General features: G+C 53.9%; 3 protein-coding genes across 9 annotated transcripts; all 3 read right to left on the minus strand.

Annotated features, from left to right (window-relative positions):
• Nucleotides 1-947: 947 nt before the first annotated feature.
• PROZ (protein Z, vitamin K dependent plasma glycoprotein) lies at nucleotides 948-21,333 on the minus strand. Of its 7 annotated transcripts, none has more exons than XM_073212315.1 (10): nucleotides 18,926-21,333; nucleotides 15,250-15,284; nucleotides 13,936-13,960; nucleotides 13,475-13,588; nucleotides 12,581-12,712; nucleotides 12,305-12,390; nucleotides 11,386-11,467; nucleotides 8,674-8,791; nucleotides 2,147-2,265; nucleotides 948-1,712 (listed from the first exon to the last, which is right to left on the minus strand). In XM_073212315.1, exons 1-10 carry the CDS (start codon nucleotides 18,993-18,995, stop codon nucleotides 1,177-1,179), a joined length of 1,317 nt encoding a protein of 438 aa, XP_073068416.1. In that variant the 5' UTR covers nucleotides 18,996-21,333; the 3' UTR covers nucleotides 948-1,176. The 7 variants fall into 7 exon arrangements, with proteins under 7 accessions (XP_073068416.1, XP_073068415.1, XP_073068420.1 ...); XM_073212314.1 differs by having other exon boundaries at nucleotides 15,121-15,284; XM_073212319.1 differs by lacking the exon at nucleotides 2,147-2,265 and having other exon boundaries at nucleotides 18,926-20,792.
• Nucleotides 21,334-21,476: 143 nt separating this feature from the next.
• F10 (coagulation factor X) lies at nucleotides 21,477-39,035 on the minus strand. Its single transcript, XM_017662874.3, has 9 exons — nucleotides 38,976-39,035; nucleotides 37,838-38,150; nucleotides 35,709-35,869; nucleotides 28,945-28,969; nucleotides 27,929-28,042; nucleotides 26,251-26,382; nucleotides 25,026-25,276; nucleotides 22,602-22,719; nucleotides 21,477-22,219 (listed from the first exon to the last, which is right to left on the minus strand). Exons 1-9 carry the CDS (start codon nucleotides 39,018-39,020, stop codon nucleotides 21,660-21,662), a joined length of 1,719 nt encoding a protein of 572 aa, XP_017518363.3. The 5' UTR covers nucleotides 39,021-39,035; the 3' UTR covers nucleotides 21,477-21,659.
• Nucleotides 39,036-40,632: 1,597 nt separating this feature from the next.
• On the minus strand, nucleotides 40,633-49,752 carry F7 (coagulation factor VII). The gene is made up of 9 exons (XM_017662875.3): nucleotides 49,630-49,752; nucleotides 49,443-49,550; nucleotides 47,417-47,577; nucleotides 46,342-46,366; nucleotides 46,154-46,267; nucleotides 44,593-44,733; nucleotides 43,654-43,763; nucleotides 41,745-41,868; nucleotides 40,633-41,264 (listed from the first exon to the last, which is right to left on the minus strand). Exons 2-9 carry the CDS (start codon nucleotides 49,510-49,512, stop codon nucleotides 40,651-40,653), a joined length of 1,359 nt encoding a protein of 452 aa, XP_017518364.2. The 5' UTR covers nucleotides 49,513-49,550; nucleotides 49,630-49,752; the 3' UTR covers nucleotides 40,633-40,650.
• Between the last annotated feature and the right edge of the window lie 5,118 nt (nucleotides 49,753-54,870).

Here is a 54,870-nt window from a genome sequence, read left to right on the forward strand (position 1 = left end):
TGTTGAAGAATTGTAAGACTTAAAAATCTGAATTGTTTAAACTCCGTTTTTCATTAAGAAGAAGATTAAAGTCCACTTATTTTTAATCCCTTAAAAAAGATCCTCTCTTCTCATCCACGTCGTGTGTAGCAAGGCTCCGCAGGCCAGCCAGGCCACGTGGGTACAGCCTGAGAATGTGACCTCATAGTCAAAATTAGAACTGCCCTCCCCCGTGTCCGCTGGGCCAAGGTGGCCCCTGCGAAGCGTTCCTTCTACTCAGAGCCCTGGGCGGGGCCCTCCTTGCACTTAGTCGAGGAGCAGGTGTACTTCCCCAACTTCAGCAAGACTTAGAGGAGACGAACAGAAATGCCTCTGGCCACTGGCTCTCACATTCCATTCCGGCACAGGTGCAGACCTCACATGGAATTCTGGCCCAGGGACGCCGTGCAGGTGTCCAGCTGCAGAGCCCTCAGGGTGCAGCATGCTCGCCCCGGGCTTCAGCCCCGCTCTGGCTGCCTAGTGGGCTCTTGGGTAGGTGCTGCTATTAGCCTGCCATGCCTGCCTGGCCCTGTGAGACTGAGAGACTCAGCACGCCAACCCAGGGCTCCCTGCAACCTGCCCAGAGGCTTCCCACGTTGGAAGTGCATCCCTGGCGCACAGCCCCGCATAACGCCCACGTTTCCTGTCTTCTCCCAACCTCCTGAGCTTCCCAGCCCTTTCCCTCAAGCTCTCTGTAGGGCACTGGCCGGCCCTGTTCTGGATGTGTCCTGCAACCCGAGCAGCTCTTTCCCTCATCCTGGGGTCGACCAGTGTGACTGACGTCACGCTGTCTGTCACTGGCAATTCTCAGGGGTTCCCGTCCCAGAGACACTTGGTTCCTTGTGTTTGATGTCAGCCACGGTCATTGACAGATTAGTAACAGAAAGTGTTAGGCTAGAAAAGGGGGCAGTTTTAGGAATGGGGCTGTCTTGTGACAACAATGCATGTTTATTACTGACTGTCTCTCCCTTCTCTTGAGGCATCAGCTCAGGTAAGAGATCCCAAGGAGAGCCGCGCGGGCACTGCGGGGGTGCCGCGGTGGTCCCTGGCAGCATGGTGTTGCCAGGGCCCGTGCGGTGCTCTGACGCTGTCCCGTGTTGGCTGTGAAATCTCAGTTCCTGCCTGTGGTGGCAGCTAACTTGGAATTCCTCCATGTGTTTATTCTGCCGGCTGGGCTCGATTACTCATGACTTGTCTAAACCAGAGGGAGTATCTTGCAACCTTGGTGAGAAGGAAGGCCCCTGCGTGCTCCTCCCTGGGCACCGCGCCCAGGATGCCTGTCAGGAACCAGGTGCCCGCGTGCTCTCTGGCGACTGTGCTGCCCCCTGCCCACTGCAGGCTGCCCCCTGCCACACCCCTGTCGCAGTACATCCTTGTTGTGACCGTCGCATTGAGGGCTCGGCCACACTCCTCGCTGTCCATGAGTGTTACCAGCAGCTGCGTGGTCACGTCGCCCAGCTCGGGGCCGTGGAGTGTCCAGCCGCTGAGGAGGCCGCCTGTCCCTGGGATGAGCACGTGCTCTGCAAAGTCCTTCTCAGGCACACAGATGGGGAGCCCGGCGTCTGGGCACTGGATGGGCCGCCCCAGCTCCAGCAGCGAGATGTCATTGTCGCCCGTCTCCTCTTCGTACCTCATGTGCACGTGGACACCCTTCACCCCGATGGCCAGGGGGTCCGCGCTTGCTCTGCGGGAGCCTGAAATGATGAGCAGCCATAGTTCCGGGGGTGCTTTGCAGCTGCAGCCACACGGGTCCCAGCTCCCCAGGGACCCGGCTCCTCGTACCAGCAGCACTGGTCCCCTGCCCCTGCCTCTGAAGGACATCGGGCGGTGAGCCTCCATTCCATCCCAGGGCCTTGCCTCACGCTTTAAAAAAATCAGAATGAGCTAACTTTCTGGGGGAGAGTATGATGAGGTTTGGCGAAATGGTCAAAAAAGCAGGAAGAAATTAGAAGCGACTCCTCCAAGCTAATCAGATGTGGCTCTGCAGGAGTTTTCCAGGCCAACCTTTTGTTGACTGAGAATTACTAAGGAGGAGAAGTAACGTGTGTTCGGGGTTCTCGGAATCCTTACAGGGAACTCCATGGGCACTTGAACCTTTGGGGCCTCCCTGTGTGACAGAAATGCCCACCTGGCGTGCAGACGAGGAACGGGGCACAGGCGGCGGGTGTCAGGCTGGGGCCCAGCAGTAACTGAACCCGGGGCCTCTGACTTTCAGGACTGTTGTCTCCTCGCCACAGCTGCTCTCTTCTGTGTCAGATTAGGTCACATTTTTACCGGCTGTGATTCCCTTTAGACCAAATCCTAGCATTTGCCTGCTGGCTGCACCCAGACGTTCTGTGGTAGCTCGCATGTGCTCTCTGACTTTATAAAATCTCAGTAGGAGGGAAGCTAAATTCAATTCTCTGTTGTGTTAGAAACAAAAATTATAGTTCTAAATTTTCATTTCATTTCTATATAAGATAGTTTTTATTTCTATTGTGACCTATAAAAATGATCAGATAGGAATATGAAACAGGCGTGAGAGGTGAGATGGAGAACTCCTCCCCAAACCACAAGTACTATGAAAATGTAGTTAATTAATACAACTAACCCTAAAACAGCAACAGGAAAGAAGGCTGCACCAGCCTGTACAGACCTCAGGAACAGGGCCGACCTCATGGAACAGGGTGACGCACCAAAGCCTCGATCTGGCGGGACCCAGGCCCCTCCCCCACCCCAGCTGACTGGTGGGAGGAAGAGAAACGGGGCGGGGAGGGGTGGGGGCCCCCGGACTGCTGAACACCCGGCCCTGGGGCTCTGCTTTGGGAGCAGAAACCTACACTGTGTGGTTCTCTGGACATTGGGGAACTGGGACAGGCGGGGTGCTTGAGAGACAGATTCTGGCCGTTTGTGGAGGACGGGATCCCCACCTGGCTGCTCTGGGACAAGGGAGGGGTGGGCGGTCCGAGAGGCTCCCCAGCAGCCAGGGAAGAGCTGAAGGGGCGGGGTTTGCACAGAGCTTGCTGCAGGGGGGGGGGGGGCTGGATGAGGTTGTCCGGGGCGCGCTGCCCAGCAGGTTGGGAACTTGGGGGAGCTTCAGGCGCTCCATCTCAGCTCCGAGGCCCTCACTGTGACATGCAGCCTGCCAGCACTGGTTCACAAACCTGCAGTCACTGTGCTGATGTCAGGCCAGCAGGAGGGAGGCCCCGCCCACAACAGTTAGCGACACAAAGCACAGAGGCTCACACCTGGGTGCTCAGCCCATGGGCTCTGACACCGGACACAGGCAGTGTAGCCGGGAACCAGGAAACAGATCTCTCCTCCCCCCAGGCACCAGCTCTGCTCCCCAACCCTCAACCTCACTCTAGGGGCTGAGCAGCTCCAGAGACTGGAGCTTCTGGGCACTAGTAGGCACCTCACAGAAATATGAAATGTCAAAAGAACATGGTTCACACAAAAATCTCACAAACCCCAGAAACAGGGCCAAATGAAACTGAACTCGCAATCTTCCTTAAAGAGAGTTCAAAATAAAAATTATAAACATGCTTATGGAGGTACAGAAAAATATTCAAGAACTCAGGAACGAATTTAAGTCAGAGATTCAATCATTAAGAAATTCCATACCCGAAATGAAACATACAATGGAGGGATTTAAAGGCAGATTAGATGTAGTAGAAGAGACGGTAAATGGAATAGAAACTAGAGAAGAGAAGTACAAGGAAGCTGAGGCACAGAGAGAAAAAAGGATCTCTAGGAATGAAAGAATATTGAGAGGACTATGTGACCAATCCAAAAGGAACAATATTTGCATTATACGGGTACCAGAAGAAGAAGAGAGAGAAAAAGGGATAGAAAGTGTCTTTGAAGAGGTAATTGCTGAAAACTTTCCCAATCTAGGGAAGGAGATAGTCTCTCAGGCCATGGAGGTGCACAGATCTCCCAACACAAGGGACCCAAGGAAGACAACACGAAAACATATAGTAATTAAAATGTCAAAGATCAAGGATAAAGACAGACTTTTAAAAGCAGCTAGAGAGAGAGAGAAAAAGATCACCTACAAAGGAAAACCCATCAGGCTATCATCAGACTTCTCAACAGAAACCTTACAGGCCAGAAGAGAATGGCATGATATATTTAATGCAATGAAACAGAAGGGCCTTGAACCAAGGATACTGTATCCAGCGCGACTATCATTTAAATATGAAGGAGGGATTAAACAATTCCCAGACAATGAAAGTTGAGAGAATTTACCTCCCACAAACCACCTCTATAGTACATTTTGGAGGGACTCCTATAAACAGAAGTATTCCTAAGGCTAAATAGATGTCACCCAAGGGATAGACAAAGAGCACAGAATATGATTCATAACATACAAAGAATGGAAGAGGAAGAAAAAGGAAGGGGAAAAAAAGAACCTTTAGGTTGTGTTTGTAATAGCACACAAAGTGAGTTAAATTAGACTGACAGTAAGGGAATTACCCTTGAACCTTTGGTAACCACGAATCTAAAGCCTGCAATGGCAATAAGTACACACCTGTCGATAACCACCCTAAATGTAAATGGTCTGAATGTACCAATCAAAAGACATAGAGTCACTGAATGGATTAAAAATCAAGACCCGTCTATATGCTGCCTACAAGAGACTCACTTCAAACCCAAAGACATACACAGACTGAAAGTGAAGGGATGGAAAAAGATATTTCATGCAACTAACAGGGAGAAAAAAGCAGGAGTTGCAGTACTTGTATCAGACAAAATAGACTTCAAAACAAAGAAAGTCACAAGAGACAAAGAAGGACATTACATAATGATAAAGGGCTCAGTCCAACAAGAGGATATAACCATTAAATATCTATGCGCCCAATACAGGTGCAGCTACATATATGTAAAACAAATACTAACAGAATTAAAGGGGGAAATAGAATGCAATGCATTCATTTTAGGAGACTTCAACACACCACTCACTCCAAAGGACAGATCAACCAGACAGAAAATAAGTAAAAAGACAACAAGCACTGAACAACGTATTAGAACAGATGGACCTAATAGACATCTACAGAACACTCTATCCAAAAGCAACAGGATACACATTCTTCTCACGTGCACATGGAACATTTTCAAGAATAGATCATATACTAGACCACAAAAAGAGCCTCAGTAAATTCAAAAAGATTGAAATTGTACCAACCGGCTTCTCAGATCACAAAGGTATGAAACTAGAAATAAATTACACAAAGTAAACAAAAAAGCCCATGAACACATGGAGGCTTAATAACATGCTCCTAAATAACCAATGGATCAATGACCAAATAAAAACAGACATCAAGCAATACATGGAGACAAATGACAACAATAATTCAACACTGCAAAATCTGTGGGACGCAGCCAAGGCTGTGCTAAGAGGGAAATACATTGCAATACAGGCCTACCTCAGAAAGGAGGAACAATCCCATATGAATAGTCTAAACTCACAATTAATGAAACTAGAAAAGGAAGAACAAATGAGGCCCAAAGTCAGTAGAAGGAGGGACATAATAAAGATTAAAGCATAAATAAATAAAATTGAAAAGAATAAAACAATAGAATAGATGAAAGCAGGAGCTGGTTCTTCAAGAAAATAAACAAAATAGATCAACCCCTAGCCAGACTTATCAAGAAAAAAAGAGTCTACACACATAAACAGAATCAGAAATGAGAAACAAAAAATCACTATGGACAACACAGAAATACAAAGAATTATGAGAGAATACTATGAAAAATTATATTGGTAACAAACTGTATAACCTAGAAGAAATGGACAACTTTCTAGAAAAATACAACCTTCCGAGGCTGACCCAGGTAAAACAGAAAATCTGAACAGACCAACTGACAGCAAAGAAATTGAATTGGTAATAAAAAAAACTACCTAAGAACAAAACCCCTGGACCAGATGGTTTCACTGCTGAATTTTATCAAACATTTACTGAAGACCTAAAACCCATCCTCCTGAAAGTTTTCCAAAAAGTAGAAGAGGAGGGAATACTTCCAAACTCATTCTATGAGGCCGGCATCACTCTAATACCAAAACCAGGCAAAGACACCACAAAAAAAGAAAATTACAGACCAATATCCCTGATGAACATAGATGCAAAAATACTCAACAAAATATTAGCAAACTGAATTCAAAAATACATCAAAAAGATCATCCATCATGATCAAGTGGGATTCAGCCCACAGATGCAAAGACAGTACAACATCCAAAAATCCTTCAACATCATCCACCACATCAACAAAAAGGACAGAAACCACATGATCATCTCCATAGATGCTGAAAAAGCATTCAACAAAATTCAACACCCATTCATGATGAAAACTCAACAAAATGGGTATAGACAGCAAGTACCTCAACATAATAAAGGCCATATATGACAAACCCACAGCCACATTATACTTAACAGCGAGAAGCTGAAAGCTTTTCCTTTAAGATCAGGAACAAGACAGGGATGCCCACTCTCCCCACTTTTATTCAACATAGTTCTGGAGGTCCTAGCCATGGCAATCAGACAACACAAAAAAATAAAAGGCATCCAGATTGGCAGGAAGAAGTCAAACTGTCCCTGTTTGCAGATGACATGATACTGTACATAAAAAACCCTAAAGAATCCACTCCAAAACTACTAGATCTAATATCTGAATTCAGCAAAGTTGCACGATACAAAATTAATACACAGAAATCTGTAGCTTTCCTATACAATAACAATGAATGAGCAGAAAGATAAATCAGGAAAACAATTCCCTTCACAATTGCATCAAAAAGAATGAACTACCTAGGAATAAACCTAACCAAGGAAACGAAAGACCTATACCTTGAAAACTACAAGACACTCTTAAGAGAAATTAAAGAGGACACTAATAAATGGAAATTCATCCCATGCTCTTGGCTAGGAAAAATTAATATTGTCAAAATGGCCATCCTGCCTAAAGCAATCTACAGATTCAATGCAATCCCTATCAAAATGCTGACAGCATTCTTCAATGAACTAGAGCAAACAGTTCTAAAATTCATACGGAATGACAAAAGACCCCAAATAGCCAAAGCAATCCTGAGAAGGAAGAATAAAGCAGGGGAATTACACTCCCTGACTTCAAGCTCTACTACAAAGCCACAGTAATTAAGACAATTTGGTTCTGGAACAAGAACAGACCCATAGACCAATGGGACAGACTGGAGAGCCCTGATATAAACCCAAGCATATATGGTCAATTAATATATGATATAGGAGCCATGGATATACAATGGGGAAATGACAGCCTCCTCAGCAACTGGTGTTGGCAAAACTGCACAGCTACATGTAAGAGAATGAAACTGGATTATTGTCTAACCCCATACACAAAAGTAAACTCAAAATGGATCAAAGACCTCAATGTAAGGCATGAAACCATAAAACTCTTAGAAAAAAATATAGGCAAAAATCTCTTGGACATAAACATGAGCAACTTCTTCATGAACATATCTCCCCGGGCAAGGGAAACAAAAGCAAAAATGAACAACTGGGACTATATCAAACTAAAACGCTTCTGTACAGCAAAGGACACCATCAGTAGAACAAAAAGACATCCTACAGTATGGGAGAATATATTCATAAATGACAGATCCAATAAGGGGTTGACATCCAAATTATATAAAGAGCTCATGCACCTCAACAAACAAAAAGCATATAAGCCAATTAAAAAATGGGCAAAGGAGCTGAACACTTTTCCAAAGAAGAAATTCAGATAGTCAACAGGCACATGAAAAGATGCTCCACATCGCTAATCATCAGAGGAATGCAAATTAAAACCACAATGAGATACCACCTCACACCAGTTAGGGTGGCCAACATCCAAAAGACAAAGGCGAGGATGCAGAAAAAGGGGAACCCTCCTACACTGTTGGTGGGAATGTAAACTAGTTCAGCCATTGTGGAAAGCAATATGAAGGTTCCTCAAAAAACTCAAAATAGAAATACCATTTGACCCAGGAATTCCACTCCTAGGAATTTACCCTAAGAATGCAGCAGCCCAGTTTGAAAAATACTTTGCACCTCTATGTTTATCGCAGCACTATTTACAATAGCCATGAAATGGAAGCAACCTAAGTGTCCATCAGTAGATGAATGGATAAAGAAGATGTGGTACTTATACACAATGGAATATTATTCACCCAAAAGAAGAAAACAAATCCTACCATTTGCAACAACATGGATGGAGCTGGAGGGTATTATGCTCAGTGAAATAAGCCAGGTGGAGAAAGACAAGTACCAAATGACTTCACTCATCTGTGGAGTATAAGAACAAAGAAAAAACTGAAGGAACAAAACAGCAGCAGAACCACAGAACCCAAGAATGGACTAACAGTTACCAAAGGGAAAGGGACTGGGGAGGATGGGTGGGAAGGGAGGGATAAGGGGAATAAGGGGCATTACGATTCACACACATAATGTAGGGAGGGACATGGAAAAGGCAGTACATAAAGAGAAGACAAGTAATGATTCTACAGCATCTTACTACGCTGATGGACAGTGACTGTAATGGGGTTTGTGGGGGCGACTTGATAATAGGGGGAGTCTACTAACCATAATGTTGTTCAAGTAATTGTACATTAACGATTATCAAAATTAAAAATTAAAAAAAATTTTTTAATGATCAAATACTTACTTGTTTTCACACTGATATTTCTGTGTAATAGTGAACATTTTGCTGTTGTCAGTACAAAATTTTTCTGTATTATAACACCACCGCAGAAGTCTTTTCCTTCGGAATTTGTTAGTTTCACCTTTAAGAAATAAAACAGACAGTGAGTGCTGGTGGCAGTCTGCAGGGTGAGGATGAGTGTAGCCAATGCCAAAGAACATGGGCTGCACCACCAGCCAGCAAGGCCGTGTGGTGTCAGCCGCAGAGCAGGAGGCAATCAGCCAGTCATGTGCCCTGTACTCCAAAACAGTTACAGCTAAGAAGCCAACAAAGAGGCCAAATGAAATCATAAAAAATACATAATCCAAAGAAGGCAGAAAAAGAAGTGGAAAAGAACAGATGAGAAAAATAGAAAGGAGATAGCTAAGTTATACAGGAAGAAACTTAATAAATGTAAACGGTTTAATACCCCAGTTAAAAGATAGGGATTTTTCATCTTGGATAAAACAGAAAGCTAATATGCTGCCCATAAAATACATAATTTAAACATCCCATGCTCATGGATAGGAAGAATTAATATTGTCAAAATGGCCATCCTGCCTAAAGCAATCTACAGATTCAATGCAATCCCTATCAAAATACCAACAGCATTCTTCAATGAACTAGAGCAAATAGTTCTAAAATTCATATGGAACCACCAAAGACCCCGAATAGCCAAAGCAATCCTGAGAAGGAAGAATAAGGCAAGGGGGATTACGCTCCCCGACTTCAAGCTCTACTACAAAGCCACAGTAATCAAGGCAATTTGGTACTGGCACAAGAACAGACCCACAGACCAATGGAACAGACTAGAGAGCCCAGATATAAACCCAAGCATATATGGTCAATTCATATATGATAAAGAAGCCATGGACATACAATGGGGAAATGACAGCCTCTTCAGCAACTGGTGTTGGCAAAACTGGACAGCTACATGCAAGAGAATGAAACTGGATTATTGTTTAAACCCATACACAAAAGTAAACTGAAAATGGATCAAAGACCTGAATTTAAGTCATGAAACCATAAAACTCAAAGAAGAAAACATAGGCAAAAATCTCTTGAATATAAACATGAGCAACTTTTTCCTGAATGCATCTCCTTGGGCAGGGGAAACAAAATAAAAAATGAACAAATGGGACTACATCATGCTAAAAAGCTCTGTACAGCAAAGGACACCATCAGCAGAACAAAAAAGCATCCTACAGTATGGGAGTATATATTTGTAAATGACATATCCAACAAGGGGTTAACATCCAAAATACATACATTCACACACCTCAACACCCAAAAAGCAAATAAGCTTATTAAAAAATGGGCAGTGGATATGAACAGACACTTCTCCAAAGAAGAAATTGAGATGGCCTACAGGCACATGAAAAGATGCTCCACATATTCCTAATTATCAGGGAAATGCAAATTAAAACCACAATGAGGTATCACCTCACACCAGTCAGGATGGCCAACATAGAAAAAACTAAGAACAACAAATGCTGGTGAGGATGCAGAGAAAGGGGAACCCTCCTACACTGCTGGTGGCAATGTAAGCTAGTTCAATCATGTGGAAAGCAATATGGAGGTTCCTCAAAAAACCTCTGTACAGAAATACCATTTGACCTGGGAACTCCACTCCTAGGAATTTACCCAAAGAAAACAACTTCTCAGATTCAAAAAGACGGATGCACCCCTATGTTTATCGCAGCACTATTTACAAAAGCCAAGATATGGAAGCAACCTAAGTGTCCATCGGTAGATGAATGGATAAAGAAGAGGTGGTACATATACACAATGGAATACTATTCAGCCATAAGAAACAAATCTACCGTTTGCAACAACATGTATGGAGCTAGAGGGTATTATGCTCAGTGAAATAAGGCAGAGAAAGACAAATACCAAATGATTTCCCTCATTTGTTGAGTATAACAACGAAGCAAGACTGAAGGAACAAAACAGCAGCAGAATCACAGAACCCAAGAAGGGACTAGTGGTTACCAAAGGGGAGGGGTGGGTGAAGGCGGGTGGGGAGGGAGGGAGAAGGGGATTGTAGGGTATCGTGATTGGTGCACATGGTGTGTGTGGGGTCACGGGGAAGACAGTGTAGTTCAGAGAAGAGGGACTCTGCAGCATCTCACTACACTGATGGACAGTGCCTGCAATGGGGTATGGGGGGGGACTCGATAATATGGGTGAATGTAATAACATTGTTTTTCTTGTGAAAGCTTCATAAAAGTGTATATCAATGATACGTTAATAAAAAATACACACTTTAAATATAAAAATACAAATAGTTTAAAGGTAGAAGATTGGAAAAAATATACTATGCTAACACTAATCAGTGGGACACTGAAGTGTTTATTTTAATACCAGACAAGGGAGATTTCAGAGTAAAGAGTATTACGAGGGATATAAAACAAATAAGATATGAAGTTATTTGACGATTAAATGAAATAAAGTACGCATCCTCATAGCACAGGTGCTGGCTCAGAAAATATCAGTTACTACCATTTTCAGTAGCCTAATAAAAGGGATGACATTGAGCAAAGTATGACTTTGTCAAATCTGATGTAGCCTCATTTCTGGAAATCTTAAGTGTTTATTAATAATTAGCCATTTATTAACAAGCCATTTATCAACTACCTACACAAGTTGGGTGCATTATCTCTGATACTCAGTACAACTATTAGGTCACTATTTCACCTTTGAGGGCAGATGGCATTTCAGCACAGATCTGCTGGACTTGTGGAGTAAAATGTGGTGGAACTTGGTGCCAACTCCTCGTCTAGAATGTTAAGAAACAAGTCCTGAAGATAATCGTGGGCTCTGTATCCCACCAGGCCAGGTAATCACTCTCTCTTCAGGTGTTCTAAGGGCCACACAGTAATTCAGTTAGGTACCTTCGTCACCGGGTCTAGTGCAGAGTGTAAACACACCGTGCCTCGGCACGTGCGCCTGCTGTAGCGAGTCCTCTCCTCCCAGGCGGGCGCGGCAGCCCGCCGCTCGCCCCCTCTGCAGGCTAACACGCCAGCCGCCCCCCTGGATCCTCGAGTGGGCGGCTCACACACGGCGGGCCATACACGTTCTGACGAGTGATGCTAGGAACGGCTTGGGGGCTCTTCAAGGAAGGCCCTGAGAAGCCGTAAATAAACCCGCTGCAGGCTCGCTCTGCGCACACGCCCGCGTGCCTGCCCTCTGCCTCCTCCCGGGGCAGGGCGGCTGCAGCTGAGTCGGGCTGGGAGAGGGGCGCCCACACCCGTGTGACTTCCATCACGGCCACTGTCAGGGCTTCCTGTCGTTGTTGATCTCAGCCTGTGCCTGGTTCATGGCACCTCATCCTGGGTGTGTACGGGCAGGAGAAACAACAGCCTCGGGGGGCGAGGGGGTCGCTACCCACAGGGTCAGGCCCCGCCAGGGCCTTGGGGTGCATGCCCTGCGGACAGGAGGCCTGCTGTGCGCATTTGCAGCTGATGCAGAAGTAAACGCCAGAGTGGCCGGCGTTAGGAAGCGCTGGGAGGTTAGCCCAGATCACCAGCCATTACGTGTCTATGCGGCGAAGATGGGCATGACAGACAAGGTGGAAACTGTGACGCAAAATGAAACGTATACAGCTGTCCGTTACCTGCCACGGGAACGCCTGAAGAGGCCGCCGGCCCCCCAGCGGGGCGGTGATGCCCTCGGGGCTGGGCGCTCCACACGCGCACCTCTCTTCGCGGGAGGCGCAGGGGAAGGAGAGTCAGCACCCTCGCTGCCTGGCGCAGGCTCCCCGAAGGCGCGCGGAGAGGCCGGGCAGAGCGAACCCGGCTGCCCGCTCGCGGTCCAGCCCCGCCGCCCGGGCCACCCGGCGAGCTGGGGTGGAGGCCCGCCCGCCGCCTGCTTCCCGAGCCTCCGAGCTCACCGTGGGGGACGCAGGCCTTGCGGTCGGGGCCCAGCCTGTAGCCCTGCGCACAGCTGCACGCGTAGGACTCCTTCCCCGGGCGGCAGAAATGCTGACACCCGTCCGTCCTGGACGCGTGGCACTCGTTCTTAGCTGCAAAGGGAAGAGGCAACGCCAGGAACGCTGACCCGGGAAGAGTCCTCGGCAGTCCCGCGATCTCCCCGCCCCAGGCCTCCCCCGTTGCGCTCTTCCCGCCAGGAGGCCGTTCTCCGCGAGTGCGTCCGGCGGCCCTGCGCGGCTGGCGAGCCCGCGGGCGGCGGGCGGCGGCTCAGAACCTCGCCCGGGCTCGAGTTAAATTGGGACTGCCTGCGGGATGCCGCGTGCGCCGCTCGAGGCGGCCGCTGGAGGGGTGGGAACGCATTCTTCCCCGGGGAACTGCCTCTGCGCGGCCAGAGGCGTCGAGAGGATTGCGTGCGCTTCTGCCTGGTAACTGCTGACAGGAAACCGTTTCTTCCCGCGCCCACGGACACCGCCCCAGCCTCGGACGGGTGTCGGCGCGGAGAGCGGCCGGGGACGCGCAGAAGCGCCTCGTGCGCGTTTGCGCCCAAGCCCGAGGCGCCGCAGCAGTCCGGCCCCCTCGGGGGCGGGGCTGGTCGGGCTGGGCGCGGAGCATGGGCGGGTGGGGGGCGGAGCCTTGGGGTTGGTGTGGAGGCCGCGGTGGGGGCGGGGCCGTAGTGGGGCGGAGCCGGGGTGGGGCGGAGCCGGGGGCGGTGGAGCTCCGAGTCGGGGACTGGTGGGGAGGCCAGGGTGAGGCGGGGCCCGGGCGGGGGCGGAGCCAGGGCAGGGCCGCGGGGGCGGGGCCAGGGGCCGAGTGGGGCGGGGAGGCTGGGGTGGACGCCCCCGCCGCGGGCTCACCCAGCGCGCAGTCCCGGCCCTCGTAGCCCGAGGGGCAGCTGCAGGTGTAGCTGCGGACGCTGTCCTGGCAGGACCCGTTGTTGAGGCAGGGCCGGGAGGCGCACGGGGAGCCGCCTGCGGGAGGGCAGAGCCTGTCGTAGGCACTGCGGCCGCCCGAGTGGCCCTGCCCCGCCCCGCCCCGAGCTGCCGTCCCGGTCGCGGTGGTCGGGGCGCCCCTCCGGCAGGACACCGGCCTCCCCAAGCCTCGGAAGGGGCCGCGCAGGCCGGGGCCCTCTGTGCTGAGCAGGGCCCCGCAGGGGCGTCGCCCTGACCCTGCCGGACCGCGGGCCCCCACGCTCGTTCGCCCTCCTCGGGGCCCGCCAGGCGCTGCCTCGGGTGGGGGCTGCGGGGTGGAACCTGGAACTCACTGGTCTCAGGCAGGAGAGGAACTGATCCTCGCGGGGATGCGGGAAACCACTTACCCATATACCTTTCCCAAAATCCATCCTGTAAAATTAGAACATAAAAGCATTACAAACGGGACATTTTCCTGTTCTGTGCTGTAGATGGCTGAAGAAAATAAAATGTTGATTTTATCCACTTAATGGGAAAATGCTGTTTGAACCAAAGAATCTGAAATTCTTTACATGTAATCCGTCTCATATTTAGTAAATACGCAACACGCCCCCTCGGCGGGTTCACCGCCGGCCCTTCTCGGGAGGGACGCAGCCGGGCGCCTCGCCCCTCGCCCTGCGGAGCGCCCGGCACAGCTGAAAGCTCACAGTTAAACAGTGACTGAAGGATAACAGGTGTGGGGCTGTTGTTTGTGGGGGTTGGGGGGGCATCTAAAATTAGGACAAGTACTCAGATCTAAAGCCTGGAAGTTAACATTACAAGTTATCTCCCCAAATCATACTAGGGCCATAACAACTTGTTGTGTCACAAGCTCTAGATTTCAGAACTCAAATTTCTCTTTACCAGGAAGTTCACATTTCTCCTAGCTTTTTAAAAGATGGTCTATTTCAGAGTTTTCTTACAGATAGGCATTTAAGAAGCTATGATTTTAAGATATTTAGGTTGACATTTTGCTAAGAATCAACTTTAAATACTACTTTCATACATAAAACTGGGAAATCTTCACTTGATCTTTTACTGTTCTGACATATTTACACACAGATATTCAGTTTCAGGTTTGACTCACTGTCTTCTAATAATGATGTGTAATTAGGAGTGGCAAGATCTTATCTGTATTAAGAGTACATGTTTTAACCCAAATTATAGATTGCTGCTTAATTCAAATTATAGATTATGAGAGATTTTCTTAGCATGTAGGCATCTGAGGGAGGATTTCTGTGTTTTGAAATGTGCTTATATATTGAATAATTAAGTATCTATTAAAAATACTAAATTCTGTCAGTCATGACAAGCTTCAGTGAGCAAATCAAGTCTGCAGTGCGCTCATCCAACCTGCAGAGTCAGCGCCCTGGTCCCCCATTCCCTGTGGGCAAAGCTGTGTCACGTCTCTGCCTGTCTGTAAAATCGGGATAAGTGAACCCCACGGGGAAGTGAACAGGTTAGTTAATTTAGCTAAGTCTCTGAGAAATTCTGCCCTCTGCACCTGGGAATTCAGGTAATTGGCACTGAGTTCACGGTGGGTACATACGTACAGTGTCTGCGTCATTTTCAAACACTTCCCTTGCTTCTTCATAGACACAGATTTCTTCATAACATTCTTTTTCCAAATTTCCCTCAAAGAGCTCTTCCAAAAGATAGGAACCCGCACGCTTCCATCTTACCAGGACTTCATTTGCATCTGAGGCCGGAACAAATACTGCAGAACAAGACAACACTGGATGTGGGGCCGCCCACCTGGGGCTCCCCAGACGCACCTTCTGGAGCTCAGGGCGTGTGCTGCGGTTCCTACCCAGCATCTGCCTCTGGCCTGACCACCCCCTGTCCCTTCCCTGTGGATCAGGCACCTGAGACAGGGTCGTGGCCCGTCTGCAGGGCCCACTCTCCTCTGCATGTTGTGGGCACACTTCACTTCTGCTCACCCTGGTGAATCGGGCAGAGACTAATATTGCATAGAGAGGACCGGGACACAGCGACACTGGGCCTGAAAGTACCCATGGCTGGGCTGGGGTCAGCATTCACTTGACACGCCATTTGCCTCCTCTCCCACTTAGACCATGTTTCTCAGTGCTGCAGAAACCAAGTCCGATCCATGGTCTCGTCCTGGACAGACACAGACACTCTGGCTGCACCACAGGTTAAAAGCTTCAGTAGAATTAGAGCAAAGGGGTAAAATCTGTGCAGAGCCTTTGGCATTGCAAAGTATGGCGAGGGAGCAACATGTGATGGGGCGGGAAGGGTGTGAGCGAGGGCAGCCTGCACTGTAGCAAGTGACCTACGTAAACCATGCGCACGGAACCTGTGGCTCCCGAAGGCACTGTGAGCCCTGTTCATGTCACACGAAGCCCAGGCTCCTCACCTATGGTGGCCCACACCCCTCCCTGGCACTGCACACAGCCAGACCGCAGGGGCGGAAACCCAAGGGGCTGTGCAGAGAGCTGTCCATGGGACACCATTTGTGCTCTGGGGGAGGTGGTGCCATGGCCACGGGTGTCTTGGAGATGACGCCCCCCAAAGCAGGTGCTTCCGGGCCATGTGCGCCACGTGGCTGAGGGTGGACTTGCAAGGGTAGCTTTGGTGCCCAGCACAGAGTCATGTGAGGAAGCGTCAGGAGCTGATTTGGCTAAAACTTGAGTGTGTGGGAAGGAACAGGGACTTGGGTGGGACACAAAGCTGGAAAGGCAGGTGGAGCGAGCCTTCTACATGTCAGGGGCCAGGGATTCAGCAGAAAACCAGACAGCACACAGGCCAGTCCCAGCCGTTGGGGTTGGGACCACACAGGGACCGGCTGGACAAATGACCATATGAGCAAAGAGCAAGATGACCGGCTGAGTGGGCATGGACATGTGAAAAGTCAGGGGCCTGCAGAGACTCCATCAGACACCTGGGAACGTCACGGGCACATCACGGGCTGCAGGTCAGCAAGGCATCCCCAGAGAGGCAGCTTTTGCACAGAGCAGTGAAGGGCGAGTAGGAGCTGGCTTAGGAAGGGGAGCATTTCAGACTGAGGCAAGGGTGGCTCTGTGCTGAGAGGTGAGAGCAGCCCCGAGTTCACGGACCTGAACTAGAGGTGTGACGTGGGCGGGTGGGCAGCAGGCTCCAGAGGGCTGTCCCCAGTGGTGATCCTCTGCCGTGGGATGAGAGCCCTGGTTTCTAGCTGGGCATGTGGTTTCCCAGAATAAAGACTGTCCTGGTGCTTGGGGGGCATGTGGCTCTGTGCTGGCTAAAAAGATGCAAACAGAAGGGGCAGCCCCCAGCCCCTGGGAAACTCCCTGAAAGACAGCTGGTGTGGCCCTGGGCTGTTTCTTTGTCCCTCCCTCTATCCTGCTGCCTGGGACACAGGTGTGATGGCTGGGGCTGTAAGCACCGCTCTGGAACATAAGTATGCAGCCACATTGGGAGGACCGAGGGGTGAGCGCCTCATAGGTCCAGGGCCTGCCCTAACCACGATGACCTCTTCTTGACTAACTCCATCTGCAACTATCTATCTCCAAGTAAGGTCACATTCTGGGGTTCAGGGTGAACATGAAATTTGGGGAACCCTGCAGAAGTAGTGTCCTCAGATTCCTGCCCATGAGGAAGGTGCTGGGGACTGAGACTTCCTGTCCTGGGCAGCCTTTCACAGGGCGGGCCGGCATCCTTAGATTTCCTCAGTTACTACCACTGCGATCGCAGGAGAGCCGTCCCTCCAGGCTCACTGATCTGTTTCTGTGGTAAAGGAGAGCTTTCTTGTCTCCTTTTTGTTGATTTAATGGGTCCAAGATCTGAGCTCATGGATTTCCCATTTCCGAGGCTGCGTCTGGTTCTTTCCGCATGTGTGTGAGCATTTTGATGCGGCTCATTTCCTTGCACATCTCGGCTCCTGCCTCCTGAATGCCGGCCCTCAAGCCGTGTCCTTGCCCTGCATGTGGGGGCTGCCGGGAGCCGGGGCTGCTTTTCCTGCAGGCTCTCATTGTCTCATCTCCTTGTGTGTCTGGGGATGTTTCTCTTGGACTCGTGGGGGCCCGCTGTCTTTGGAGTGGTAGGGTTGGCATTCCGAGGCCAGGATGGAGGCGGCCTTTGCCGGCGAGGGGCATGTCCATCCAGGGAACGGGGCCCGGATCACCCAGGCCTCCAGAGCAGCGGCCGACTCTGGGCAATGGCTTTCTTCCTGGATCCAGTGCCAACATGCAGGGGACTTGTGCCTTGTTCCTGTGCCTGCTGGGGGTGGACAGGGGTCCGGAGGGGTCCCGCAGGCTGACTCAGGTTTACTCCTGGAAGGACAGGGCCCCCAGCCGGCAGGGACCTCGGGCGTGGCCAGGGTGAGCTCGCCTTTCGTTTCAGGCTTCTGGTTGTGTGGTCTCCCACTTTGCGCCAGCCCAGAGGGCCGTGTTTGTTACAAAGGGCAGAGCATTTCAGTATGTAATCTGCTTTCCACTTCTACTGAGAGGGTTTTCCTGGGAGTCTGATACACAGCATGTGGTCAGATACCCATGCTGGTGGAGCTGCCAGGACGGTTTCCTGCCAGGTAAGGCCATGCACACGTAAATGGTGTAATGCCACCCGTGGGTCCCTTACAGACAAACCAAACTCTAACCAGCTCTACTCGTTAAGGATTCAAACTTTGTCCTAAAGGTATTAACCGGCGGGGAGATGGCAGCCTCGAGTTCCCAAATCACCCATTTGCCATGTGCAGGGCCGCCGGCTGGAGGCTCGGCTGTGGGCAGCACTGGCCAGGAGTGTAAGCATCTTAGAGTCCCAGCTCCAGATTTAAACATCAAACCAGTGAGGTTAACTTTAATAATATGCTACCTTAACCCAGTAGATCCAAAATGTTATCATTTCAGCATGCAATCAATTGAAATCAGTTGACCTTCTGGAAGCTGCTATTTCTGTGTGTTTTGGGCCCACTGCTGTTGAGTGGCGGGGCGGATGGGTGGGTGGGGGCTGCTGTTGACAGAGCTGGGGGAGCACTGGGCCAGCCCCATCTGGGCAGCACACAGAGGAGCTAGGACGAGGTGGCAGACGGGCCACAGTCCAAGGCCTGGGACTCAGCATGTCCCAACAGCCGGATAGGACTTGTGGGTCCCCCAGAGGACAAAGCCAAGCTGCTTGCTGCCCACCCCTGGGGCCCACAGCCAGGGACCCGTCCACAGAGAGCCTGTCCCTGCACCTTGAGCCACGCTGCCAGCTACCAGCCTAATCCCATGTGGGCATCGCCCTGGAAGGAGCCCAGGGGACACCATCATGCCCTGCCAGCCACTGGGAGGGGTAAAGGGATCGGGAGCTCTGTCCCAGGCCAGCTGCGCAGGGCCCTTGTGGGAGCCTGCACCCGCTGGGGCCGTCAGCAGGGCTGCCTACCTGAGGACGCTGCCCTGTGGGGCTCAAGGAAGAGGAGAAGGATGAAGAGCAGCCGGACACAGGGCGCCATGCTGGCCACTCTGACCGCCGCTGGCGGATGAAGTCTGAAAACAGGGCAAAGTCCGCCTGGCGCTGGCCGGTCCGGCCGCTTAAACGAGCCCCAGCCTCAGCTGCGGGTCAGGTGGCCGTTCCTTGGGTAAATCCTGCTTTCTGCATGCATGCTTCAGCTCTGCGTTCTGCTGTTTAAGCCAAAGACAGGGAAGAAAGGCAGAGAAATGAGAGCCAGGGCAAAGGGCATTGGCGGGGACTTGAGGGACACAGAGTGGGGTGACTTCCTGGGAGTGAAGTCAGCAGACCCTGTTCTGTGCACACAGCCCCTGGGACAGCTCAGGGGCCGCGGCCACGGCCCGGTGACACAGCAGGGAGAAGACAGAGGCCTGGGGCTGACATGCCGGGTGGCGGGGGGCCCCGGGAGGGGTGGTGGAGGAGTAAGCCACGTTTCAGTGTGGAGAAAAGGACAGCAGACGAGGTACGGAGTGCGGCCTGCCTCAGACAAGCCAGCCCCGGGGGCGCCCTTCGGGAGAGGGGCTGGAGCCCAAGAGCAGCCCCTGGACTGGGGAGGACTGCAGGCCCCCTGGAGGCCAGGCTCCCAAGCACGGCAAGAAGGTCAGCGTGGCAGGGGGTCCAAGGGCCCGAGGGCAGAGGGACACAGCCAGTGGGGGGCCGGGGAAGAGAGCTTCTGCAAAGGGCAGCAGGGACCAGCAGAGCCCGGCCACCCCTCACTCAGAACGGCTTGCTGGTTTCCTGGGTGCTGAGCGCCTCGTGGAGGAGCTGACCCGGGGCGTCCTGGGAGAGCCAGCGTGCCTTTGGACCTGGAATCACGCTCAGCACCGTGGGGTGGCAAAGACGGCAACACCCCCCTCCCCAGGCCTGACCTCACACCCAGCGGCCGCTGCCAGGGATGCAGGAGCCGCGCCTACCCCATCTCTGTCTTCCTCTCTCTCTCTTTCTGTGTATCTGTCTCTGAGTCTGTCTCTGTCTTTGTCTCTCTGTCCTTCCGTTTCTATCTCTGTCTCTGTCTGTCTCCCAGTCTCTCTCTGTCGATCTCTCTGTCTGTGTCTGTCTGTATCTCTGTTTATATACATCTCTCTCTGTCTCTGTCTCTCTCCTGCTTGCCGCCGGCCCCTCTGCCCTGGGGGCTGCCGCTTAGATGGTGTGCCCCGCAGTGTAAGCTTAGCCCGAGTCACCGTGTAGACAGGAGGTTTCATCGGCCTGGTTTCCCCGTGGAGTTGGGGCTACCAGGGGTGGGGTCCCTCGGGATGCATAGTCCCAGGGGGATCCCTCCACGAGACCCGGCCACCGGCCGCCGCACGGAGCCAGTCAGGCCGCATTCTCTCCTGCCCCACAGTCTTGCTGCCCTGGACGGGGGCCGTTGCCTCAGTCTCCCTCCCGCTCTGGCTCCGATGGCGGTGGCCAACAGTGAGGGACGCCAGTCCTGACAGTGAGGGTGGGCTGGTGACTTCCCCCAGAGCTCAGTGGACCCCAAATGACTTTTGATCTCAGAACCGAAGACCTGAGTTTACCCCTGGACAGAGACCACCCAGCTCTGCGGGGAGCCCCGCCCCAGCCGCCCCTGTGATGAGGTCTCCTGCCAGGGAGGAGGGACCTCGGGGCCACCAGGGGCCACTCAGACTCGTGACCTCGCCTCCACTCCCTTCACACTGTTTCTGGGAAGCTTCCCCCGAGCTGGCATTGATTTTCTAACCTCACACGGTCTCTTGTTTGCGAAATACTCTGTCCCACTAGTGGTGTTTTGGGGAGTTTCACACTGGAACTTTGAAACTTTGCCTAGGGAAGTTACACAAAACGTAAGCTGGGTGGGACACTGGGGCACACTGGTAGGTCTGGTCTGGCATGACTGTTTTCCAAAAGCACGTTTCCATGACCACTTAGAGGGCTGAAGGTGCCGGGGACTGTGGTGGGGAAGGGCGATGCTCAGCCCACGGTCAGCAGGGACCCTCCTCCAGCCCCTGCCGCCTGAGGAGCTGCAGAAACGCCCTGGGCCCGCACCCACCCAGAGACCCTGGCTCAAGCGCTCTGGGCTGTGGCCTGGATGCAGGACGGCAGAGCCGTGTCAGGGTGGCTGGACGTGGCACATGTTAGCAGTGCCCAGGTGATTCTGGCGTGAAGCCAGAGGAAGAACTGGTCCTTAGGTCCACTTCAACATCCCCTGCCAAGGAGAGACCCCTCCAACGGATCCTGCCTCTCCCGGGACACTGGGGGAATGTTTCCGCCTCGTCCCAGACATGGGAGGTGAAGGAGGGCCTCAGTGATCCTGGCATGCGTGGGGGCCCCCGCCCCGAGCCCAGGGAGAGATTGCCCCGGGGGGCTGGCCCTGACCCTGCCTTGCCTCCTCTCTATGCCCCACGACAGCATTTGGGGCAAGGAAGAACACACAAGGAACAGAAGTGGCCCCCCTACCACAGGGAGACCAGGCGCCCATCCCGTAAGGCGTAGCATTTCCTGAAGCAATCTCCCAGCCCCAAGAGGCTTCCAAATGAAGATTAATTTCAATAGAACAAGAAAAAAATCAGGGTGAGGGATCAACATGGATTTAACCACAGCAGATAGGAAACTTTTTCCAGAGCTCAGCCTGCAGACAGGCCGGCGTGAAGATGACACAAGACCCCAGCGCAGCCCATGGGTCTCTGGTGGATGACCCCAGGGTCCCTGCTCAGACCTGTGCCCCAGCCCTGGCCTTCAGGGATCGGTCAATCCACTTGAGGAAGTTGGTGACCTTGGTGTAAACCCCGTACTTCCCCTTCTTTGCACAGCCTTCGCCCCAGCTGACAATGCCCGTGATGAAGTAGGTGTCCTTGAACCGGGTGACATGGGGGCCCCCACTGTCCCCCTGGCAGGCATCCTCGGGCTTGGAGTCATAGCCGGCGCAGAACATGTTCTGGGTGATGGAGAAGCTGCTGGACAGCTTGCACGTGTTCCGGTCCACGTAGGGCACCTCCAGCATCTTGAGGGTGCTGGACGGGCGGCCCTTCTCGTGGGTCTTCCCAAAGCCGCTCACGATGCCCGTCTTCTGAGTCATGAGCATGGACTCGGCCCAGTCCTTCTTGGGCAGGCAGGCCGGGGCCACATTCATGCGGAACACGATGGGCGTCTTCAGCCTGACGACGGCGATGTCGAAGTCGTAGGTCTCCCGGACGAACCTGTTGTGCTTCACGATCATCTCCACCTCGTGGGCCGCCTCGTTGCCCTCCTCCGTCTCCGTGTTCCGGTCGCCTGGAACAGAGGTCACACGGTGGTGTCGGCTCGGTGTGGGCCACGCCTTTACACAGCAGCCTTCACAGGGCAGCAAGTTACTTTTTAAAGTAGTATTTTCCAATTAAATAATGGTATACAGTCACTAGGAAATTTGAAAAATTCTGGAAGAGTGTAATGAGGCAAATAAAAATGACCTTGACCTCCACGACCCAGGGGAAGCCTTCAGTCATGTTTTTGTATATACGCTCAGCACTTCACAGGCTTTCAGCTAATTCCCTCAATGGGATTCCAGAATTCTATCTAGCATCTCCAATAAATGTGATCCATTGTAGGGGTCTCTGAAAATAAGGAAGTGACAGTGGGCCCTGAAGGGCAGCTGAGGAGTGAGGGTGCCACTTACCTACCCTCACCTTGAATCTCTTGGCTTGGTAGAGGCAGTGGGCTGCGGTGAGCACGTAGTACTCATTCAGGATGGTGCCTCCGCAGAACCCCTCGTTTTCCTCATTGACGAGCAGAGCCTGCAATGAGAGCACCGGGCAGGCCAGCCTGGGTCTGTCTCTGAGAAGAGGGATTCAAGATCCTTTTATTGAAAGGATCTTCTCCACCCCTGCCTGGTTTTGGGCCCCCAAGTCCCCTGGATCAGGGCCCCCCTGACCTCGATCAGGCCCCCCTTCCAGGTCAGGGTGCCCCACCTGAATCAGGGCCCCACCCATCACCTGGATGGGGGCCTCCCTGGCCTGCACGGTCCCTGCCCATCCTGCTGTGGGTCTCCCGATTGGAACAAGGCCCACACCAGTTCCCACCAGGCCACACAGGCTGCTGCCCAGCCTAGCTGACTGTGCACCACCCTGACTGCGTATCCTGTGCCTCTTCCTGACTGTCCCATGCCGGCACCTTGGCGTGTTCCCCAAGAACTAGCTCATGGTTGACCCCTGGCACCCCCAGGTCCTTCTGCACCCACCGCCCTGGTTCCAGGATCTGGGTTTGGCAGCATTTTTATGTCATTCAGTCTTTGCTTTTTGGCTGGCCTGCTGGTGGGCTCATTCATTCACTCAACAGACCTCTGCGGGCCTGCTAAGCGCCACACCGCAGCTCCTTGGGGCAGCTCTGCCACTCTGTACATCCTCCTCCCCGGGACGCTGATGCACTTCTACAGGGCTCAGCCTCGTATTTCTTCCTAGGCTGTCACACACTCTCTGAAGTGTCACACAGAGAAGAACACCTCCCACTGTGGCAAAACCCTTTGTTGTCCATGTGGCTCTGAATTATACCCCCGACCAAGCAGGTGCCGGTCTTTGGAGAAAACTCTTGCCTAAACTGGTGTGACTTCTGGTCTCTAGAATAGTTCGACTATTCAAACCCATCTCCCATGGCCCATGGCAGGCCACCATTCAAGGTCGATTTCCCTGGAATCCATGTGGGGACTCCTGTGATTCTCTCCTGGCACATTTAGGAGTGAGGATAGTCCACCTGGGAATGAGACCGATGGGCAGGTGAGAGGCGCCACAGACAATGCTCTTGTTTTCTTTTAAGAACTGGGCTTGCAGATCTGGAGACAGAGCATCTCTGGTTTTCCTTTCTCTAGGGAACTCCACGTCCCTGAAGCAGCAGTGCTGGCTGGGGCTGTGTGTCGGTCAACGAAACAATCACCAACATCAGGTTCTAAGAGAATTCTTGGAGGCCCTCCTGATGGCGCCAAGTGGTGATCCTTTCACCTTTTCTTGCACAGCCTAAGAACTGACGATTCCTGGGTGCTGCGTGAGGGAGAGCCGTCTTTCCAGGACTCAAGACAGCAGCTGTCCTTCTTAAAGACGGAGACCAAGCAGCCGGGAGAGCCAGGACTCCGGGTCTCAGCAGCCGCGACCTGGGCCCCTGCCTGTGGCCCCACCAGAGCCCTCTGGGGCTCCACACTGCCACCTCTGCTGATCCCAGGGGCCTGCGCGGGGCTCCTGGGGCACCACTGTCCTGGCCAGCCTGAGTGGCAGTGACGTGGGCGGGCTTACCTCCACCCCATCATTCATGGGCCATACGTCAGGGCAGCAGTGGGCACATCTATGTCGCCCACACAACACCCCCTTCAGTGCCTGGCATGCGGTACGTTCTCCATGGCCAGGGACCCACGAGTGATGGCTGCATGCTGAAGCCTTCCCTTGGGTGCTTGGGAATTTAGGCCAACGCGCACCTGTTGTGCAGCCGGGAGGTGAGGGCAAGCTGAGGGAATGCCTAAAGGTCATCAGTGGCTCTTGGATTTTCTGCTTGTAGGAGAAGCTGTTTTGGCTTTGGACACTAAGAACTTCAAGCCCAAGTTAGGGCTGCCAGATAAAACAGAGGACCCCAGTTACACTCGAATGAAGTAAATAGCAAACGACTTTTAGTATAAGTATGTCCCAGGCAATATTTGGACATACTTACATTAAAAATTCTTCATAGTTTAATTGTTTTACTGAAATCCAAATTAAAGTGGAAGTCCTGTGATTTTATTTGCTCAATCTGGCAACCTTACTGACAACTAGCGATTTCTCAGCTCTGACAACAAATGGATGTACTTTTCTCTAGGTAGCTCCTCCTCACTGGCATTTCCAGATTAGAGACAGAGGGTGAGTGAATCTTCCTGCCCCGTGAAGGAGGTGCACGGAGGCTCCTGTCCCCAGGGCAGCAGCCCCTGCCCGCGGCGCCCAACAAACGGCTCTGCTTCCGAATGGCTCCGGACACCCATTATTTGAAGGGCTCAGCCTCCCTCTGTCATTGCCAGGCGGGGACTCCTGGACACGCAGGGCAGGGCGGGCAGGGCCCCTGCAGCAGGCACAGGCCAGCTCAGCCTTACCTGCCAGGGACACTCGCCGTCCTTGCAGTCCCGCCCACCCACGATGCGGACCAGGCTGCTCCCGTCATCCTCAGGGCTTTCCCCCGCTGTCCTGTTGGGGTCCAGCAGATGGAGGGCGCTCTCCGTGGGAGCCAGGTCTCCGGGGTCGTACTGCTCCAGAAGGCCAGCTCCAGAGGGCTCCTCGAGGCCAGAGGCGGCCCGGGCCCATCTCCTCCTGCGCCCCACAGTGAGTTTCCCACAGGGGAAGGGCTCTGAAGGGAACAAGGAGCTCCTCAGCAAAGCCCAGCAGAGGCCCGGTGATGGGGCAGGGAAGGGGGAGGAACTCTGGTGGAGGGGAGCTCTGTGACTTCATCGGCGCTGGGTAACAGTGGGGGTGCCAAGGCCACAGAACAGCGATGTGCGCTGCACCACGGTGCACCCCTCGGTCATTTACCCAAAGGGCAGCACTGTGGATGCCGCCCTCTGGCTGGCCTGTGTGCTGAAGCAACCTATGGAGAGATGCACCCTAAAACTGGGGCGGCTTGTGGCTGGACGAGGGCAGCTGGGCGGCAGACAGCAAGATGCCAACTGGAGCCATGAGGTGTGTTGCTCATGGTAACACTGAGCACGGTTTGTACCACCTCCTAATGAAGAGCCGAAAAAGGAAAGGGCTTCGAGGCAGAGGGCGCAAACGTGCAGGTCAGACTGCGTGAGGAGGGCTAAAAACGAGAGCTGCCCAAGGAGTGCCAGCCCCGGGGGGGCGGTCCACACCGGGAAGCTCCCCTCCACAGTCACCAGCTGGGGCACCACAGCCGAGAGGGGTGAAGCAGGGCAGAGAAGGGGCGCGGAGGCCAGAGATGAGAGGGGGGAGCACAGCCCATCGGAAAGGGGGTCTCAGTGCTTCTCTCGGCTGCCTTGTGTAAGATCGGGGGAAGGCGCAGCTCTTGGAGAGTGGGGGACCCAGAGCTCTTTGCCCTGCAGTGCTACTCTGTTAATATCTGTAACCCCTGAAATTCTGAACTAGCGCTTCCATGATGCACAATGGGACTTTTTGCACTAGGAAGTAGTTTACCCCACAGTCATGGTCCCCAAGGGCTCAGGCACCACCATTGGCCCCATTTTCCAATGGCTCATGGAAGCAGTGGCTCTGCTTCCAAACCTCGCTGCCACAGGGTGCTCCCAGCCTGCTAGTGGGCACATGTGCCGTGGCTCAGGGAGCCCTGTGAGTGGTCCACACTCCTCCTACCTGTGGACACGCAGGACTTGCCATTGTCACCCAGGATGTAGCCGCTGGCACAGGAACACACCACAGAGTTCTGCTCCTCGCTGCAGAACTGGTCACAGTCCCCATTGTCCAGGCTGCAGAGTTTCTGAGTGGCTGTAGGAGAGGCATGTTGGCCCTCAGAACAGGCTGGGGAAACTGAGGCTGCAGTGGTGGGGAGGCGGGGTGACCACCTGGCTAGTGCAACAGGCTGAGCAAGGTGCCAACACACATCAGCTGGTCCCACACAGAGAGGCCGGGCAGCCGAGAGCAGGCTGGGCTGACGAGGGTACTGTGCCTCTGTGTGTGGGGTCACCAGGTGTCGAGCAGGGGTGGTATGTGACTGCAGAGCCTGGGTGCAGACTCCCAGAGGGCCCTTAAGGAGGGCGCTGGAGCCTGGGTTCAAGTTCAGCCCAGGAAGGTGCACTGCTCTCCGCATGGAGGCACAGACAGTGCAGATGAGCTGTGGGCCGGCCGGCAGGCTCAGGGGCCAGGGCCTGGCAGAGCTGGGCCTGGCACTTGGTGCCCACGGAGGTGGGAGGACTCCCATGAGAGCAATGGGCCTGGGCTGGCAGGAGACTGGGGTCAGGGCTCCAGCGTGGCAGGATGGACGGGTGGGCAGCACACATCCTGGGCTCCGGCTGACCCATGCTCCAGGCTGGCCCTTCCATCATGTTATTTCAGCCCCAGAGGCTCCAGTTTCCCATCTTGTGAAGTGGTGGAGGTTGCGCCCCACCCCCAGGATAGCTAGAGCCAGAGCCCTTCGGCCAGTGCCAGGTTCCGGGACCTCACTGCGGCTGAGCGACCCTCCAGTCAGCAGCCCTCCCCAAGCCAGGACTGCCCCATGCTTCCAGGACGTGCAGAATGTCAAACTCTTAACTCTCATCAGTAATGCCAACTTGCATTCTGCCATTTGGGTTTTGATGAAACAGTAATTAGAGAGCAAAGATCAGCATTGACGGAACTTTGGAAAACATTCCCCAAGGCCCTGGGGTCAGCCAAACAGTGTGTAGGAGAAGCAGCTCTGGACTGTGGGGGGAATGAGGCACAGTTTTCCAGCTGGGGAGAATTCCCAAGTAATCCAGTCTAAAAGCATGTTCTAAAGATTACAAATTAAGCAATTTAAAAGAAATGGTAATCTTTCTCCTTAGGGAAAACTGGTCTAATACTAACCTAATTTTTATTAAAAATTAATCACCATATTAGGAAGACTCTTAATGACTTTGGTAGAATTCATTAAGTATCTCAAATGTTAATAACTGGCCATCTGAACATTCATAATTGATGTTTTCAGTAGCAAACAAAGTGAAGGTGGGGACTTAGACCCACTGCCCAGGGCCGCAAGGAACGTGAGTCAAGGAGGAGTCAGGCCTCACTTTGTGCTAAGGGGGCACCTGCTCCATGAACGTTCCACGCGCCTCTCTCAGAGGAGCAGAGACGTGGCTGTGTGTCTGTCCTTGACTCGCAAGCCCAGCGGATTGCAGGACACACCTGGGGCTCTTCCTTCTCACCTACTGCTCCCGTGTAGCCGCGTAACGCGGCCCAGACTCGCCACCAGGGGCGCCCAGGACCGTCTCATTACGTGTCTGGCTTCTTCCCTCTGGCCCACCTTTCCTCTTCAGGCCCACTCTGACCTGCAGGTGCACCAACAGGAGGCACTCACGTATTTCACAGTTTTTGCCCTCAAACCCTTCCAGGCAGGAGCACGTGTACTCCCCAAGGCCGTCTTTACATCCGCCCAGATTCTGGCAAGGATTGCTTTCACACTGGTCACCATCTGCAAAGAAAGGGTTTGGAAACTGAGGCTGGCGGGCAGTTCCCATCGTCAGGGAAATGACTGTGCTGCGTTGGTACTGGCACTTGCCAGGAAACGTGAATGAACCTGGAATTCCTCCTGTTTGCCTGTAAACAACTTCCTATCTGGACTTCATTTTCTCCCCACTTCATGCGGCTGTGTACGTGACACCCTTATCTAACTGGATCGCTGATGAGCTTTCCGATGTTTGTCAGTGTTTTTACATCAGGGTGAGGAGCTCTGGGCTGGTGGCCATGTGGGACCAGCGGAAGGACAGGCCCTGGGTGTAGCCTGGTCCTTGTTTCTGGCCTGGGTACTGACAGGAGGGGTGCGAGGGTTCCTCTCTCTTCATGGCCTGGGGGTAAAATGAGAAGCAAAGACTATTACCCAGCGCTAACACGGGACTTAGCATTTCTTGGTGCCTTTGTGCAGAGATAGGTCCCCTTGTCATTCTGAGAAATTTGAACACGGTTACCAGGATCAAAAGCATTCATCATGGTTAAACCATTTCAGATGCTCTAAACATTAAATCAGGGTAGCTACCTTACTAGAGGACCTAATCTTTCAGACTCTATTTTTTTGTTTCTACCTAATATACATGGATTTAAAAAATGATCATGGAATTTGGTATCCTTGAATGAGAATGAACTGATTTAAATCTATGTTTAAGTAAGTAACAGAGTACAATTAATATAAAGTTACTATGAATAAGAATTTAAAAATAACTGTTATGGAAACAGGGGAAAAGTCTTCAAGAAGTCATATTTAAACAGGAAATTTAGGAAGAAATTCAGAAAGTATTTCAAAATTCAAGTACAAACTCTCCCAATATAAATATTCTAATGAACCCCTCTCACTTAAGATTTAAATAGAAAACATCTCACCTTTGTATTTATTCCAGAATTCATTCTAAAAGGAAAAAAAAGATTTTAAAATACTTTAGGGGAAACACAGACATTTTACACTGAAAACCTGAAGATGATATTTTCCCAAACAGAAGTCATTTTCTGATGCAAATTGCTCTGGAGCTACTCAGTCTAAAGTTCTTCAGGTCTCCTGCCCCTGTAGAGATGAGGCCTTGTCATCGTAAATGCACTATCTGTGTTGAAAATGGAAAGTTGGTTTTCAAGCTAATCACCAAGAAATGGACTGTACCAAAAATAGCGTGCTCTGCTGGCCACCCCCAAGCTGATCAGTGAATGGTTTTTAGTTAAGATACTCAAGTCAAACATTCAGTGAAGGATCAGTTACTTTGTGAGTAATCATTATGTTGATTATAAAAATGATAACTGGCAATTAGCTTAAAATAGGGCATCAAGAGCCTGTATTACACTAAACAATGTTCATAGTCTTAAAAAATTGTTTTTCACTCTCCGTGGTAGGTTGAATAGTGTCCCGTCAACCTCCAAAGTCAGATGCAACGTCAGAAAGTGACGTTCACTGGAAATTGGGTCTTTGTAGATGTAATTAAGGTATGGATCCAGAGGAGAGCAGATTGGATTAGGGTGGACCCTAAATTCAATAGTAGTGTCCTTATAAAAAACAGGAAAGGACGCGCAGAGCCACACAGAGGGGACCAGGTGAAGACAGAGGCTGGGGTGATGCTTCTACAGGCCTAGGAATGCCAAGGACTGCCGGCGCCCCCAGAAGCTGGCAGAGAGGCCTGGAACACGTTCGCCCTCAGAGCTTCTGGAACGAACGCACCTTGGTGACACCTTGATTTTGGACTTGTGGTCTCCACAACTGTGAGGGAATATATTCTGTTGTTATAAGGCACCCAGTTGCGGCACTTTGTTATAGGAACCCTAAGAAAAGAATATACTGTCTCTTTAAAATTTTATTTAAAAAATTCCCACACAGTAAAGTGGACTCAATTTTGGTGAAACCTAAAAATCTATGAAATCCAACGCATGTATGGAATTGTTTAACCACCACCACAATCAAGACACACAACACTGCCACACACACCTCCAAACCAAACTCTCCATGTTACGCTCCCCAGCTTGCCAGCCCCTGGCACCCCACCCTTGGTGTCTAGCACCACCAATCTACTCTTCATCCCTGTAGAAGGACTTCTTGAGAAGCCATATAAAGGGAATCACACACTATATAATCCTGTGAAATTAGCTTCTTTCATTCAGCACAATGCCTTAGAAATTCGTTCACATTATTGTGTATTATCAATAGTTTGTTTTTATTGCTGGTAGAACTCCGCTCCGTGGCTGTACAACAGTTTATTTATCCATCCACCCAAGAACATTTGTATTATTTTGCTTTTGGCAATTACAAGTAGCGTTGCTATGACGATTTATGCACAGGTTTGTGTATGAACAAGGTCTCATTTCTCTAAGGTGAATGGGCCTGCCGAGTCACATGGCAACTTCCTGTAACCTTCTGGGAAGCTGTTGCCCTGACGCTCAGATCTGCTTTCGCACAGGCAGCGGGGGGCGGGCGGGGCAGGCCCACCCACTCTACATCTTCACCAGCACTTGTTTTTTGCCGGTGTTTTTAGTTCTGTGGGTCTGAGGTGGCATCTCATTGTGGTTTTAATTTGCATTTCTCTCTATTGTGGCTAATACTGTTGAATAGCTTCTCATGTGCTACCCATGTATTGTCTTTGGTGAAGTATCTGTTCGATTCATTGTTCATTATGTTTAATTGAGTTATTTTCTTCTGCTGGTTGTAGGAGTTATTTATATATTCTGAATACAAATCCTTTGTCAGATATGTGATTTACAAATATTTTGTCGACAGCTTGTACTTTTATTCTCTTAATATTTTGCAAAGAAAAGTTTTAAATTTTGAATAAACCAAATTTATCCTTTCTTTAAAATGAATTGTGCTTTTGGTGTCATGTCTAAAAATTTTTTCCTAACTCCATGTCATGAAAATTTTTTCTTGTAAGATTTATGCTTTACCTTTAGATCTCTATGATCCACTTGAGTAAACTTTTGTGTATTTGTGAGATTTAGGTCAAACTTGACCTATTTTGCATATAGTTATATAATGTTCCAATTTGTTGAAAAAGATAATCCTTTCTCCATTAAATTGTTTAAGTACATGTGTCAAAAATCAACTGGCCATAATTCAGTGAGTCTATTGATGGACTTTCTATTCTGTTCCATTGATCTATGTGTCTGTTTATCAGCACCAGATATTAATACCTATATGATTGATGTAGCTTTATAGTAAGTCTTTAAGTCAGGTAGTGTGATGCCTCCAGTGTTCTCAAAATTGTTTTAACTATTTTAATTCTTTTGTTTTTCCATATTTCCAGTGTTGGAATTACAACCTGTCTCTCTCTGATGGAATTTTTACTGGCGTTGCATTAAATCTATAGATAGAATTGGAGAGAATCAACATTTTAACATGTTAAGTCTTCCAATTCATGAATACTGAATGTCTATTTATTTAGGTCTTCTTTAATTTCTTTCATTAGCATTTTTTAGATTTCAGCATACCGATCCTATGCATGTTTTATCAGATTTACAGAAAAATATTTAATTTTCTTTGGAGCAACAGTAAATGGTATTTAAAATATTTTTGGTTTCTAACTGTACATCGTTACTACACTGAAGTATACTTGTGTGCTGACCTTGCATTCTGTGGCCTTGATAGACTCTTTTAAGTTTTTAGGAGTGTTTTTTCAGATTCTATGGAATTTTCTATGTAGATGACTGTGCCATCTGCAAATAGGGACAATTTTATTCATTTTTCTTGACTTACTGTTAGGCCTTCCTTATGGCCAGGACTTTGAGTACAGTACTGAATTTGGAGCATTGGGAATGGACACCCTGCCTTGTTCCCAGTCCTGGGGAAACACTGCATTCCCACCATTAAGCATGATGCCAATTGTGCGCTCCTTGTATGCTCTTTACCGGGTAAAAGTTCCCTTTTATTCCTGGTGTGCTGACAGGTACCTTATCATGGGTGGGTATTGCTTTTTCTGCATCAGCTGATAAGATTATGTGGATTCTCCTCTTCAACTGTTAATATGGTAGATTACATCACTGATTTTCAAATACAGAGCCAGCCTTGTGGGCCCTAGATAAATCCCTTGGTCACTGTGTATTTTGTTTTTTATATTTGTGTTAAGTTTGCAAACATTTTGTTGCGGATTTGAGTGAGAGGTTCCAGAGAGATGTTATAATGTAGTTTCCTCCCTCCCTTTTTAACTGTCTTTAATGGTTTTGGCATCTGGGTGATGCCGGCCTAGGAACAATTGGGAAGTGGTTCCTCTTCTTTTCTAGAAATTATCTAGAATGGGTATGATTTCTTCCTTTAATGTTTGGTGAAATTGACCAGTGAAACCCTCTGGACCTGGACAGTTCTTTTTCAGGTTTTCTGAGACAAAGTAACTGAATCTGAAGATTTCTTTCATATTGTATGTATTTTGGTAGTTTGTAGTTTTGAATAATTGTTCCATTTGATCCAAATCATCCAGATTTCATCCAAATATGTGTGTAGAGTTGTTCCTAGTGTTCTTTTAATGCCTGCAGGGTCTGTGGTGACGTCTCTCCTTTCATGTCTGATACAGGTAATTTGTTTCGTTTTGCTTTTTTTTGCCAGTGTTGCCGTAAGTTTATTGGGTTTTATTGATTTTCTCTATTATTTTTCTGCCTTTAATTTCATTGATTTCAGTTTTTTTTTTGAGTGTCTTGAGATGGAAGCTTATTGATTTGAGACTTTTCTTTTCCAGTACAAACATTTAATGCTATAAATGTCCCTCAAGCACTACTTTGGCTGCATCCCGCAGATTTCATGTTATATATTCATTTTTACTGAGTTGAAAATATTTTCTAATTTCTCTTAAGATGTCCTCTTTGCCCCATGGATTATTTAGAAGTGTGCTGTTCAATTTCCACATACTTGGAAACTTTCCATTTATTTTTGATAAATTCCATTATGGTTAGATAACATATTTTACATGATGTCAATCTTTTTGATTTGTTGGTGTATTAATGACACAGGATATGGTCTATCTTGCACAATGTTCCATGAGTGCTTAGAAAGAAAGTTTATTCTGCTGTTGTTGAGAATCCTATACATATTAATTAGATTCAGGACAAGTAGTGTCTGAACTGGAGGGAAAAAATGTTGTAAACTCATAGCCAGTTCTATGCATTTCCAATTCTAGTCTACTTCAATATTACTATTTAGTTTTTTCAGGAACCTCAAATAGCTGCTCCCTGCATTTTAATCTGGTTTTGTAGCTGCATTCAGTGGGACAGGATGGAGTGTGCTTTCTCCATGTTACGTGGAGCCAGACTTTGCTGGTGACTTTTGATCCAGTGATCCTTCTCTGGAACTAGTCTTAGAAGACAACCCAGAAGAAATATACTTATGTGTATTCTCAAAATAGTAATATTAAAAATCACTTAGATGACCCAAACATGAGAAAGGTAAACGATCCCCATGATAAAATACATTTTAGCTCTTTAAAATTATAAGTGAGTAGCTATTATAGGTCAGGAACAGTGTTTGGGGAATGATGCTGAGGAAAAAGGTACTATGTGAGCTTGGACTGGCATTACAATTACTTTTATTATTTAAAGCAACTACACATGTGTATGCAAATTAAAGAAACATTTAAAAATGAAAATAGTTCTTAAAACTGTGAATGACTTTTTAGAGACAAATTATTTGGTATAAGAAGTAAAAATGAACTCTTAAGTGCGGCTCTCTGTTCCGGTGGCTGAAGCGAACAGTGGCCATCAAACAGCAGCATACAAGAACCCCTTGCAGACCTTCACCTTTCTCAGAAATGCAAAGATGTCTGAACCACACGATTTAGTTATTTTCTAGACTGAAGCGCCAATTGTGGTGTTTCCCAGTGTATTAGTGGTTCCTACATTCTCCTTATCTTCAGGTTTCTAGGCAAGAAACAGAAATAGTTCCTTGATGTTAATGGAGTCTGAGAAATGCCCATGGCCAGCTGCGGGGGGCAGCCTGTATTCCACGGCATCATCATCAGCTTTGGCCTACTCCTTAAAAGCTGCTTGCTGCCATGTGGGACTATTCAACTCAGTGTAGGCACTGCACACTCCCTTCTTCATGACAAACAGTGACACCCAGGGTGGCCTATTTGGCTAAAAGGCTCATCCCTGGTGATGAATGTGGGACTGCGGCAAGTCACTTGCAGGAACCCCCTGCCAGCTTATCACGGAGTCTGGCTCTTGTCTCAGGTGGAAGACATTCAACAGCTTTTGCTGCATCGATATTACCAGGAATTTTTTTAGTTTCTTCAGTTCTGAGAAGGTTCCTTGCAGGCAGCTTCACTCCCACGACTTTCTGAAGCTCTTCTACCATGCTGACTCGCTGGGAGGGCGGGGGAGGTCAGCCTCAGGGGCTTGGCCTTTGGGCCCTCTGGATGGCCGTGTGCTCCGGTGACGGCCTGTAAGTTGGCTCCCCAAGTTGTCTGCACAGGCCGTGTAGAACCCACAAGTGGTGACATCCACTCACGTCATCTGGAACTGGCCCCCAGTTTCACAAACCTAGTCAGCGCCACAAATTACCAGCATCTTAGGGACCAGTTCTAGGGCAGTTCTTATGTAAACTCACATCCAGCTTGTGGTAGGTGACAAAAAGCTTGGCCACAGCTCCCCTCAGGGAGATACCCATCAGAATTTAAACTCAAATTAAAATGAGTTAAATCCCAACTCATTCGAGAAACTTCCTTTGCATGCGGTGATCTTAGTGTGGATAAATACGTGCTTCCAAAGGCCCTCCAACATCTCCAACGGTGCCACGTTTCCCTGTCTTTGAGGCCAAAGTGAGAATGCAGTGACACACGCAGGCAAGGCGCCAGTCTGATTTCGCGTGTCTTTCTTCCAGGATTCTCCGGGGCTTCCATGACGTCCCTGAGGCAGTCTGCTAGGATATGGGTAAGTTTTCTGATTCAGAGCTCCTGTCGTAGAAGGGCCCAGAGCAGGGGCTCCTGCAGCAGCTCTCTGGCGGGGCTGCCCCTGCCGCCCAAGGCCGCTCGGTCAGATGGTGTCCGGGCTGCCCAGCGAGGACTGTCCACGGGGTGCTGGAGGGCTCGGTGTTGGCGGGCTGGGGCGGCCACAGCGTGGCCACACTCCCGCCGGGCCGCTCGGCTCTCGGGCTCCTCTGCCCGTCTTCCCTGGCTCTGGCTCGCGCCATCTACACCCACCTTGCTAGCACTGCGCGGCCTTCCCCAGCGGCCTGACCCAAGTGGGTGCCGCTGACGGCGACTTCCAGGGCAGAGCCCGAGACCCCGCCTCTTCCGGGGCAAAGGGCGTGCAAATCCTGCGGGAGGCCGCCGGTGTTGCGGTGACTGCGCAGGCGCGGTGCTGAGTTTAGCGGGCGTCTCCTCACGTGATGGACGGCGGATACGGTGGCAGCCGTGGATTTGAGTGCAGATCCCGGGGGTTCGGGTCTCTGTGCGCGGCCAACCAGGGCGGCGCTGGCCAAGGCCGCGAGTAATTTTTTTGAGTAAACATCTTATGCTCTAGAACCGATTTAACAGCCCTCCGGAAGTTCTCGCAGCCCTCCTGACTTCCGGCCACTCACTCCCTGTTTTCCGCCCCGCGAACAGGTAGCAGCGACCCCGGGCCTGCGCCCCGCGCCCCGTCCTGCCCAAGGGCGCGCCGCCTGCCGCCCGTCCCCCGCCTCCCCGGGACCTTACCGTCCTGGCCACGTCCTCGAAGACTTCTCGGGCCTCCTCGAAGGAGCAGGTCTCCTCCATGCACTCCCGTTCGAGGTTCCCTTTCTTCATCTCCTCTAGGAACGAGTTCGCCCTCCGGACCCTCTCCAGGAGCGCGTGGGCACGTGCGCGGTCAGTGAACACTGGGGACAGAGAGGACACCGAGCTGGAAGACCCCGCGGCGTGGCACCGCGAGGGGCTGGGCTCTGCCCGCGCAGCAGGACCGCCCGAAGGCAGTGCCGCGTCCCTCCCGACCCCTCCCGTTAGCGGGAGTCGCCTGCTCCGCACCCCGACGCCCCTCCCGCCAACGCGCCAGCCTGCCCGCACAACCCCGCGGCCGCCCAGCCCTCTTCCCTGCGCGCCCCCTTCTCAGCGCCCCCGGCCACTGCCACCTGCTCCACTCTGCGCTTTGGCGGCACCCCAGCCCCACCCTGAACTGAGTGGAGTGGGGAGTTGTGATACTGTTTGGATCGTGATCTACAGTGGAAAGTACGATTCCTCTCTTGTCCCGGGACACAAATACACACGAAACCAAAGTTCCAAGAAATAGGACTTACTACTCTTTCCTACAAAATAGTACATATCAAAAAGTTTTCTACTTGATTTTGCTCTATTTCATTTTTTAAAAACCCACTGCGTTGATTTTATGACTCACAAAGATCCAGGACCTGCCAATTAAAATGTCTCGGAGCAGAGACTGGGTCCCCTGCAGTGTGTGTACTGCAGTGTCCCCTGCAGTCCCAGCCCTCTGCGGCTTCTCTCACTCACCCACGTCTTCTCTGCACTAGGATGGGGAGGCCCTCAGAATCTTTTCCCGGCCTTTGCATGCGTCTGCCTTTCTTCCACTGAAGAACTTAGTCTCTTCATAATAAAAAGACTCTCCAGGTCGGTATTTCTAGCCCCAGCCTTCAGCCTGAGCTCTGTGGCTGCAGCTCTCGCACCGTGATAGATGCGTGAGCGTACCTGGGAACCCCCAAACAGGACTACAGAATCAAGCAGTCTTGACTCTTAAATACATCTTGGTCACCTCCTGCTTAATGTTGGCGAGTGGAAATTACAATGCCCACTTCTTAAGAGCTGTTTTACAGACTGTATCCAAGTCCTGGTGCTCAGTGGGGTACACCGTAGGTCAGCTTCATTCCTACCTTGAATTACTTTTCCTTTCCAATCCCCCATTTCTCTTAGTGACATCAATATCCCAGCAATGCCAGACTCAGACATATTTGTGTCCCTCTGCATTTCTCTGTCTGCTCCACTGCCAAGCCCTTGGCTTTGAAATGACAACCTGTGCACAGGTTTCCCCTCCATCCTTCTTCCCCCACACGGGTCTCTCCTTGTTCTGTGTTCCTCTTGCTCTTTTTCACTTTCTACCACCTACTCGCCTCCCACACGCCCGGGTCCCCTCTGCCCGCTCTTCAGTGTGCCCGTCCTTCCCTGATCTAAGACACATGCAGTCAGCTCCAGGCCCCCACCCCAGGCCCCCTAGACACCCCCCACCTGGGCCACCACCACCACCTCTACTTCCCCCTCTGCCCTTGCTCAGCCTCTCCCCTTTCTAGGCTGTTCTCTTTGGACAGGCCTGGGGGTCCTGGAAGGCCCAGAGCGCCTCCCTCATCCAGCCTCAAACTGGGCAGCCCCTTCCCCTGGCTTAGCCAGCCCAAGACTGGTGGTACTGGCTTCTCTTCACCCTCCCCCCACGTGGAAGCTCCTTTCTGCCTGTGACCCCCTTTCCCCGACCCGGCTGTCTTAGCAGTGGAGGGGAACTTTCTGTCTCTGCCTGCCTCCTAGCTCCCGCTTCCCCCTCTGTCTCTGATTCTGTCTCTCTGTTCCTCTCTGTCTCTGTCCCTCTGCCTGGCTCTCTCCTTCATTCTCTGGCCATGTTTCTGTCTCTCTGTGACTGCTGATCCACCGCCTGACTCCCCACCCACAGAGAGGCACACCTGCCCCTAAAGTACCCTTAGCTGAGACCACCAAGCCCAATGGTCTCACGCCAGCATTTGACAGGAGATGGAGCCACTATCCACACTGCAGAGGGCTGAGGGCATCTGCTCACCACCCTTCTCCCTCCCCCTTGCAGGGGTCACCTCGAATGTAGGGCGAGGGGTACTTACCACTGCCCCCCGGCAGCAGGAGGCCTGCCAAGGAGGTGCTGAGCAGGACGAGGCACAGCAGACCTGCCATGGTGTGCGAAGGACAGTGTCTCTGTCCCCACAGTGACAGGCCTCCAGGGCAAGGTTCACTGACCCTGGCTAGAGGGTGGCTGGCTGTCCTCCTGCTTATCACAGCCTCCTGATTGGAGCCGGGGCTGCTGGGGGCGGTCAGGGGCAGTGACCACACTAGGGCATGGTCTCTCCGTCCTGTGCGGCTCTCGGGAGGTCCTGGCCACGCCTTGTCCTCGTCAGTAACCACGTCCAGTGGGACCTGCTGTGAGCATAGGGAGTTTTGTTCTGAGAATAAAAACGTCATCTTGTAGTTTTCAGACATGTCTGCTCTCATTTCATCCTTACAGCTAGGATAAAAGCTAAGGATCATTTTCTGCATCTTTTCTTCTGATGGCTGAGGTTCGGGGAGGGGTGAAGCCTGGCCCAAGGGCAGTGGCACACGTGGAGTCTGAACCCAGAGCTTCCTGCCCGCGTTCTGCCCTTCCTGTCTGCAGCTGTCCTCCAGCTCCTCCTGCAGGGCCCTCTCCAGAAGTGATCCGGCCCCACAGAGCACCTCCATCAGAGGGTGCTTGTGCCTGTGCTCACCGCGTCACCTGTTCCTCCAGCCCCAAATTCAGGGGTCCCAGGATGCAGGGTGTGTCTGTGGCCCTTCTGTGCCATGTCACCCCTGTATACAGGTTCCTACATTCACTACTGGGAAGACACCCCCCGCCACTGCGAATGCTCTGCCAGGCTCCCGTTAGGCTGGCACAGGATGAGGTGGCCCAGTCGGGAGGAGCTGCAGCTGTACTCACAGCCCCACAGCCACACCATGGAGGTGCCTGCGGGCATGGGACCAGCTCCCGATGGCGGCTTCCCTTCAGATACGCGCTGGGGCTGGGCAGGGGCAGGAGGCGGACCGAGAGGCCGGAGCCCACTGCTCCTTTATGCGAAGGCCAGGCCAGGCCCCCTGGGGGAGGGGGAGGGCCAAGGGCTAGGGCTGCAGGTGGCTGTGTGGCCCAGCGCCCACCCCATGGCCACTGCACGGACTCTCTGGCGGGTTCGCCCAGTCAACGCAGACCATCCCCACAGGAGGCAAGAGGCTCACCTGCTCGGCCCTCGTCCCAGGAGATCCCACAGCCAGGGTCTGCATCTCCTCACAACAGGGCCCAGGAAGGGGCGGTCACCTCCTTTCTGAGGCAAAGCAGCTCACCCTGCGGTGGCCAGGCTGTGGAGGGAGATGTGCACCACACGGCAGGTGCGCACGGGTGCTGGGGCTGCTCTCCCAGCCCAGAAACCCCCCAGAGCATTGGGCATGGGGATGCGGCCCCTGAGCTCCTCGGCTGACCGACTGGGCTCCTGGTCTGGCCCCTTCGGGCCCCCCTGCCTCCCGCCTTTACTTCCCTGGAAGCAGAGTCCAGCCAGCTTCTGTTTCCAGAGAGAAACGAGACTTGCTGGGCTTGGGCCTGTGGAGGCCTCGGGAGTTTCAGCAGCAGAACTGCCCCAGGCCTTTGCAGCTTGCAGTGCTGAGCTGGAGGGCCACTGGATGCCTGCGGATCAGCTTTACTGCCCACGGCGACGCAGCGTCCTCCCAGGCACCTCGGTGTAGGCACACTGGCACCATCCCTGTGGCGAGCATCCAGGCAGGCTCCCCCCACGGGGGTTGAGTGCCTTGGCCAAGAGCAGGAGGCAGACGCCTGGCCCCATCGCTCTGTGAGCGCCCTGACAATGGCCGCCTGACGGGCAGCCGAGCACGTTAGGTGAGCACTTTAGGCTCCGCTGGTCAGGTGTCTCCTTGGCCAGATGTCTCTGCCCCACCTACTTAGCACTGCGGTTTCAGGCCACCGTGGATGATGTATAGAGGCACGGGTGTGTCCCAATAAAACTATTTGCAGAACCCAGCGGCTTGGACTCATCCCCATCATAGCTGTGGACCCTGCACCAAAGGGTGCTGGCGTGCTCAGCAGAGCAGGTGCCACCTGCAGCTCCCAGGTGGTCCAGGCACTGGGCAGGCCAGCTGTCCAGGCGGGCTCAGGGGGCCCGCTTCTGCATGGGCACCTCTGCTCCGACCGCCTGCCTCACGTTCTTCCCCACCAAGGCCTATGTTAGGCTCAGTGTGCCTCACGATCGCCTGATAGCAGTGTGTCCCCCCACCTGCTGATCTGGGCAGGACCTGGGACCCTGCATTTTGTGGGGCGGCCCTGACGGTTCTCGGGCAGGCATTCCCTGGGCCTCCCTTGGAGGACTGTCACTCACGAGGGCCTTGGCAGGAGGACACCCAGTTCTGTGGGGCTTGAGAGGCTCTTGGGGTTGAAGACCAGCCTCCGCCCAAGGTGGTTTGCCTCGATGAGGCTGGTAAACATGAGAGGAGGGAGCTGGTGGCAGGTGCCAGCGTGGATGGTGGTGGCAGATGGCGTGTGGAGCACCAGCGCCCTCACATCTATGGGAAAAGACACACCTGCAGGAATTCTCTGGAGGATAGCTGCCAAAGTGAATGGCTGATGCCTCTGTTTTGTCTGAAACAAGGATGGAATACTCGTTTGAGGAAGAAAAAGTGGAAAGTTAAGGGACAGCCCTCAGTTGGCAGCACGCCTCCCCTCCCACAGACGCCACGCTCCAGCCTGTGTCGGGCCGCCGCAGGACGCCCCGGCTCTGTCCCCGGTCTCTCCACTTTCCTCTGGGTCTCCCTCCCGGCCTCTCCGTGTCTCCCCCCTCCTGCCCCCTCTGTCCACCCCGAGAGCTGCAGAGAATTTAGGGCCTTGAAGCCAAGAGCAGCAACAGCTTTATTGGTCAGGAGCGGTGCTGGGGGGTGGGGCCCGAAGGAGGCCCCCCGAGGGCGGCTGGGAGCCCATAAGCCTGAGCAGCCACTGCGTGTATTGGGAGACCCTGGTGTACACCCCGAAGTGGCCCTCGGCCGCACAGCCCTGACCCCAGCTCACGATGCCAGTCAGGTACCACGTGCCCTGGAACTCTGTGGCGTGCGGGCCCCCACTGTCCCCCTTGCAGGCGTCCTTGCTGCCGTCCAGGTAGCCAGCACAGAACATGTTCTCCGTGACTGCCGGGGAGCCCGCCCTCCTGCGCGACTGCTCCTGGCAGTCCTGGGTCATCAGCCTGGGCACCTGGATGGCCATGAGCTCCCGGGCTGTGGCGCCCCTGTCCAGGAGCTGGCCCCAGCCGCTCACAGATGAGAAGCGTACGAAGGCCAGCGTCCTCTCGGAGAAGGTCTTCTCAGGCAGGCAGAGGGGCACCACGTGGTCCGTGAAGGCCACGGGGTCCCGCAGGCGGAGCAGGGCAATGTCGTGATCTGTCTTGCCCGGGATGTACTTGGCGTGGACGGTGACCTGAGAGACGTGCCGCTCCTGCTCGCTGCCCTCCTCTTCGATGAGGTCGTGCTCACCTGCAGGACACCAGCCATGCTCAGCCCTCACCCCGCAGCCTCAGCCTCCCCTTCCGGAGCCTCCCTTGGCACAGAGGAGCCCATGTCCAGCCCCAGGCCAGCTGAGCAGCCTCCCCAGATGGCCTGTGCCAGGCTCTGCGCAGTGTGGACGGGCTGGGCTGGCAGCTGTGGTGAGGGAATCCCCATCCTCCGTTCTTCCCAGGTGGGGCCTGGCCCTCCCCAGGGTTCTCAGCGTCCCACAGACCCAGGGGGCAGCAGCCTGTCCGTGGTGGGGCTGCAGCCCCCTCAGTGCTCTTGGCCCAAACAAGATGGATGGTACAGCCCCCCCATCTTTATTTGGGGTGGGAAAGAGGCTGAGGGGGCTGCAGGCACACCCTGCAGGCTCTGAGGGCCGCCCCGCCACCCATCCTCTTTCTGGAGAAGCTCATCTGGTCATTCAGGGGCCCTTCCCTCCTCAGAGGCGGCGACCACAAAGCCTACCCAAAGCCACCGTCAGGTTCCTCCAGTTCTTGATTCTGTCGAAGCAGTGGGCTGCAGAGACCACCCAGGTGGCATCGAGCAGGACGCCGCCACACAGCAGGGCGCCGTTCAGCCTCAGCACAGCCTGACAAGGCACAGCAGGTGCTGGAAGGCACATCGTCGTCCCCTTTCCCGTGCAGCCTCCGCACACACGGCTGCGCTGCAGGGCCACGTCCAGAGGGCCCCAGCAGAACGTTTCCCGCCCAGCTCAGGGAATGAAGCTGACCGGTGCTGGCCCGACATCAGACATGTGGGAGCTGGGCCCCTCCGCACCCACACGATTCTCACCCCAGGTGGACCCGAGCCCTGATCCGCTCTGAGTGCCCGAGAGGAGCCCATGAGACTCCCTGGGACGGCCCAGAGAGCAGTGCGTGGAGGACGGTGGACTCGCAATAAAGGTTTCCCTGTTTCTTCTAGAAGCAGAGGGGCTGCTTTGCAGGTGCTTGAGTGAATCTTAGGTGGAGGCATTTCCCTGCCAGGACCTGCCCAGTGGGCGGGAGGAGTCAGGCTTTGGCTAGCCCAGCTTGCAGGCGCGAGGCAGTGCCAGGCCGAGGGGGCCCGGCCATGGGCGGGCGGACGCTGCACACGGCCCTGGTGTTCAACATCCACCACATGGGGTGAAGGCAGGTCGACCAGGGAGAGAAGAAACTGAGAATGGGGCCGGGTCCCCGGCAGTGTGGGAACAGAGGCTTGGGGCTGCCCGCTCCTCACCCAAACCCACAACCACTGGGCTCCACGGAGCAAAACCACAGCAAGGCCCTCCCCTGGCGGCAGATGAGGGGGGCCAGCGGCAGGCCCCTGGTGGGTGCGGGTAGGGGGCCCAGCCCTGACAGTGGGCTGAGTGGCCGTGGCCCTGGCTGACAGTGGCTCTGGGTGGTCCTCGCGAGCCCAGCCTGGGCCTCCGGGGGCAAGCCCCTGACGCAGGAAGGCCTGTTTCCCTGCCTGCACGGGGTGAGGTCCCATGGCCTCCAGATTGTGGCAGGAATGACAGAGACATGAGGTCCTGGTGGTGGGAAGCTGTGCCTGCTGCAGCCCCCTGCCCTCCTGGGTGCCCCCTGCCGCTCACAGGCAGAAACCCCCAGCAGAGATGCTGCCACCCACCCGGGGCGCTGTGGTGGGCACTCAGCCCCAGGTGGGTGTGTGCAGTGCAGGCGATCACTCTGAGCACCCGGCACCAGGGGGCAGCGCTCTGTGGGGGCGGGGGGCACAGGGCTGCCCACTCAACAAGACGGCAGCTTCTAGGGCTGGTCTGGAGGGGCCCGTGGCTGGGACCCCAGGCAAGGCCGCCGTGGGTCCCAGTCTGCAGTCGCCCTCACAGGGCTCTCCTGTGTTTACTTTTCTTTCTAAAATCTCCTGTTTAACTGGTGTCCCAGCGCAACAGGCTCCAGGGCAGCGGACTGGCTTGGCCCGCATGGCAGGCCTCCTCACCCTGGGGCACACATCCCAGCTCTTGGGATCCTGACCCACGGGGCTGGGTACCTAGGATTCTGCACTCCCAGTGGGGCCTGGGCTCGCAGGCAGCCACGCTGACCTGAGCAGCCTCCCCACCCTCAAGAGGCTCAGCTTCCAGAGGCAGATGGGGGTGGGGCCTTGGAGGCGAGGGGGCTGGGCTCAGACCCTGCCTCTCCCTACTCATCTGCCACAGAGAAGTGAGCTAGCAGCTCCCGTGGGGCCACAGGGAGGCGTTAGGTGGCAGGGGCTCTGCCTAGAGCTTGTAAATCCGGGACGGGTGGGCACATGGATGTGGGTGCGAGCAGGCGTGGACTTGCGAACAGAGAAGGCCCCTGAAGTGCCGCCATGACAGGTGCCTGGGGCCTGGGGGGCCTGCAGCTGGCTGCCCACTTTCCTTTTGAGGGCCCTGAAGCCTTACCTGCCAGGGACACTCCCCTTTGGGGCACACCTTGCCACCCACGATTCGGCCCTGGGGATCGCTGCCATTTCTTTTTTCCAGAACAGGAATTTTTCCACACGGATATTCAACTGTATAAACAGAAGTCGGCAAGATATGGGGACTTGTGACACGAACGTGCTGGCGAGGGAAGGTGAGGAGCGCTGGCTCCTGCCGGGCCATGAGCCCCAGCCAGCCACGGGGCTGGTTTTGCAGGAATGGCAGCCTGCTTCTTAAAACTGGACTCTGCTCATTTTTCCAGGGGGGTGAGGGTGCCCTGAGTTTACTGAAAGATGGGTGTTGTTCTGTTTACATGCTGGCAGCATCTCAGACACCTGTGCAGGTATGAGGGCCCTGCTGCGGTCTCTCCAGTAAGTCCTGGGGCTGGAAGAGAGAGTGTTGAGACGCAGCAGCTGAACTGCAGGCCTGTCAGCTCACGCTGGCTTCATGTACCTCTAAAGAGATGCAGGCCTTGGGGTGCCCCAGCCCTTTTGAGATTTTGGCCCTGTTAGTTTGAAGCTGGTTTGGAGGAATTTTTCCATTATCCTAAAAGTGCTTGCCTATCAAAAAGATTTGGAATTCAGAATTGTGCTGCGGTGAGTTGAGACCCTGGCAGGTGATGTGGGTCTGGGCAGAGGGCGCCGGGAGTGGGGCGGGCAGAGCCACCCTGCCCCTCGGGGCCTGCCTCGCGCAGGCAGGGAGCTGCCCCCAGTGCTCGGCCCTGCCCGCTGCCCTGGCTTGCTCTCGGCGGGCACCCTCTGCACCCTGGCCCCCCTCCCTCACCGGCCACACCAAGTAGGTGCTCCCTCTCAGGCAGGCTGCCCTCTCATCCTTTAGCCAAGGAGGTAGCTCAAGGCAGGGCAGGAACTGGTGAAGTGAGCCGGTGCACAGCCCTGGAGCCCGTCCCTGGGGACCTGTTACCTGTGGGCACGCAGGACACCCCGTCGGCCTGGAGCGCGTACCCCTCGTGGCACCCGCAGGAGCGCCGGCTCCCGGCGTGGTCGTGGCAGTACTGCTGGCAGCCTCCGTTGTCATTCACACAGACCAGCTGGTCATTCTCGTCTGAGGAAGGAAGGTGATGGCCTGAAAGTGGCCTCTGCCCAGCCCCGGAGGCCGGCCCTCCCTGGGTCAGGGCCACTCAGCTGCTGGTGACAGAGATGAGCTGAGCTCTGTGGCCTGACCCCAGAGAGGGAGGCCGGAGTTCGGGGTCCCGTGTCTGAGCAGCCCAGCCAGTGGGGACGCACAGGCGCACACGGGGGCCACCACGCTCTCCTCCCTCCTGCTGCTGGAAGCTGGGGAGGGTCTGGGGGTGGTGAAGGCGTCTGACACAATTGGGGACCTGCCAGCAAGAGGCAACAGAGATGAGGCTGCTCCCCAGCCAGGCGCTGGTGCCCCAGTGAGCCAGCCGGGCTGGGCGCTGCCCTGGACGGAGACGAGGGGCACCCGCCTGACCCCGAAGGGGAGCGTCTTGGTGTGAGAAACAGTTGGCTTGCTGGGCATGTCCAGGATCCCCGCAGAGCAGCCTGTCCTGGGACCGAATCTGCCCTGGGCTGCCGGGCACCCAAGGCTGGCAGGGCTGTGGCTTTCCAGTCCAGATAACGGGCAGGAGGCCTGAGTGCCCCCTTCACCCTCTGGCCTCTGTCCTGCTTAGTGCAGAAAGCGGCTGTGGCCCAGGAGAGCTAGGGCAGCAGAGAGCAGCATGTGGCAGAGGCCTGGCTGACGGGAGGCCTGGCCTTTGCCCTCAACTCTGCGAGGTGACCTCTGAGTCGGGCACTTCAGTCTTCCCGACCAGAGCGTGTTTCCCTGGGAGCCTGGGCCACCTGGAGGGTCTGACAGTGTGGTTCATGTGGGGCCATGTGGTGTCAGCTGACCTCTGGTGGGGCAGGAGATGGAAGCCAGCTGCACGGTGGTCAGCCAGGGCCACGTGACTGGGCCCTGACGCACCTCTGGACAGAGGCTCGGCGTGGTTCCTGGCCGGCTGCAGCCCGTCTCGTGACGGGTTGTTCTTGGAGGGTAGGAGGCTGCCCACCAGGCCCACCATGGCGGCACCTGCTCCGTGCTGCCTCTGACCTGTAGTCTTCTGCCTGTGTGTCAGGCCTTAGAGACCTCTGAGTCCTAGTGAATTACTGACGCTGAGGATGGTCTGAGGACCCCGAACTGTGTTAATCTGTAGTGTTTGGAGGGTGAAGCCCCTCATGCTGTTGTAGCAGCAGGTAGGGGAGGGATCCCTGCTGTGCAGGCCAGTGAGCACAGGAAGCCAGGCGCTGGGACACTGACTCTCGTCCGGGCCCTCTGCAGGCACATCAGAGTCCCTAGTGCTGGGAGCCCAGGGCCTTGTATCTCCCAGAAAGGGGCGGGGGGCAGCCAGTTTGAAGTCAGCGCCCTGGAAGCCCAGATCCAGCCCCGGGGGGCTGGCAGGGCCCCAGGTCACCCGGACCAGCGCCCCCCCTGGGGCCCGTCTGCCAGCTGCGGGAATGCTCACCTGTCTCGCAGTTGCGGCCCTGGAAACCGTCCGGGCAGAAGCAGAGGTAAGCCTGGAGCTGGTCTTCGCAGGAGCCTCCGTTCCGGCACGGGTTCGAGGCGCACTGGTCCCCGTCTGGGGAGCAGCTTCGCGTCAGCCTGCCCAGCAGGAGGCTGCAGGCAGGGCCAAGCCCGGTGTTCCCTACTCACCATTGTAAGAAATCCAGAACTGCCTCTGGGGGAACAGAGAGGAAGCCTGAGACACTCGCCCAGCAGATGCACCCCCAGAGCCGGCAGCAAGCTGGGGGGCCGGAGCGTCTGACCGGGGCCCTTGGCAACGGGCTCTGGAAGCCAGACCTTCACGGGGTGCGGTGCAGTCTCTTATCCCACCCCCTCCACCCCAGCAGGGGCCACTGTGTCCCCGCTCCAGTTAGAACACCCAGCGGCGGCCGGACGCTGCCGTCTCCAGGCAGAGAACCTGGGACAAGAGCATGTGTCCAGCGTGCGGCCCGTGGGAGGAAAGGGTCAGTAATGGGGCAGAGGCTCCATCAGTGAAATTGATTCTGGATCACTGGGCCTAAACTCAACTCAACTCAACTCAACTCAACTCAACTCAACTCAACTCAACTCAAACTCCTGGGGCTCTGGGGGGACAAAACAGGGTGAGGATGTTGGAAACGTCTTGAAAATCGGGCAGTGTGCCTGCACGGGCATGACCATCCTCTGTGTACTGGAGAGGGTCGCGTTGGCCTCTGCCTCAGAGCCCGGTTCCTGCTGGGTGTGAGCTGTGTGCCCTGCGGTGTGAGGTGGGGTGTGCCCCACCTCCTCCCGGCCTGGGCCCGCTCCTGGTGAGCGGCTGGAGGGATGTGATGCAGTTAAATCCACGTCCCAGGTAGCGGGGTGGAAACGGGGACATACAGTGCACACTGTGGGCTGGGCCGGAAGCCCTGGGTCCTCACCCGGTTACCCTGAAGAGATGTCCAAGGGCGGGCGCAGCAGGGGACGCTCACCCAGGCCGGTTTCTCCCATAACCGCCCCGCAGGCAGTGCCACCCTGAAGCATGCACAGCCCTAGACCCAGACCGGCCTTTCTTGCCAGGGCGGGGGCGCCAGGCGCTGGGACAGTGCCCATGCACAGCTGCAAGGCTTGAGCGGTGCGCGTGGCAGCGGGCATGGGTGGCCCCAAGGAGCACGCCCGGAGGGAGGCCGGCGCAGTGCCCCCAGCCGTGCAGCCCTGCCAGCAGGTGCCCGTCCTGTCCACTCCCCGCGGCGGCGCTGGGGCTCACCGCGCGCTCGCTGCTCTGGAAGATCTCCCGGGCCTCCTCCAGGGAGCAGCGCTCCTCCTGGCACTCTCGCTCCAGGGAGCCGGGCCGCAGCTCCTCCAGCAGCCAGTTGGCACGCCTTCGCCTGTGCAGGACGCCGTGGGCTTCCTTCTGGGGGATGAAGACTGAGGGACAGTGCGGGGGAGCCCCACGGCCACCCTTCCTGGGCCCGCCACGACGGGAGCCTGGCCGCCCAGGGCCCAGGCAGCGAGGCCTGTGCCCTCCATGCACAGTGGGGTGACACATTCACTGAGTAGTGACTTAGCACAGCCATAGCTTGTGGCCTGGCCACCCCACTTCTGGGACCCATCCTGAGCGTGTAGGCACGTGGGGCCACCGGGCAGCAGGAGAGTGTCTGATGATGATAGGACGTGCGGACGGTACCCCATCCCCACAAGTGCAGTGCTCAGAGATGGGTGATGTCAAGTGCCAGCTCACAAAGTAACATACTGCAGTATGTGTGAACACGTCTGTGTGGATGTATTTATTGAAAGAATATACATAAAGCTTAACTTGGAGAATTAAAGTCATTCTGTCCCAGAATGTGTTCAGTCCATATGTGCACTTTCAACAATCAGAGTTGGAGTCCGCCGGTGCCAGCACCTCCACCCTGTGTCCAGCCGGGCTTGGGCAGGGCCTGCCCGGAGGGTTCTGCGCCCCGGACCCAGGCTTTCCCAGGACTTGGTCACTCCCCAACGTGGACACCTCTCTCCTCGCCACCAGCCCACCCCTAACACTCTTCTGCTTTGCTGTTGACCTCTCTCTCTCTTAAGACCACCCTGGAAGGTAGCTCCTCTCTTCCACCACACTGACCTGGCATCTGAGACAGAAAGCAGCCCTGCGCCCCCTCCACCCGGGATATGCGGGCTGCTCTTGCCCTCGCCTGGGCGGGACCTGCTTTCTGCCGTTGCTTCCCAACACTCCATCCCACAGTGCGGCCTGGCCTCCTGGCCTCTGCCTCTGCCCAGCCTTCCTTGCTGCCAACCCTGGAGATTTGGCACCCTCAGCGCTGGTCTGCCTGGGCTCAGTCCCCTCCCAGCTGTGCCCCACCTCCCCTCGCCAGCCCTGTGCCCTGACTGGCAGCTGATCGCTTCGGAACCCAGCCTCTCCAGGCCCAGGGGCAGCTGCGGTGGAAACAATGTGGTGACTGCAGACACCCTCCTGCCCTGCAGGCTGAGCCTGTGTCCCAGCCTTACTGGAGGTCCGTCTTCTCCATCCGGCCCCCACCCGGCCTGCTCTTCTGCTGTCCTTGTCCTGGTCCCCAGTCACATTTCTCCAGGCACCTGGCCTCTCCCAGCCGATCCTGCCATGAGCCCGGTGCGCCTGCTCCCCAAGCCCTGCACCTGCCCCTCTCAATCACTGCCCCTTCGGAGGGACTGCGGGCAGAGCTGACTCGAGCAGGAGCGCTCTCCTCTGGGCACCTGTAGTGAACAGGGGGCAGCCCCGTTCCTCAGGGTTAGAAGGGCAGCAGGACCGGGTCATACGGGGCAGTGTTGGCACCTTGTTTCTCCCATGGCTGCTACTGGGTCTGCAAAGTCACGGCGAGGGCATGTTTTGTCACCATGTTTCCGCATTCAGAACCTCTATGCCTTTGAGGTGGGGCCGGGGGCTGGTCACAGCTGTGGTGGCAGGTGGCACAGCCAATGTCCACATGCCGTCCCTGGGACTGGCGGCAAGGGCCCAGGGAGCAGAGCAAGAGGGAAGCGCCCCCCCTCGGTGCCTGCGCGCCCCGGATTCTGAGTGCTGCCCAAGCACACGGGGCGCGTCCCCACCTATGGCTGGGAAAGCACCGCTGGCCCCCCAGATCTCTGGAAACGATCGTGCCAGAGCGGCCCGTCCTCCGGCACTCACCAAGGGCCCGTGCACCTTTTTGGAAGAAAAGTGGATCACATCCGAGCCCAGTGTCCATAACAAAGGCCAGGGCTGGGAGGCCCGGCTGCCCTCCTCAGGGGAAGGAGCAGAAGAAGGGGAGCCCCACAGCCCCACATACCTGCAGCCAGAGGCCCCTGCAGGCTCAGCAGAAGGCAGAGGAGGGCCGGCCCGCGGGGCTGGAGAGCCATGCTGAGTCCCTGGGTCACTGCCTGTGTGAGGACGTTCCCTGTGGGGCGGGAGGCAAAGTTCTAGGCCTCGGAGCGCTGAGAGGGGCGGGGGGCGGGGGACAGGCCTGGCTCAGATACCGCTGGACAGGCTGCCGTAGAGCCCCCGCCTGGTGACCAAGACAGGAAGCTGGCCACGCCCAGGACGCCGAGCCAGGGGCCAGCACAGCAGCAGGCCTGTGGGACGAGCTCTCTCTTCCTGGACACGGCTGGGTCAGGAGGCGCATCTGGCACATGTACCTCGAGAGCAAAAGTCAGAACTTTGAGGCCCTCAGTCGGGACTTACGCCTGCATGTTGGCAGCAATCAAACCGCAGGGGGAGAGCCACACCCCCCATAAGAATACAGGGCAGAGGAAAGCATATTTTGGGTGTGACTGTATTTCAAAGGCCTCCAACTTTCCTGGGAGGCCTGGCGTCTCATGGGAGACTCAGAGCCTGGCAGAGAGGCACCAGGAAGAGGGGTGTCTGCCCAGGCTGGGCCCCCCACTCTTTTCACCTGCAGGTGGCACCCCCATGCCCTGCAGGCCAGGTTTTATCCCTCCATGCCCTCCTGGGCCCAGGTGACAAGCTGGGGAGACAGCTGCCCAGGGCCTGTGGGAGGTCAGTTGCCTGGCAAGTCTCCAGGGCTTGGCACGGCCCTCAGGACGTCACGTCCTTCCCTGGAGTGGAGGGCCTGGGGCCCCAGCTCTGTTCACTTCCCTTCTGATCCAACTGTTCTCAAATGAAGAATTAGTCCTTAGGGGACTCATATTGATCACCCCTGGACTCTGTTACTTACTATCAGTAACTATTTAGCTGTTCAGGAACCCAATTATACGGAATTTATTCCCAGCTGAGGGACTCCACCACCTGGTGGCCCTCCCGGGTAGGCCGCCAGTGTAGCGGCTCTGGAGCCAGGGCAGGAAGCGCTGGGAACCCAGCCTCGGTTCCTGCTCGGGGCTGACACCTCCACAGAGCCAGTGACGGTGCAGCCGGTCCCACGGCTCCGCAAGGTGCCCCTGTCCCGCCAGCAGGTGCTGCCCGCCGCACAGGCCATGCTCGCCAGCTTGTCCTCTCAGACTGGGCGTGGCATCGTCACGGGCTCCCGTGCCCTCCCTCGTGGGGCCATGCTCCCTCTGAGCGTGGCCTCCACCTCCCGGGGCCTTGCAGATGTGGCGCCCCAATCTCTGCCTCAGCGGGCACGTGGCCTTCCCCCTGCGTGTGTGCCCCAGTCGCCCTCCCCTTGTAGGGATGCCAGCAATTGAACGAGGGCCACCCCGCTCCACAGTGGACCTCGTCCTAACCAGTCACACCTGCAGCAACCCTATCTCCCAGCCAGGCCACTCTCTGGGGCTCTGTGCGGATGTGAATCCTGGGGGACACTCTTGGCCTGGTGCCCACGGCCCCCCTTGAACAGAGGTGGGGCTGGGTCTGTTCTCAGGGCAGCACCAGGTGTGTCCCGAGAGTGACAAGGCCCGGCCATGAGGACAGTGGTGCACCCTCTCAGATTCTCAAGGCGCCGCAATGACACAGGGTTCCCAGGCTAGACAACAGAGCGCCAGCGGGAAGTCAGGAAACAAACGCGCCAGACAGAAGCCCTCAAGCCCAAGGGCGATGAGGCCCCAGGCAGGTAGGGGGACACTGCAGCCCAGCAGGGGACGTGGCTTTTTGGACATTCCTGCCAATTCTCCCAAGTGGCCTTCTCAGTGGGATGGCCGAGCACAGCTATAGGCACAGCCCGCCACAATCCTGCACTAGGACCCCATGACAAGAGGGACTGAGGAGAAAGATGCACAGGCAGCCTGGTGGAGAGCGGACAGGGGGATGTCCTCATGCAGCCCTGTGGTGCAGGCGGGCTGCCAGGGAGTGGCGGGGGCCACAGGCCCATCTCTTCAGTCCATGCTGACGCTGGCCTGGCATCAAGTGGGGGCATCCAGTGAGGGCTGACCCTGGCGACAGCACCCAGTTTCCCATCTTAGCCTGGGGGCCACAGCCCCATGGGGCTGCGGTGGGAGGGGCTCCAGCAGGACCCTGGGCTCCTGGGGAGGCAGGCAGCCTTGCTCTGCCCATACCCCTTTGCTGCTCACATCTGCTCTCTGAGGGCCACAGGTCAGGGCAGGGGAGCTCTTGGGAAAGCAGAGAGCAAACCGGCAAGCCGATGTGGCCAGTGGGAAAGGCTGGCTGTGGAGCTATCACCCTCACCAGCAGGTGCTGCTGGCACAGCCCCCTTGCTGCGGCAACGCCCGTCAGGACCCTGGGGCCCTGCTCCAGCCCCTCCACATTTGTTGACACTGTCCTCTCTAGTGTGAAATGCACTCCTCTGGCGTACAGTTCTGTGGGTCCTCACCCACGTCATGACCATGATCCAGCTACCACACCTTCCACTGACCGCAGTCTCTGCAGGGCTGCCCCTTGGCGGGGAGCCTCTCCCGTTACCCTTGGGCCCTGCCGGGCAGTATGGCCTGCCCCAGGGTGTGAGTGAACGGGTCGTGCAGCCCTTTGGGCCTGGATCCCAGCACTCAGCCTGACCCTCCTGTCTCCAGTGTTGTGAGGATCTCAAATGACCTGGTACATGGGGCTGATTGTGAAACTGCAGTGTTTGCGTGGCACAGGGCATGAAGCCCAGCGTCTCATCCTGCCTGCAGGCTCCCACCACTCCCCTCGGCTCGCTGCTCCCACCACAGGGCCTTTGCATGGTGCCCATCCTGCTACCCCATGGCGGGAGGGCAGCGCACCCTTCCTTCACCTAGGCCCCACCCAGAGCCCTCCTCAAGGTGGCCCGGGCCTCATTTATTGGCTCCCTGGCACAGACTGCCTCCTGACCTCCTGTTGTTTATTTGCTGACCTGTGTTCATCAGGCAGAGGCCCCAACAGGCACAGACGGGAAACGTTTTTCCCTGGTTGCAGCCTTCCAAGCCCAGCTGAAACCCCCTCACCCCTGGACAACATCTCTGAACTCTCCTGGGAACCTCAGGCTTTGAATTGGCTGCCCCATCTGGGGTACGGCTCACGGCTGACTCGCATCTGACCCCTCCGGTGGAGAGGTGGATGGCACACCACCCTGAACCATTCCCCCAGAAGTGGGGGGATTCCAGGTCAGAGGCCCTCAGCCCTGGCTGGGCATTGGCACAACATGGGCAACACAGATATACTTTGATTTTCGTATTTTCTTCTCTCAATTGTACTAGTTCCTTTCTTTGGGTTATACTGGTCTTACTTTTCAGTTTCTTTAAATGTTTAACTCGTTTCTTTTGTCATAGAAAAAGTTAAACGCAGCTAGGCTGTAACTATCAATCTAAGCTATGCTTTAGAAGCACCATTGAGCTCTGGTCTGCATACTTCTGTCCAGTCCTAAACATATCTAAATTCCCAAGGACATTCCCTTTCTAATTCATGCATTAGAAATACACTTTCACAGTTAGAATGAAACTGGATTATTGTCTAACGCCATATACAAAAGCATATTTGAAATGGATGTAAGTCATGAAACTATAAAACTCTTAGAAAAAAACATAGGCAAAAATCTCTTGGACATAAACATGAGCAACTTTTGCATGAACATATCTCCCTGGGCAAGGGAAACAAAAGCAAAAATGAACAAGTGGGACTGTATGAAACTAAAAAGCTTCTGTACAGCAAAGGACACCACCAGTAGAACAAAAAGGTACCCTACAGTATGGGAGAATATATTTGTAAATGACAGATCCGATAAAGGCTTGACATCCAAAATATATAAAGAGTTCATGCACCTCAACAAACAAAAAGCAAATAATCCAATTAAAAAATGGGCACAGGATCTGAACAGACACTTCTCCAAAGAAGAAATTCAGATGGCCAACAGGCACATGAAAAGATGCTCCACATCGCTAATCGTCCAAGAAAGGCAAATTAAAACCACAATGAGGTATCACCTCACACCAGTAAGGATCACCACCACCCAAAAGACAAACAACAACAAATGTTGGCGAGGTTGTGGAGAAAGGGGAACCCTCCTACACTGCTGGTGGGAATGCAAATTAGTTCCACCATTGTGGAAAGCAGTATGGAGGTTCCTCAAAAAACTAAAAATAGAAATACCATTTGACCCAGGAATCCCATTTCCAGGAATTTACCCTAAGAATGCAGCAGCCCAGTTTGAAAGAGACAGATGCACCCCTATGTTTATCGCAGCACTATTTACAATAGCCAAGAAATGGAAGCAACCTAAGTGTCCATCAGTAGATGAATGGATAAAGAAGATGTGGTACATACACACTATGGAATATTATTCAGCCATAAGAAAAAAACAGATCCTACCATTTGCAACCACATGGATGGAGCTAGAGGGTATTACGCTCAGTGAAATAAACCAGGTGGAGAAAGACAAGTACCAAATGATTTCACTCATCTGTGGAGTATAAGAGCAAAGAAAAAACTGAAGGAACAAAACAGCAGCAGACTCACAGAACCCAAGAATGGACTAACAGTTACCAAAGGGAAAGGGACTGGGGAGGATGGGTGGGAAGGGAGGGATAAGGGAGGGGGAAAGAAAGGGGGCATTACGATTAGCAGGTATAATGTGGGGGGGGCATGGGAAGGGCTGTGGAACACAGAGATGACAAGTAGTGAGTCTACAGCATCTTACTACGCTGATGGACAGTGACTGTAATGGGGTTTGTGGGGGGGACTTGGTGATGTGGGGAGTCTAGTAAACATAATGTTCCTCATGTAATTGTTGATTAATGATACCAAATCAAAAAAAGAAAAAGAAAAGAAATATACTTTCAAATTTCCAAGTAACTTTTTAATTTTTTTTTGTAAATATCTATGTTCCATGTGTGTTGGGAAATGATGCATATTTTTAGGGACAAGTGGGTATCAATTTCTATGAGATAATTAAAATCCCACCCATGCCCGCTGCTCTCTGCTCACACTTGTTGGAGGCCTGTGGGTCCCTGGCAGAGTCCTGTCATGCTATCGGCTGTCCTACATCCCATTTTGTGTCATTGATATTCCTGTCCCAGCTTCCTTTCAGTCAGTGTTTGTTAGATTATTTTTCTTTCTTTTATTTTCAACTTTTGTATAATTTGCTTTATGGGTTCTTTGAGCAGTTATTTGTTACATCTGGTTTGATATTCTTTCGGCCGGTCAGTGTGACATGGTTACATTCGTGACGACTGAGAAACATGTGGACCAGCCTTTTCGTCACATTCTGCCTTCTGCTGGTCAGGCTTCCCCTCCCACACCCCTACCTTCTCTTACTGGAGCCACAACCTTTCTCTCCTTTTTCTCTGCTTTTCCGGTTTAGAAGTTATCAGCTGTATTTTCATCCTGACATGGTGATTTTACATTTCTTTGGCTAC

This window comes from Manis javanica, chromosome 9 (genome assembly GCF_040802235.1).
Source record: "Manis javanica isolate MJ-LG chromosome 9, MJ_LKY, whole genome shotgun sequence".
Lineage (NCBI taxonomy): Eukaryota > Metazoa > Chordata > Mammalia > Pholidota > Manidae > Manis > Manis javanica.

Bases quoted from the DNA above. Each gene is read 5' to 3' on its own strand.
- F10 (XM_017662874.3), bottom strand. From the start codon at position 39,020: ATGCAGACCCTGGCTGTGGGATCTCCTGGGACGAGGGCCGAGCAG. The intron at 35,870-37,837 runs GTAAGTACCCCT...CTCTGTCCCCAG, and splicing joins CCTGCTGCCGGGGGGCAGTG to TGTTCACTGACCGCGCACGT. The intron at 28,970-35,708 runs GTAAGGTCCCGG...TTTTCCTTTTAG, and splicing joins TCGAGGACGTGGCCAGGACG to AATGAATTCTGGAATAAATA.
- PROZ (XM_073212314.1), bottom strand. From the start codon at position 18,995: ATGGCGCCCTGTGTCCGGCTGCTCTTCATCCTTCTCCTCTTCCTTGAG. The intron at 13,961-15,120 runs GTACGTATGTAC...CTAATTTTACAG, and splicing joins TTGAAAATGACGCAGACACT to GATGGATTTTGGGAAAGGTA. The intron at 2,266-8,673 runs GTAAGTATTTGA...AATCTGACACAG, and splicing joins AAATATCAGTGTGAAAACAA to AAGAGAGCAGCTGTGGCGAG.
- F7 (XM_017662875.3), bottom strand. From the start codon at position 49,512: ATGGCTCTCCAGCCCCGCGGGCCGGCCCTCCTCTGCCTTCTGCTGAGC. The intron at 47,578-49,442 runs GTATGTGGGGCT...ACTGTCCCTCAG, and splicing joins GCAGGGGCCTCTGGCTGCAG to TCTTCATCCCCCAGAAGGAA. The intron at 43,764-44,592 runs GTAACAGGTCCC...CTGTTTATACAG, and splicing joins GGTGTCCTGCGTGCCCACAG to TTGAATATCCGTGTGGAAAA.